Genomic DNA, 72,089 nt, shown 5'->3' with positions numbered 1-72,089 from the left:
CATGTCGATTCACTACCACCAGCAAAGAAAGTGGAGGCAATGCAGTCGGCTGGAAAGGCCATGGCATCAATTTTTTGGAATAGAAAAGGGATTCTACTGATTGATTATTTTCCAACTTCTGAAACAATTGCGGGAAAAAACTACACTAACCTTCTAGACCAACTACAGTGAAAGATATGTGAGAAAAAGCCCATGTTTGGAAATGATGGGGGGCAGCTTTTATCAAGACAATGCACATCTACACACAACTGTGATTTCCACTGCAATGATACATGAACTAAGATATGAATTGTTGTCACACTCGACTGACTGACAGACTCCATGACACTATGGTCCTCTGAGGACCTTGGCCTCCTCAGTCACAGACTTCCGACCGTCTTGGTCTTCAGCATGCCTGCGCCATCTCCTCACTCCCACTGCTTCCAGGTCGGCTTCCACATCTTCCAGCCATCTCACGCACAGTCATCCTCTCCTTCTGCTACCACCAGGATGTCCCATCATCATCTTCTTTGGGAGCCTTTCTTCTGTCATATGCTGTACATGTCATAACCATCTTAGCCTTCCCATTTTGACCGAGGTTACCAAATTAGGTTCTTTGTACAGAGCCCTTGTTTATTCATTAGTCCTAATTCTCTATATCTCACCTTTACAGGACCAAAAATTTTCCTCAGCACTTTCCTTTCCCATATATTTAGTTTCTTCTCCAAAGCCTCTGTCAGTACCCACACCTCGCTGCCATACATAAGAACTGGTTTGATCACTGTTTTGTACAGTGTCAGCTTTAGTTTCCTACTTAGGTTCTTCCTTTTGAAAATGGTTCAAATGGCTCTGAGCACTATGGGACTTGACCTCAGATGTTATCAGTCCCCTAGACTTAGAACTACTTAAACCTAACTAACCTAAGGACATCACACATTTCCATGCCCGAGGCAGTATTCGAACTTGCAAACGTCCTATTGAATGACGATTTCAGTGTACACGTGAGAAACCAATGCAGTGGATGTGAACAATGCCCTTAATTATGGCCATTTAAGTGCTTCAGAAGGATATGTTTATAAGTGTCACATATTTGTAATACACATTTTTAATTTTTTTCTTTTTTATTTAGTTCTCTTAGTTTAAGAAGTACTAGTTAAGCATGTGTCAAGCCAGAATTTTAATTTCCTTTGAATTGCTCATATGTTGACATGTTCTTTCTAGAATGTATGTATGTGCCTTATCGTAGCTTTTATTGGTTAACATTTTGTAATTTTATTTATATGATACTTTTGTCAAATATACAAAGTTTTACTGTAATGCTTGTGTATAGTTTTATGAGACACTATTCACACTCAACCTTTTTTTTCTTCTTTTTTTATCTAAGAAATAACAGAGATCTTGACTTTTTGCTGGTGCACATTAGGCAGAAAGATACTATTCTTTTTCTGAGATTTTACCAAAGTTCTATGTTAGTGACATGTTTTTACTGAAGTGTATTAGGATAATCCTTTAGAATCACCAAATTTATGCAAGGTAGGTGTAAATATTCTTCACATTTTTTGGACTGTGTACATTTTACTATTCTGAAGCTTCTTTATTTACTTAGAAGCATTATAGTCATATAATGTTACTATGATATGCTATACGGGATGTCCTGTGACATTTTCACTGTTTTTTCTCTCATACTATGATGAACTGATCACTTGCAATAATTTTGTATTTTGCCTTGCTTCAAAGTCTTTCTGGTAATACAGGTGAGAATAAACATATTAAGCTGAATGGGCCCTTCTGGCACTAAATGGTTAAATGCATACATATGAGAAATATTACACTCTTGCTAACTGTTTATTTATTTTAACCATTACTTTTCCCTACTATATTACATGTATCATTGTACAGATTTACTGATGTTTTTGAGAAGTCATTTTCAACATTTTGACAAGTTCTTTCCATTTTGAAACTATCAATAGGTAAATTTTGTAGGTATATATTTACCTAATATTTTTTGCATCTTTATGGGATACTTGTGATTTTTTTGTTTGGCAGTAAGGGGTTCTTTTTTTTTTTTTTTTTGCTTTCTATACAGCTTGTGAGCTTTCTCCCTATGCTGCCTGCATGTCAGCAGGAGGATAAAAAATCATGCCCAGTGAAAGGAAAATAGGGGAGGAGTTAAAGAGAAAAAAACCTTGAAAGCTGGGAAATACTCTACAATCCATGAACGTATATGGAGGGCTAGGTTGTAACAATAGGATATGAGAGCCATTCATGAGCAGAATGTAAGCAGAACAACAGATGAAGATATGAGCTTTGTTCGCAATAGTTATGAACTTGAAGAAACTGAAGACATTTTTCATTAAGAATACGATGATCCTAGATGCATAAGTAAAAGGAAGTATGCTAATGCAGAACTACTGCATACGACTGCAAGTAAGTGCCTGCACATGTTGTGTGGGTCATGTGATGCCTTGATTCACAACTTGTCACCTCATGTTCAGAAATGACTATCTATGAGAGTCATTCTCAAAGCCAGTGGTACTACTGATTTTAGTAACAAAGCAGTAGACATTTCTGAACATGAGAGATCTATTACTAAAAGATCACACACCGGTGTATGAGAACTTTGCACTCCCATACCTACAAACAACATTATCATAGAAGCCTTGGTAGAATGTGCATGTGAAGTATCTGGCTGAACACAAGCAGTTTTTTTCCCTACTCTTTATCAGAGGGACAGCAATTGGTAACAATACCTATCCTTGATGTGAAAATGTTTAGGACAACATAAAAACTAATTAAACAGTTTCAAACTACTACCTAGAGTAGACATACAAGTACAATGAGATGAACTAGAACATCTGTTGCTACTTATTTCTGGGTTAAATGAAACATGCCATTAGATATGGATTTTGTAATCAGGCATCAAAGAATCTCACATGCCGTTAGAGACAAATGGCAAGGGATTTTTAATACCTTTTGTAAATGTGGAGGAAGAAGAAGATGAGCTAAAAAACATGGACACAAGGAGTATCAACATGGATATGCTAAGCACATACCGCGGTCTAATTTATGGTAGCTCATCTCATATGGAAAAAGTAATTAAGAATAAGTTCATACAGAAATATGTCACATTGTGGAAATGCTAACCAGTTTGCAGTTTGATTGAAACAACTCCCCCCCCCCCCCAAAAAAAAGGATGGAATCCAGTTAGCCCTAATAGGACACAGTGGAGTCTTTTGGAATGATCAAGCATTGTAAGTAAGTCAGTATCTCATCTCCTTTCCAAGAAAGAAAGCAGTGGGAAGGGAGGTCCAGAGGAACAATGGAAGATTACAGTTTATCATCATGTAAGCAATGAAGTGATTAGAGATGGAGCACAAGCTTGAATTGAGGATGGATGGGGAAGGAAACTGACCATACCCTTGCCTTAAACAGTTTTGGGAAATCACAGAAAACCCTAATTTTGATGGGCAGAGGGGGATTTGAATCATTGTCCTCCTGAATGTGAGTCCAGTGTGCTAACCACTGTACCACCGCACTTGCTAAGTCCACAGGATATTAGACTGGGGCATAACAGAGAAGGTTTAACTACAGACAGTCCTGATCTCATCAAGAGAGTCAGGGGTTAGTGATCACTTTATCATAGTCACAATGATTATTAAAGTTAATAAATCCATCAAGAAGATAGAAAAGTTTTTATGCTGGAAAGAGCAAATAAGCAATTATTAGCATCCTGCTTAGACAATGAATGACTATCATTCAGTTTCAATATGATGGGCACAGAGGAAGTATTGGCAAACTGATTTTAAATGGTACTCTAAGGAAGTATGTGCCGAGTAAGTGGATAAACAATGGAAACAAACCATCATGGTTTAATAACAAAATCTGGAAAATACTGAGAAAACAGACTGTTGCACTCTTTAGTTCAAAAAAGGAAGCATGTATGTCAAGAAACAAAAGTTGGTATAAATTTATTCATCTATAAAAAGATCAATGCCCAAAGCAAACAGCTTCCAACTTCATACAATAATGAAAGATCTTGCCAAGAATCCTAGACAATTCTAGACTTGTGTAATAACACTATGTGGGTTGAAAGCTTCTATTCAGTCCCTCATTGACCAGTCTAGTGTGGCAATACAAGACAGCAAATGGAAAGCTGAAGTTTTTGATTTCACATTTAAAAACTCATTATGCAAGAAAATCATACAGACATACAATTGTTTGACCACTGCACAAACTCACTCATTTAGGACATAGAAATAGGCATGCCTGGCATTGAGGAGCAACTGAATAAGTTAAAAAGAAATAAGTCACCAAGTCTCAACGGAATCCAGTTCAGATTTACCATCGGTCCTTATTGAGCCTGCACGGGTTCTGCACTGTTTAATGTCCACAGTAGTACTATTTTTCTTGCTCATCTGTTGGGCCTTAAACACTTTTGTCTCATCCCAATATTACAGGGCACAGCCCATGAATAACCATAATTTAATTTAAAGTGTGTAACAGCTATAATATTTGAGTTACAGTACTCATATGTCCCCCAAAGTGTGTATCATTGTACGCTCTTTAAAATCAAGCTTGAATTTTAACTACTGATATTACTGGGGACTGATATATGACACATACTTCACAATAAATACAAATCATGCAAGACATCTTTCTTATATGTAATAGGAATATAAGAGTATTAATTACATAAGATTTTGCATCCTCATGTGGCTCATGTATGCCAAACCATGCTACAGATTCCAGATTTAAAAAGTTGACTGATCAAGCATGATCTATTCTTATAGTTTAATCATGCTCTGTAGCGTTCTATTGTGTTTGTGTAATCATTGTACGTAAGTGATAAGTTCATTAGCAGTCTTTCACACCTCTGGATAAATAAATTTTTTAATGGTACAGATCATCATATATTCTAGTAACTCTTGTAATTTGCTACCCCAACAATACTTTGACAAGTGTTGTATCTGGTTTGGTATGGCTGTTATTAATTTTCATAGAATTGCCATACTTCTTTAGCTTCACCTTACCATAACTTATAAGGAATTAATTTATTAAGGTGGTCTTATTGTCAGTAACACCGGTGTTACATTCCAAATTCAGCTGTTTATCTGTTTGTTATCTCCATTGGTTCAATAATTTTCCTTTTATTTCAACATACACTGCCTGACGAAAATGTGAAGCACCCAGACGATGTAGACAGATGTCAATTTAACTTCTTCATACAGGTACACACCATCAACATGTACATAAATGATTAAGAGTTTCAATTCTCTGTGAAAGTTAGAAACGCTACCTCAATTCATTAGTATAGTTCATATGTCATGTTGTTACCACATCTGGTATCAGCACCTGGCTGAGTTTGAAAGGGCGCTCATTGTAGGTCTCCATTGTATCCAGATTTATAGGGTATACAGATGTCAAATTGGCCCAATGCTGGACTGCATGGGAATGTGAGAGAAGGCATACTCATCATCAAGGTTCTGATCGATCACATCTGAACACAAGAGGGGATTGCTGTATTGTGCATCCTAGATATAGTAAACCCTTCACACTTGTGCCTGTCATTCTAGAACACAGTAACAGGCACACTGTAACAATCTGTGTCATCCCACACCATTGGTCAGAGACTAGCAGCAGCTGGATTAGGGAATTAGCACCACAACACAAATGGCTGCATTTGGAGTGGTGCCGTGGCCAGGAGGCATGGGCTACTGATGAATGGCCTTCACATTGTGTTAAGCGATGAATCATGGTTCTGCACTACCTTGGATGATCATCATCTGCGAGTATGGTGGTCACCTGGGGAAAGGTCACATTCTTCTAATATTTTGGAAAGGTACAGCAGTGTCATGCTGTAGGGAGCCATCAGGTATAACTTCAGGTTACAGCTGATAATGATTGATGGAACTCTGATTGCACAGCAGTACATCATGGACATCTTGTGTCCTCTTATGTTGCCTCTCATGTGACAGTATCGTGGTGCCATTTATTAACAGGACACTGCTCACCTACACATGGCATGTGTCCTGTATGAAATGTCTGTGTGATGTTGAGGTAATCCTATGGAAAGCAAGATCCCCAGATCTGTCCCCAATAGAACATGTGTGGGACCAGCCCACGTATCAACCCTGTCACAGAGCCAGTATCTAGGATTTCAAAGAATAGTTACAACAGTAGTGGGCCAGCTTGCCTCAGCAGAGGATACAATTGTTTTTTGATACTCATTCCAAGTAAATCAGTGCACACATCCAGGCCAGAGGAGGTGGAATGTCATACTGATAAGTGGGCTCGTACTCCCCAGTTATATGTGAATTTCACTTGATTTTGTGATAGCTGGAATAACATCACACACACACCCTACATGTGAAGTGAAGTTCATTTCATTTCCTCCTGGGTGCTTCACTTTTTTTGTCTGGCAGCTTATATATCCAGTATGTTGCCATCTTTGGCCAGCCATTCAAATTGGCTATTAGTGATGTGCTCTTTGGCAGTTGGACTGGTTTCTCCTTGAGGTGGCCACTTGCTAGATTCCTGCTTATGCAACACCATTGGCCTACTCATTGACAACTCTGTCACTGGGTACTTGTGGTGCTAGCATCTCCAAACAAGCCCAGTATACACACAACATTGCATACTAACAAGGTCTTACGTGAGGTCGACATCATTCCACCATTATTTTCACCTATCTCATCCTAAAATAGGTCAATCTCACCTGAATCGCTTGTTTTCTGAAATTTTACAAATCTGTGGAACTCCTAAGGAAACGTGCACTCCACTGTCTTCCCCAACTCACATTCTATACCATCTTATCCAGTTTTCGTTAATTTCTCCTCTTCCCAGGATACATCCAAACCCAATATATGTACCAGAAATTCTAGTGCAAGAACAAATAATATAACCACCCATTACCAACATAGATATCAAGATCCACCATTATGCTCATTCCCTCAGTCTAGACATCATCATTCCTCATACATCCTTCACTCAACTAACTGCTGCTTCCTAACAGTGATATCTTAGCATATACATGTGCAAAGTAGTAGCTAGATCTAGTTAGTTCATAAGGACAAGATTGTATGCCAAAGAGGCAATATTCCTTAAGTTCACTGGACAACAGCAAGAACAACTGGGACTACAGGGAAAAACTATGAAAGCAGCAAGAACAGGAGATTCACCTACAAGAGCAGCAACAGTTACAGTTGCAGCAGAAGTGCATCAACAGTATCAAATGCAGCAGCAACAAATAAAACTTGTGGAGCGGTTACTATCTCACTGATAGGTGACTCCACCTTCCCTAGTACAGTCCACACTGCCCCCTTTCTTGTGTTAAACAGCAACAGGAATGGAACTCATATGTGGCACACCTACACCATCACCTCATGGTGAGACACATTGCTGATGCTGCTTGTCATTGGAACTACTTCCTCACCGTTATTTATACCATGACTTGGGCCCACTCATACAAGTCCCCATGAACATGAACCTGGATGTCTATTGTTACATTCTTGGTGACCAAATGCTGCCCTTTCTTCTACATCTACATGATGAATATACTGCTGATACACTTAGTTTCCATGACGACAATGGCTAAGTTTACAGAGTTGCACGTAACCATTCTTTTTTGATGGATACTCCACATGACATATCACACTTTGGCTGGCCTGCTGAATCATCTAACATTAATCCTATATAAAAGGCTGGGTCTATTTTGAACAGCAGATGGAACATAGAAATCAAATCCCTTCCTCTCAATCTGGAAGCTCCACAAGATCTAATCAGCAGTGGCTTCAGTTAGAGGCATCTGAATGAAGAAACTTGTGGTTTCTGTTCCTCACTGATCTGAGGCCATTATCAGAGCTACACATGTGCTGTTACACAGTATTAGTGTGATGTCTTCAGGGCAAGATTAATTTTGTGACTGGTGTGCTTATATTCATATGTTGCAACTTTGTTCGGCACATTGAAAAGTTTTATATGAAGTTCACTTTTTACCTCAATGGTGATTTAGCAGGCCATCCGAAGTGAGACAGTGTGTGTTAGTATTCATCAAACCAGAAATGTATGCATACAGCCCTGTGAACATGGCTGTTGTCATCGTAGGTAGACTGAAGTGTCCACAGCATACTCATCATAAAGGTGTAGAAGTAGTACAGCAGTTGGCCACAGAGAATGTTGAAATAAATAACTGTTTTTAATTTTATTTACTTCTTTCATATGATTTTGAAATGCATCCATGTTGGTTTCTGAACATTTTTGAATGCATTCCAAGTTGATTTCTGAACAAATCATAAGTTGATTTTTGAAAGTGTGTATAGTGTATGTGATGTCTCTGTCAGGGGAATCCCTGTTGCATCTAGAAATAAAAAACTTTCCTGCAGACAAAAGGGGATGCGACTAAATGAGCTGAGCTGAATAAAAACCAATGGGTGAATGAAAATTTCTGTTTGATTATGTGGCTGACTGGGTGTGCGAATGATTAGCATTATTGTAATTACTAGCGAAATCCATAGATTCAGACTGAATTCAGTGAAAATAAACAACTAACAGGAATGCCAGATAAGAAAGATTGCATATTAATCTTCTCAGCATATCCAAGAAAATGAAATTTTGACATATAATTTTTGCTAGATCAATACACTACTAAGGGCCAGTTGTACAGTCCCTGGTTAGCAGCCATGTAAGTCCTATTCACGGAATAGCGCGGAAAATGCATTGTACGAACACCTGATAATGCCTAACCAGAGAATAAATGCGGGTAACTAAACTGGCGATTCTGGCAGGGTTAGTGAAGTTAACCAGAAAATAAGTTCTGTCAATGGCAGGAATAGTTATAGAATTAATTATGACAAGACTGTCTGTCTGAATGAGAAAGGAGGAGAAATGGAGACATCACACAAATTATATCGAAGAATATGACAATTCCAAATTTATATAAAAATAATGTACTAGTACTTTTTGATCTCATGCTTGAGAAACTGAATAGACATTTGATATTGATATGAGAAGAATGGATGTGTGGACTGTTTAAAAACTACAGCTGATTTAGGACAATGTTATTGTGGGTGATGGGTGTCAACGACACCAGATCTCACAGCAATGAATGTAATTAGTTGAAAAGTGTGGCACTGCACCAAAATAGCAAACACTGATTCCTTCTGCTGGTATGGACTTGGCCACTGTTGCCTGGAATAAAAAAGTGATTCTTCTGGCTAATTATCTAGCAAAAGGGTTCGAAAATATAACTGATAAATATTATACAAGACCAACTAGATAAAAAATTGTGTGTGAAGTGGGCTGGATTGTAATTAAAATATAAATCATCTAGCATAATGACAATATAACATGCTTTGAAAATCGGAAAACTGAGGGAGTTAAAACATAAACTGTTAGCACACCCATTCTATTACTCAGATTTTTCACCCCGATTTCCAATCATTCCCACATCTAAAATTTGTGCTCAGATAACAATACATTTATCTTTGTTCCTCCTCCATATATATGATGTATGGTCTACATAGTTTTCATCACACCACTCTAATCACAGTGTGGCAACATCATGCAATCACATTCTATCACTGACTGACTACTTTAGGACTTAGTGTCTTCTCTGTGGATGAATGCATTTCAAATATTTTATATTGCATGTTATTTAGTACAGTACTGTAATAAATTATTCAATAGTATTCAAGAAAACATGAATATTTACTGGAAGGATGAATTAGATAACTCTGAAGAAAGATGAAGCATCTAGGTTTTGATTACACAAAACTTTAGTGCCAACAAGAAATTTGCAATAACTGCGTGTAAAAACACAGCTTTTAAATGCATTATCATTCTACCATTGAACGTACTAGAAGTAGAGGGAAAAATCTCATTTACCTATGAATCCTTCCGGAATTAAGCTTATATGAACTTGAAAGGACGTCAGCCTGATATACGAGGGTTGACTGAAAAGTAGTGCCTCCACCTTCGTAACTCTTCAACAGTTGGCAGCATTGGTATGTTGCAGGTACTGGCTTGTTCCGTAGTCTCTTCTCTAAAGCTCCAGTTGGCGGGAAGCTTTAGCATTGAATGGTTGTGTTGTTACAGTGTGAGGTATGGAACCCTGCGCAGATGGTTGGTCAATGTGATTTAAGCAACATGTAGTCATTGAATTCTTGACAGCAGAAGGTGTCACCCCAAAGAAGATTCATCAGAGAATGAAAGCAGTTTATGGTGATTTTGTTGATGTGAGTACTGTGTGTCATTGGGCGAGTAAGTTTAAAGATGTAGAGGCGGGAACACCTGCCCTGCGTAACAAACAAAGAGTTGGATGTCTTGTGACAGCAATCACTGAGTTTCACAAGCAAAATGTTGACAGATTGATTCAGGATGATCGTCATATCACTCAGAGAGAAACTGCAAGCACAATCGGCATTTCACGAGAATGTGTGGGTCACATTATTGCTTTGCTTGGCTATTGGAAGATCTGTGCATGATGGGTACCCCAGATGCTGACTCGTGAAATGAAAGTGCACAGACTTAAAATTTGCCAGGAACTCCTCTTGCGTTACGAGAATGAAGGTGATGCCTTTCTCCATTCAACTGTGACAGTGGGTACACCATTACAAACTGGAGATGAAACATCAGACTATGGAATATCGACACGAAGACTCACCCCAGGAAAAGAAATTCAAGACGTAGCCATCAGCTGGAAAAACCATGGCCACAGTGTTCTGGGATGCACGTGGTATTACCCGTGTTGATTTCCTTGATCGTGGAACAACAATAAATTCAGAGCATTACATCACAACGCTGCGAACTCTGAAACAACGGCTAACAAGGGTCCGAAAGGAAAAGGGAAATGTTTTCCTGCAGCATGACAATGCCAAACCACACACTTTACATGCTACCACAGCAGAACTTCAGAGACTGAATCTCACCACCATATTGCATCCTCCATACAGTCCAGATTTAGCACCGTTTGACTTCCATATGTTCCCGATAATCAAAGACAATCTGCGGGGACATCATTATGCTTCCGATGAAGACGTTGAGAGAACTGTGAGACTGTGGTTGTGGAAACAGTGTTGACTTCTTCCATGACAACTTCAGAAAACTTGTTAATTGTTGGCAGAAATTTATCCAATTGGCTGGTGATTATGTGGAAAAGTGAATACTGGTAATTAAAGATCACATTCGAAGGATTATTTCTGTGTTTGATTTATTAAAATATTTCCATCCAGACTCAATTAATGAAAGTGGAGGCATTACTTTTCATTCAACCCTCGTAAGTTGACAAATGTACTATACTTTTGTTTATGAGTGACAGAATGAGCCAATATTCTCTTAGAACTAGGTGTAGAAGAAAGTTAGGAAGCCTGCACATAATAGGTATGCTGGTAACTGATTGGAATAACAACAATAAAATAAAAGTAGCCCACATTTGTATGTAACTTCACTCACTCTTAAATATTTCAGTTTAATATTGACATGGACTGAACTACAAATTAGCTAACAGGACTGTGTAATTAGAATTCCTCTGTGAAGAAGCAGCTCTTTTCTGTATAAAATCCTTTATGTCAGAAACTTATTAGTTACTGTACAGTATAATTTATAAGATTAAAATGTGAAAATATACTAAGTAAACCAACTTATATGGAAGCTTGTAGATTACTTAAAATAGATTACTTTTTGCACATAGTTAGATGTAATTCACTTGCAAATGAGAATATATAAAAGTAAAAAATAAATCAGTTTAATATGCTGTTTTATACAGTGTACATGCTACAAATATTTGAAAAGAAGTTTATATGTAGAAGGTAACATGCTGCAAAGAAGAAAAATTTGTTTTGTTTGCTAGTACTGCATGTGGGTTTTCCATCATTATGTTGCAGAATAGTTTTTCTTTCTTTGCTCAATGATAAGTAACAGAGATTACATTTCATCTCAAACTCATGAAGAAATGCTTTCAAAAATGTGATGGCTTATTTACAACAAAATTTCATCAGAGTATATGTTTGTTAATAGTTAAGTTTCCTATAGTTAATATTAATGGTGATGTAAAACTGATTGCCAATAGAACTGTGTCATATCCCATTTTGTTGATATTTCCCTCAGGTATGTGATTCAGGAACTACTCACACATAAGAAAAATATAAGCTCACCAGACAAAACATTTATAATCTTCTTAACTCATTGACTGCTAGGAGACTGCTGGTAGAAACAGCAGATCCTCAGACACACTATCAGGATTGGTCAATACAGGCGAAATCAGGCTAGGACAGTTAGTTTTAACAAAAAAAAAAAAAAAAAAAAAAAAAAAAAAAAAAAAAAAAAAAAATTGGAAATGATACAAAATAAAGTTATTTTACTTTATACTTATTTTTGTCTCTTATATGCCAAAATACTGAAAGAAAACTAGGGTGCCTGCAGATACATTATGTTTTAGTGCAACATGTGGACTCAGTGTGCTGTGCGGATGTTGACTGCTGCAGGTTACTTGTCTCACAGTGAGAGTTAGAAACAAAAACTAGTTGTAAACAACAGGTACACTATTAACAGGTGATACTGGAAGCCACCATTCTCTCGGCCTTCCGTAAAAAAATGAATGTCACAGGAACTTAGTGGAAACTGAGTGTGGGCCTGAAGCACTATGTAGGCAGACCAAGGAGAAGTGACGAAAATACAGAGAGAATTCAACAGTTTTTGTAGCAGTGACCATAGCAGTCCGTCTGTAGGGCATCAGAAGAACTGTGAATCCCTCGTACCACAGTGCGATGGGTACTCCGAAAGCATTTTCACCTCTTTCTGTACAGACTGCAATTGTTACCGATTGTCGATTTGAAAGCAAGAGCTGGAATATTGACTGGATACTGTATGTGTCGCAAGGGGAGTGCACGTAGAAATTGATTAAAGAACCATAAAAACTTCTTGAGTTGGTGCATCAGACAAACTTAACTTTTTTCTGTAAGTTAATTACAGGCTGAGTTATGACACTGAACTCACAGTAACTTTTAGGACATCCTGTATCACTATACAGTGGTCGATACAAGTATCCCATTTTCAGTAATTCACTTACTGTGGTGTTTACAGTTTCTGCAAAGATGGTACTCTATTTGTTGACGAAAATCATTAGCATTTTCTGACACATCAAATTCCAGCAATGAGTCTTCCCACAGTTCATAATAAATTCTGTGAAAATGGTACGTTGTCTCGAATGCACGTTTCATCTGACATAAGAGTTCAACAAAATGTGCAGTATGTAATGGTACTTGAATTACGTAACTATTACGGCACCTCACCTGAACCTCTCGATACCACTAATATCCTACTGTGTTTCTGTAGAAGTAGTTAACATATTTCTGAGACAACATTCAGATTTGATTTCATTTGTGATACATCGATATGTTTATATTGCAATGATATTATTCTTGTGTGTACTCTTTCTTTTGTCACTATGATCTTTGACGTACTTGTAACTCTGAATTTTGGGCGCAGAAGCGATTATTTAGTTAGTTGTTAAAGTGTCGGACCTCTAGAAAGTCAAGTCTTGGACGTCATGTTGGAAAGACGCATAACGTAGACAGCTTATAAAATGTGAACTATAACAGTGAGGAAGATGTTTTCAAGTATGTTTTGTATTGTGAAGTGATGTTTTGTGTGTTACATGCTATCGCAACAAAAGCAATAAAAAAGAAGTGTAACTTAAATTCGGAGTGCTGATTATTTATTTACATCACCATTGTGCTAACTTTGAAAGGTTTAATCTTCAAGAATGGTTTGTGAAGCACATCTACAAAACTTTTGAATATAACAGAATAAAACCTAGGCCTCTTTGCATCCGAGCTTGGAATCAACACCACCTAGATTTTCGATGATTGAGCCATGATTTTACGACGTGACCAGCGTGGGAAACAAAAAGATGAGTGCCTAGTTTATTCATTATTACATGAAATGACTTTATTAACTGTGCTCTAATGACACCTGCCACACAATAACTTTATTGTTGTCCGAAAATGCAGTATTTAGCAGTGTGAGCAACACCACAATCATTATTTAATTTTGACCTTTGTTGTGGTAGGGTTGTTAGAAGTAGGAGCAACATAATACCATTGTTAAAATTATCGTGTGTGTTGTCATGAATAAATATCTACAGCTACATACCAAACTCGTGGTGTACAGAGCAGTTGTCATTTCCAAGCTCCTGTGTGGCTGCGGAACTATGATACTACCACCGTGATATCAAAAAACTTGGGTGCTTCCATCAACAAAAAAAAATGAGATACATCTTGAATGTTAAGTGGGAGGACCATGTGACCAACACCGCAGTTCTTGAGAAAGTACATCTAAACAACACAGACAACCATGACCACTCATCCATCGAGGTGATTGCGCAATGTTCATCGCATGAGTGATTCCAAGCTTCCCCACCAAATCCTTTATGGTGAACTCTGTTCTGACAATAGACCACATGGAGCCACTCTAAAGCACTTTAAGGACCAACTAAAATGCGTAATGAAGACAACTTGTTTGAACAAACATGGGAAGATTGTGCTATGGACTATTTCCTGTGGAGGAACACTATCCATTGCGGTCAACCTGTTTGAAGTAGACTGTGACAGACAAGAAGAGGCCAAGTGACAACCAAGAAAGCTCCATCAGTTGCAACTCCACCTGCCTCTAACCATTCAGTGGGATTTGTGTGTACACATTTTATGCCCGGGTTGGTCTCTTTTTGGAAACACATCAAGAAGTAGAGTTGAAATGCTCAATCTATGCAGGAAGGAGTTACGCATATGAGGGGACTTCAAACAATTATATATGGCCAAATAACTTTTATTGAAAGCTGCACTACACTTCAAAGTGAAATACATGACACCATTTTTTTTGCCAGTCACAAAGTCTTGAAACAATAGAAGATTCAACTAATCATTTAATGCCTCAACTATAGAAATCTGCTTCTTGGTTATGGACATGTTCACTGTGCGAATGTTATCACTGGAAAATCTTCCCCCTCAGATGCTCCTTCAGGTTGCTGAAAAGGTGGAAAAGTCAAGGGGGCAAGAATTTGATATCCCAATCAGAGTCACTAACGATTGTGCAGAACTGGTCAAATAGTTGGCATCGTTTCACTATGGCTGGACATTACATTGCATTGGTCCATATACTCCTACATGAGCCATGCTACTATCTGAGGTAAACATACTTGGTCACCCTGACCTTTGCTAGTCTCACACTTGTTCTGTCCTTATCAAATTCCTGGGATCAATTTCACACCCATTTTCGTGACACTTGCTGTATAAATTTCACTAGCTAATTTTTTTGTGTTAATGAAAAAAAACCTTACTACACTCAGCACTTCAATCACTGAACACAAATTTGTCATCATTTAAAAGTGTATCTCAAACTGTGACAAGTTACTTCCATATACCTGCAACATTTGAAATATTTGATCATCTATTTTATTGAAGAATGAAATTTAATTTGAACATAATATTTAACACCCACAACAGCTTGTTGCCATACTTCCTGAACCACTCTCATAATACCAATGTCTGGCTGCTAGGGGGAGGACAGGTGGATATTGGATGAGATAGATAGATAGAGAGAGAGAGAACTTCTCTCCCACTTGCTTCACTATGTCATCCTCAGTCCAGTCCAACGTGCTAGCTTCCTGGCCATTGGCCTTCACCTCTCTCATGGATCCATCCATACTTCTTTCCGTACCAAGTGCACTAACAATCAACAGCACCTGCATTTTGACAGCTGTCCTACCTTTCCTGCCAAAACAATCACTCCCAAACGAGCTTAGGCACCAACTGACTGCTTATTTGCAGTGACGAGAAGTCCCTTCTAAGTAAGCTGACTGTGTAGCAAAGACCTTCACTGAGAGGCATTATCCCTCACAAGGAGCGTTCACATGCCATAACCTCACACCCAACCCCCCAGGAACTAGCAGCATATCCCTGCAGGAGACCTGCCAGATTCACCAACCCAGCATATCAAACTCCAGTCCTGTCACAAGCTTACCCCATCAGCGGCTGGGTCACCTGTGGAAGCAGCCGTGTCATATACCAGTTCTGCAGAGCATTTTATGAGGGCATGACCATCAACCAGCTGTCTACAAGAATGAACAGTCACCGCCATCAAATTGGCCAAGAGCAGAACTGATCACCCAGCGGCAGAACATGCTTATTGGCATGTCATGCAAGATTTCATTGGTTAGTCACAACCTCTGCCATTTGAATTCTTCCCCCAGCAGCAAAATTACGACTCCCCTATTCTGCTACACATTAATTACTTAGGTTACATTATCCCATAAAAGAAGGTAGTGAGAGAGAACACAGACCCAGTAACAAAACCTCTGGAACTGGACAAGTATTCCATTGTTGCACTGGTAGGTGACAATCCACTGAAAATGATATAAGGAAGGAGACCGACTGGTAGTTATTAACATTTGTGTATTGTTAACAGTTATTTTTACACAAGATACTGGATAATACCATTTTAAAGCTACAATGGCATACACTGTGTATGTTACAAAAATATTCAACATACTAACACAGTAAAGATATATCTAAAAATGCATCTTTGTTGTAACAGTTTTTAATAAACGTCATGGGAAGAGTGCCTAAAAGGATTGTTGACTGCAAATGCGAAATTCATACTCTGACCTAACTTATCTGCCACCTTGTTAAATTTTGAATATTCCTACAGGGCACTGATATGTTTGCTTTGTTAAAGCTGCTCACAAATGAGGACCAGGAGCAGCAGTAAAGTAACTATCTTATAATTGTGTAATGTATGGAATATTTAACGTATTGACTGTCCCAAGGCTGCCACAGCTGTGCAGCTCACCTGATGGTGTGCATCAGTCAACATGTTACTTAATGGTGTATACAGACAAAAGGAAGGTAATTAAATGGAGGGAAATGTGAAACATTTTCACAACATACAGAACACACAAAAAATGGATGTTTTGTTAATCCCCAAAAATCACTAGTGAATGATAACCTATAAATTTCGAAAGCCCAGTTAAGCAATAGCACCGGCACAAAGCAGAAATGCAGGTGTGTTTTTATTCTGTGTTCTAAAGGCTTCGTCCAAAAGCTGTGTTATCTTTATATGCCTATTGATGACAGAACTATACAGCGAGCAGAGTACTTACCTTTACTCCCTATGTTATTTATACTTCAACAAGGTCTTTCCATTATCATATTTAATTCTTATTTTACTGAACAAAGTCTGTGCTGTCACTACCTTATATGTTTGCACATGTACTACACACAGCACATTTCAATACATGAATATCCTATCCCACCCACCGTGTGTCTTGTTGAAGCAACACTGCATGAAATAACCGCAAAAGTCAATGTGGGATGTAAAGTGAACCTATCCGTTAGGACAGTGCACTGAAATCTTGCGTTAATGAGCAGTAGATAACCAACATAAGTGTGTTTGCTATCAGTATGGTATTGCCTCTCCTGGGCTCATGACCATATCTGCTGGAAAACTGGCCTGGTCAGATGAGACCCAATTTCAGTTGTAAGAGCTGATGATGGCTCCATAATGATGTGGGCTGTGTTTACATGGGATGGACTAGGTCCTCTGGTCCAACTGAACCAATAATTGACTGGAAATGGTTATGTTTGGCTACTTGGAGACCATTTGCAGCCATTTTTTATGGATGGCAATGCACCATGTTTGCAAGCCGCTATTGTTCTCAATTGATTTGAAGAACATTTTGGACAACTCGAGTAAATGATTTGGCCATCCATATTGCCCAACATGAATCCCATTGAATGTTTACAGGACATACCTAAGGGGAAATTTCTGCACAAAATCCTGCACAATCAACATTTTAGCCATTATGGAAGGCTACAGAGGCAGCATGGCTCAATATTTCCACAGGGGACTCCAAACAACTTTTCGAGTCCATTCCATGTCCAGTTGCTGCACTATCCCTGGCAATACGAGATCTGACATATTAGGAGGTATCCCATGACTTGTCACTCAGGGTAGTCTCTCTTTTAATATATTAGAAAATGAAAGCTGACAAGATATGGTAATTAATTAATTAATTAATTAGTGTGTCTCAAATCAGGAAATTAAAGTTCATGAATTTTGTTGTATGTGTGGGTCCAGAAAGTAGTTTTTCCCACTGAAATTTTCATCACACTTTGGTAGGAACAAGTACCTTTACTGTTTACCCACCTGACTGCAGAAATGAATCTGTGAGAATTTTTGTCATTCCAGAAAAATGCAGTTTCAGAACTCTACTCGCTTAAACCAACTGCACCCAAACAATTCCTCTCTAGCAAAAAATGATTGTGCAATTCAAACTATACTGTTGGCCAGTTCAAGCTTCAGTAAGCACATGTAGCACACTCCATCTGTTAATGACCACATGAAATGACAGTTTGTCTAAATTGATTTAAAAATTACAGCAATCACACATTCGAGAAAACGAACACACTTATCAAAATCAAAGGTCTTTCAAATTGATCATATGTGGTACATGTATAATCAATGACAGAATACCAACTGAAATGCATACTTCAACCACTTCCAAAACTTTGACACTACTCTCTGTTCTCCCAAGTATTATTTAAGCCTGTAAGAAACAAGAGTTCATTATTCCTTGAATTTGTGGTCTGCCTTACAGAGTGGATTGCCATGAACTATGTGTACAATTGTCAAATCTCAGGTCCAATTCCTGAAAGGAAATGGGGGGAGGTTAGTTCCTTTGAAAAGTGGACAGAAATGGATATTGGACATGAAAATGGCACTGTGCTGACACAGTATTGCTTGCCTTTATAGCAATGTGTGCTAGGTTTCGTCACATGTACAATATTTGCCAAAAATTCCTCTCAGTGGCACGCAAATACAGTGCCCATACATCATTTCTTATGAATGTTTTCACCTCGGAACTGGCTCAGCATGCACAATACTTTTCACATGTCTCCATAGATAGAAAAAAAAGTTTTAAGACTCACCTGTGTCATATCATAGAACTGCTCGAAGTATGTGAGCACCCATGCCTGTTCAAAAGTTACAGTTAAATTTTGCCAATGAGATGGACCATCCATTGCATGGGATTTTCTGTAGCTCATGCATGATATTTCTCAAAAAAATTTGTCTGCACATGGGGAAAACCTACCATAATGTGATGCATGATTTGGTGCAAGGCCTCACTCTTGTACTTTGAATCTGACCATTCCATCTAAAGTTGTGTTAGTTTTGACGGAATGCTGATTTGTGACAATGCCAAAATGGTTTGCTGGTTTGCTCGCGTAAGCTGCCACCAGCACACTAGACGGCAAAGATGTAGCAAGATCTATAGTAGGCGCTGGCTCAAGTGCGCCTATCAGGAGAGGCCAAAGACAGACTCGCAAGAAACACACCGCCAACGCCCTCTCAACCGCAAGTATTTAGATCATTGCCGCTCACCAGAGGGCCATTGTCTCAGTCACTAACTCAGCCGCTGGCACACAACTCGCACTCCAAGTTAGCATCTTCAGTACATTGAGACCAGATAAGTGTGCATAGTGGGACTTTACTTTACCCACAACGATACTGAAGTTTGTAACAACTAGAATACTGATCTTGTCTGCAAGAGGGCTATTACAGAAGAGCTTGTACCACAACATGTGGACTCAAAGATAAGTAGCTTCCTGTTCATGTAAATAAAGAACCCTGTTAATACATGTGTGCAGTTGTGTTGTAGAAAGAGGATACCGGTCACCAAACATCATCTCCCTTGATTCCTATGGTACAAGACTCAACATCTGGTAACAGATATAGCCAGAAAACAAGTACAATTAAGAACATATTTTTCATGATCTAGTTGCACATTATGGATGAGGGAAGTAACTCTACATACAAGGTACCTCCAACCATGTAAAGAGTACCAACTCTAAGAATATAAGAATATAGCCACGTAGGAGCAAAACTGTGCAGCTCTTTGCAACACCTTTGTATGCAGAACAAATCTGGTTCAAATAGACATTTTTTGTTTTAACAACAGATAACGCTGCCAGCAAAATATGAAGTAACACAAATTCATAAGACCACATATTGCCAGATTCTTTTATATCCAGGAAACATCTGATTTTCACAATCTGACTAATCAAGTAAGAAATGTTACAAAATGTGTAACATGAAAACAAGAGATACTTTTAGAATTATCTGATTGTGTGTCAGATCTTTAATGACTTCTCGGCTATTTACATTCACCCATGAGTGAATGTCTAGAGATTTTGAAATTTGTGGGAAATTTTGTTCACATTGGTCATGAACAACAGTGATTTTTAAAAATACTTTATTAACTAAGTCACATTTAAAACAAGTATATAACAAATACCATACTATACTTAAACCAACTCATGGTTAGACACCTATGGTAATATACTATAATCTACATATTTAATAATTACTACACAGCAGTGTTGATATAAATACGTACTGTAAGGGCATTAAAGTATAACTTAATTCAGCACTAGAGCAAAATTCATGCCACTACATACAATATACAATAAAAAATTATGTTGCAGAAAATCATAACTGCTTATAAAGAAATAGAATGTGCATTCTTCAAAAGAGAAGTATTAGCATACAAATGATTTTATTTGTAGGACATTCAAAAAGCCTTTACATAGACGTTTTTTTAAAAACTCTTTAGAGTGTAGAAAGGAATGCTAGTTTCTAACAATGTTCACCCACAGATATGGAACTGTGGAATCAATAACAAATAAAAGACTTCTTTCACATGTAAAGAGATCAGGACTTAGTCTACAACAAAAATGACAAATACCATACTAGATACTTTTTAGGTAACAGTTAGCACTTCTGTTGTGTGTAAAACTAAACCATAAATGAACATGTAATGAGTTTTACAATAAGCACTATTGGATCCTCAGCCTGTCTACCACTATCAGCTCTTTGACAGTAATCCAACCTTTACGGAGTTCGTTATTTGAACCGCTGCCAGTTCACCTGAAACAGCCAAAAATCTGTATTTTACTGACATTCAGCAACTATTTTCTTATCATTATCTGATTTTTACAATTGTTTTATTTAGTTTCTGTTTACCAATATTTATCAGGTCACTTAGTAACTAACTGTTTATTGTGTGTTATTGATTTCTGTATATGAAGTGTTCTTGAAAAGGGAGGAAGCATCTGTCTTTCCTGATTCGTCTTATGACTAATTTTTTTTATTGTGTTTGGATTAGGGAATTCCTGCCAACCACCTATCCTCAAAGTATGTTATGTATGCTGTGTGTGGTCACTGTCTTACCTTGACAAATCCTACATCATTGTGAGATGAATCTTGAATGAATAAAGTCTAAAACAGTATCTTCTGACTTCTTGCTCAAGAATTTTGTGCAAATTACCTGTTTTTTTTTCTTCAAATCCTTAAAGTTTTATACTGCCTACAGACAAGTTCAACATCAGAGTGTTTATGTCATTGTCCTGATCTGGTCTAGCAGAAAATAAAGTCCTTACAAGAGTGTACTATCATATCAAAAATCTGAAGTATCATCACAAAAGGAAACACTGGGGAAAGAGGTATAAAAATACTTACACTTAACACCTGTAATTTAACTGTGGTTAGTATACTATAGAGTTCAACAAAGTCATCCCTTCAATGACTTACTAATAATCAAAATGTTCCAGATAAAGCACGGCTGCAATGTTGAAAGCATCAAAAAAAGGAAACAAAAATCGCACCAAATATGTTCCTTGTATACATTAATGTTAAAATTTTCTCTACCCAAAATGAGGACCCACCAGCTGACAAACAATACCTACTTTCACGCAGAAAACAATTTTTTCCTTAAGTTTTTTACATTAATGGTTTACAAGAGTTTGCCAAAGATTTTACTATCATCTCAAAAAAATACAGCTGGGTAAGTAATTTTTTGTTGTTTGCAGGTATATGCCTGCAGTTCTGGTAAACACCAAAATCTCAAAATCTTGTTATCACAGCACCAGGGTACATGAGCGGAAACAAAATAGCTCAGCTCATTGGTAAAAATCTATTAACTGTGCTGTAGTTCATTTTCGGCAGCCACTGTGTCAGATTCCTGACAGAAAATGAATTATTGCACAAATTTTATCAACAGGCTGTGCCATTTTATTTCAGTTCCCTTAGTGATGAGCTACAGTATCATGGCACAGGAATTTCAATGTTTACCAGGACTATAGACTTGCACCTGTAAATAAACAAAAAATTAATTATGTAAATATTTTGATTGACACTTTATAACTGTAACATATAAATACTGCTTGAAGCTATTTCTTGCTTCAGTAGACTTCATAAAATAAAATTAGTACAGCTAATTTCTATTTCTTTGCTGCTTAACAGCAAGTATTTTTCAAATTAGATTTATCTTCACATGAAAAAGAGCCAGAGGGAAGCCTAATGTACTTAGGATTATACTATCGTCTACGTGGACTAACAAATTCCACCTTTTGAAAAGCTTTCTCATAAGGAAAAAAAAGTATCATGGCATAGGTTAATGTTATGTTTATATGTTTGTTACAAAATTTACTTTTAGAACAAAAGAAGAATTATGTAATCAGTCACTAAAATTTACATTTATTAGAGTTATAATTTGGGTGTCATTGTCCATAGTTGCTTTGTAATTATTGAAGGTCTTTTAATTCTGTCTTTACAACTACACAACTGTGTTTCATTTGATTGACATAAAATATCAGTGGTCTTTAATGAGAGATATTTACAAATTGGCTGTCTTCCTAGATCGAGTAACAGTTTGTCGCTTTTACTTATGGTATTTTTGACAGCAAGAAACACCGCCTGCTTGGCTGTTTTTAAGTTATTCTTTCTTTTGGCACTGTAGATTCTGGCCTAATCCCATACTGCTTTGCAGAAGTATGCTCTCAATGTGGAACACAACCACAATGTATTACCACTCCTATCTCTCTTTCTGGCTACATACACCTCTTGTGTTTTGCATAGCATTACCCACTTTACTGCTAGTTTTTTTATGTAGAAATGTACTCTTCCTATTATTCATCATATGTTTGCTACGATACTGAATTATGTTATGTAATTATTTAATGTGTAAGAGAAATGAAGATGTAGTGATGGAGTTAATGGTTTAAATGGTGAGTAGGTGGAAGTCTGTTTAATGTGTAAATGCTTGCTACTTGTTTGGTGTTCTGTGGGTTCTCTTACTCTACCAGTTCCCTTCTTTTGCTCCTCACCCATTTTCCTCCAACACACACTCCATTCCACGACTTTGCACTCACCATTCGATCCTCGCCTCTGGTGACTGAGCTATCTCTGGCAGTATTTTGTTGATAGATATGAAATTTGGCCAGCCTGTAAAACTGTATGTATTTTCTTCATAAACATTATGAAGGTTTGGCCTCACATCTCTTACATTATTACCGTCACAGCTGCTCTATATTGTAATTCTGGTTCTTGGACCGTTCACTGTTTCTATTTTGATCTTTATTTTTTTCTCAGTCCAGTACACCTTCTTCCTGGTTCCATGCTTGATCTGTGTTCAGTTTTTGATGTGGTGTCCACTGGACCCTCTTACCACTAAATCTGATGGCAGTGCAATGGGGAGTTTACCTCGTTGGCAAAATCAGGTCGAAAATACCTCATTTCCGACCTTTTTACAAAATCTTCCACTTTTGACTTAATTTATTCAGCATTGGAAAGTGGAACATAAATGAATCTTTATATTTGGGAACCTTATGTTCTTAGGTTACTACATGCCTGCTTTCACATTTGACATACCTGTAGTCCCTGAGACGTAAGAAACTAAACCTTGAAATCTTTTTGGGTGGCGATTTTGCGTAAACTTTCCTGGCTGAAAATGGTTCATCATGTTCTTTTCATTATTATTCTTAAGAGAACACAAAGTTGTACACAACATGGTCAAATTTGATTTCTTTCAACAAAATATTTCCCCCAAGATTTAACAGCTCGAAGTTGCTACGAGTTCATGCTTGACCTGTGAAAAGTTATGCATGGAGTCAAACTAGTGACTTATCTTGGACAGTACTGCTTTGATGAACGTTGAACTTTGGTAAAGTTCATTGGGAACATGTGCAATTGTTCACATAAAATTTAAACTAGATCTGATGGTCCAGCATTGAGGTCCAGATGAGTTGACATGGAATGACCCACACCTTCACTCTAAAGGACAATTTCTTTGTTATTCGTCACAGTTACCATTCTGCATCAAGTAAAACAATGTAGAAAATCTTGACACGTTTGCCGAGGTAAAAATGCATTGCATAACCTTGGCATGTGGTTGATTTTAGCTTGCACATTACTGTGTATGAAATGTAGATAAGATACTGATATTGAATTTAAAATTGCAAGCAGAACAATATTATTTCATTTCTCGAGTTATTAGTTTTTATATCTATTGGACCATTGTGTGAATCGCACTCAATTCCATCCCTGTGCTTTTGGAATAATGCTCATAACAATCGCCACATTTCATGAACACTTCAAGATATCGAAATGAGATTTTTTTGCAAATGGTAACACATAAGAGGCACATGTTTTGTGATAAAAACTCAAAAGTTTTTTTATCCTTCACTGGTATATGGAAACAACTAGTTTGCAGCAGTGAGAGGGTCAGCAGAATGGGACACTGTAGCACGTCAATAGTGTACAAAGAAAATACAGAGGCTGCATTTAAACGCATTCTCAGCACCTGGGAGCAGTAGAGCATAACTCGTCCACAGCAGTAAAATGTTCATGGAATATTTTCTAATTTTATCACTTATTATGAAAAGCTCATGAGTCTAATTTTTCACAAATTCAGATTTCAGTATTTTTGCATTCTCCATCTGTAGATGCAGGTATTTGTGTTGAGAACGTCACGAGTTTCTGCCTTTAAAGCCAATAAAATCATTGCCAAAATATTTATTTGGTAATAAATGTCGTGAGTCCAGGACTCATGACATTTTCGTACTACATCTTCATTAGTTTTATGAAATATTATTTAAATCACCGAAAGTAGCCTACGGTTTATGTCTCAACATTAACAACAGTCAGATTTTACCAGTACCGATTTCATGATCTATTGTTGGCACTACATTGTAATACGAATCTCGTGTGATTGTTGTGATCTTTCATTAGTAGTATCAATTTAACCATAAAAGAGCATGGACTCTAAGAAGGTAGCAGCCATAAAAAGAGGAAAGGCATACGGCATTATGATAAATACAAACCCATCATAATAAAGAAGGCTAGATTACGAGGAGAAGCGTACATTAACTACAAGGGACAAAACATTCCTGCAACGGCAACGGGGAAAAATTCCAAGTAAGTATGAATTTAAAAACTAAATATTGAATTCATGTTTTTTTATATGTATAGTAAAACATAAAGCCTACGTTTCCCTTGTTTACTCTAAACACTGCTTTCTTCTATTGCAGTTGTAAGCTTCGCTGTTTTGATGCCATTGATGAGATAAACAGAGCCCAGATCCTGGAAATATTCAAGGAATTTGGGAGCAAGGATGCACAAAATTGATATCTACAAGGTCTTATGGAAGATACGGAAATTACTCGCAGACGCCCAAGAAAGGATAATCCAAAAAGTAGGAAGAAGAACTTCAAATATAATGTTCAAGTTCTCGGAAAGAGAATTCTGGTATGTAAAACTGCATTTATTAATATTCACGGCCTGAAGAGTGACGGGATGATTCGAAGATTACGAGACCCACTGGTTTTAGGAAAATCTCTTGTAGATAACAGGGCAGTCAGAGCTGTAAAAGGTGATGTTATTGATAAAATAAAGTAACACACTGAATCGTTTGAGGTAAAAGTTACTCACTATGCAAACAGAGATATTAAGTATTTGAAGGCCGGTTTGAATGTAAAGATTAAGCATTCACTATTTCTTCAGACATTCCCCGATTTGGATGTAAAATATGGATTTTATTTTAAGTTTTCCCACAAAAATTATAATTACAGGTTTGGTAGACCTCACAAAGATGTTTGCAGTTACTGTGAGGAACTTTAAACTAAAGAAACACTTACCTTTATGATTCATCTAAAAGAGTGATTGTTGCTGAGCAAATGGTTCATATCCGAAGGACCAAAAAGTTTTTATAAAAAGATAAAAGCTGTATGGGAAAAGTGCATTCAAAACGATGTCTAAGGAATATGTACGGATTTTACACAGAACATACCATTTCCCTGCACTACAGTACAGGAAGTGTTTTACCTACGTCAGCTCTGGGTCTTTACTTTCAATTTTTACAACTTTAAGGGGATACAGAATCTGATTTTGGGTTAAAAAAAATCAGATTTTCGTTTTATTGACGTATTATATTCCATCAACTTTCCTCTTTAAAATGACATATCATACGTAGCTCTACTAGAATTATAAATATTTTATTTTTATAGATTTGTGAGATCAGGTATTGCGCTTTAGTTATACACGTCTCTCATGGCTGACTATAAACTTTTTGGCAGTACATTTCTGTGACAAATTCAAATATCCCACTTTCCTGCCACACTTTATACGTTATTTGTCTGAAAATGTTTCCCTCTGGTTTCCTCAAGTTACTCTAACTTTGTGATATGATTGTTTGTAAACAGGGTGCTATACGAAAGTAGTAGTTGTCGAGTTATTCCGTATTTGGTGCTTCATTTTTCGCAGTGAAAATGCCTCGAGCTAGAGCAAAAGTGTGCGAACTGGCAAAGGAAAAGAAATAGTGATTCATTAGCAAAGCAAAGCAGTTCTTCATCATCAGTGTTGGAAAATGTGAGTCCACTTACTACTAATTTGATGAACGAACTACTCCAAATGAAAACAATGCTTCTCATAAAAAACTAAGCGACTTGGAAGAGAAATATAATTTACTTGATAAAGGGAAAGAAGTTAATGAACTCATTGATACGAGTATATTGTGCGAAGCAGTGTGTGCTGCAAAAAAGTCAAGGAAACGTTTCTCTGAAAGTAGAATCCCATGTTGGCCTGGCAGCCCAGTTTAATTTAATATGCAGTGTTTATAAGTACAGCTGTAAGTTTCCAAGTTGTTTCAGTAACTGTAAATAATGGATACAAGAAAACTGAACTTTACAGTGTAAATATTAGGTTAGTGAGCAATTGGTAAGGGCAAAGCAGCTGGTGATATGCTATGTGGTGTTCTAAATCTTCCAAGTGTACCTTCAAAGTTTGGTGCTTACAACTATGTACTAGTATCTGCAGTTGAAGATGTAGCACAAAGTCAATGCAGGTAGCTGTGGAAGAAGCAGTGAAAGAAAATGATGCCAGTTGTGGCCTCACAGTAGCTTTTGACAGCAGTGGCAAAAAAAGGGGTCACACCTGCAACAATAGTATTATAACAGCAACTAGTGTTGACACTGGCAAGGTTATTGGTGTTTCAATACTGTAGATGCAAAGGCAGGCTGAAAAATGAACACAGTTATGATTGTGTTGCTAATTATTATGGTAGTAGTGGTGGCATGGACGTTGCCGAGATGAAAAAATTTTTGATCGCTCTTCAGAGTGTTACAATGTTCGCTATGTAAAGTATCTGGGAGATGGTGACTAAAGCATTCGAAGAAGTTTTGGAAAACAAACCACATGGGAACAGTGTAAAATGAGCAAATTTGAATGCATAGGACATGTTCAGAAGAGAACGGGTGCCAGGCTGAGAAGGTTAAAATCAATTATGAAAAGGAAAAAACTAGATTATGGGAAAACCTTGCATGGCAAAGGAAGATTGACTGATTCCATAATAGACCACATTCAGAATTGCTATGGCCTTTCACTCAGGCAAAATACAGGCAATCTTGAAGAAATGAGGAAAGCTATATGGGCTTTGTATTTCCACACCACATCCACAGATGAGCATTCAGAACATGGTTTGTGCCCCAAAGGTGAAAAGAGCTGGTGTAAATACAATAGGGGACTAACAACTGGAGAGATATACATTCACCACCACAGTCTACCATTAGCCATCATGGAAGAAATAAAGCCCATTTTCAGAGATCTGGCTGACAGAAGTCTTCTGATGAAATGTCTTCATGGAAAACTGCAGAACCCCAACAAGTGATTGAATAGGGTGATATGGTATCATCTCCCAAAAACAGGGTTTGTCAGAATTAATACACTATATTTTGGTGTGTATGATGCTGTGGCAACTTTCAATCTAGGGAATATAACTAAATGCCAGGTCCTTTAAAAGTTGGGTTTGTGTGTTGGTTCCCACACAGTACATGTTATGTTGACTTTAGATCAGCATGGACTAAGACATGCTGACAATATAAAGACATTAGTGAAAAAACCAAGATAGGTGCAGAGGGGTGCCAAAAGAAGACTTGATAAGTATGAAGACTGTGAATGGGGTATTAACTATGGATCAGGAACATTTTAATCTTCTTTGTCCGTTTCCCATAAGTTTGCTTTTTTACTTCTTCTAGGAACATTATCTTGGGTACTGGTAAACCTAGAAGAGCTATGATGTTCATTGTCCTTAGGTTACCTACTGAAGAAGACTAATTTATATTTGTTGAAACCTAAGTAAAGAATTTCTTTATCCATTGCAACTGGTCGGCTGTTTATAATTTTAAAACCTAGAAGGCTGAAATTTTTATGACTTATTCACATGGGTTTCTTTCACACACTGAAACAACGATTTTTAAATTACTTGACTTACTACAAAAGACTTAGGGGTGATGGAAAAAATTTACTTAAAAATAAATATAAAATATCTCTGTTAAAAAATACTTTGACAATAAACTGTTGTTTTAGTATTGTTGTAGCATATCAATGCACGTACAGTAAAAATTACACTAAAAATTTTATCTCTCTGTCTCCAGTAGTTTGCGAGAAAATGTTTCCTATAGTAGGCATATTTTAACATTGGGGGATAGGTGATTCCGTATCCCCTTAAGACTGGCAAACCTCATTTCTTTGTATTCCATGAAGGAATAGCCAGAAAGGGAGGTAATGAGATTTGTAGTTTCTTGCTTGCTTTCTTCGGAGAACATTACTTTGATAAAAATATTAAGGATATGCACAATTTCTCTGGTGGTGGCCCAGGACAAAACCGTAACAATACAGGAGTCCGATTCCTAATGGCATTAGTAGGGATTTGTATGTTTGAAGAAAATTTTCAATACTTTCCTATCTGGGGTTACTCTTTCCTACCTTGTGATAGGGTGTTTGGAGGCATAAGAAGAAAGTTATGACAAACTGTGAAAGAATATATTGAACTTATTCTTCATCCTGCCAATAAAATGAACTCATTCATTGTCAATACCTTGAGGATAACAACATTGTTAAGAACTATAAGGACTGGTGGCTAGACCTTTCTAAATGGAATTCCCAGAGTTTAGAAACAATGGGAAAAAGACAGTTCAATGAAAGTCAACTTCAGTGTTTCACAGTACAATATGATTGAGTATTACAGCCACAACCCAGGGATATTAGTAACCCAATCATTCATTGATGGACTGACTTTTTCAGACTTTTAAAATACCTAACAAACATCACACTCACAACAACCTTAGCACATGGAGAGAAATATCCTATAAACAAAGTTAAGATCAATTATATAAAAAAAAACTTTAACATGACATCCCAGAGGAGCTCAAAAACTTTTATACTGATTTATTCACTTTGCCTACAACAGCTGAAGATGAAAGTGCATGAAACCTACAGAAAATGTTGCAACACTGCTTATCTGTAATGATGACTATGTTAAAATACTATTTGTGATTTGTGTTTATTAATAAATTCTCAAAATTCTACAGCTGTTGTTCTATTATTTTAATCTGGTTCGAAAAGGTAATGAGTCCACGATTTAAAAAATTAATTTGAAGAATATGAAAATAAAAATTGATGATTTGAAGATGTAGATTTAATGGTTTCCAGGTACACCAGAGTATAAAAATCCAAGTACTTCATAACTTCTACCATTGAAGCATAAAACAGTTTTCTTTGAATATCTCAAAATCATGTTTTATGGACTTATGACCTTTTTATAATGACAGATTCAATTGTAGCTACAGTCTTGAAAAGTGTTGAAAACACTAACTCCAGTGTCAATAAAAGGGTTGTACACTGTGTGTGTGTGTGTGTGTGTGTGTGTGTGGGGGGGGGGGGGGGGGGGGGGGGGAAGGGGGCCATGTTACAGGCAGCTTCCAAAGTGTACCCACCCAAACAAAGCAGAAGAAATTGTGCTTTAATTATCATATGTAGAAACTTGAACTTAGATTACTATTAAATAACTCCTCTTTTAGAGTTAGAAGCATGTCACAATATGTACCTTATTATCATCTGCCTTTGTCCTACATCAACACAAGTCAACATGGTTATTAATAGATTTGGCATTGTTAATTTTAAGGAGTGGCCTGATGTCCTCCTTGTCACAGTCACATTTCATTACAACTTGGGATGAAATGTGAGTACCTCAACTGTTTGCGTTTAGTGAAATTCACGTGAAACTGAGCTATCATTTTCTAAATGTTTGGGAATTGTTTAACTGAGACAGGACTTTGGTACCAGGCTGATATTCACCTATAGGGAAGTAGGAAACCACCCAAAAACCACATCCAGGCTGGGTGGTACACCAACCCTCATCATCAACCTGCCAGGCAAATCTGATCCAAGACCACTGCATTTCCCCGCCCCAGAACAGGTACTTTTAATACGCACAGCTATCCACGCAGGCAGGGTTAATCTCACTCCTCTTTGTGATATCTGCGAAATATTAACAGCAATCTTCATGACCACTCAGATGAAAAACTCTGAATAACACTTATCTTGCTGAGACTGTCACAGAAATAACCAAGTTTTACAAGCAGCAGACTTTTTATCACCACTTAGTAGACTGCTAGTAAATACAGTACCCATTTCTTAAGCTATACATACTAATTTAAAACTACTAAGTTCTTCAAGAAGTGTTTAAGAACACAGCTACGGAGTACAAATGCACTGATAAAGATGCAATTTAATTGATAGTGATGGATATATCATTGCCTGCTCAGCTATTTCACAAAGTATGAATGTATAGCAATGACAGCCACGCTGCAGAATACAATACATCTGTAAATACTACTCGAAATCTGAGATTTCCACACCCCACTGTTTGATGGACAAATTCCAAACCAAAATTATTTGGAAGAAGGATATTTGACCTATGCAAAAAATTGACGTATCACAAATCTCCGTTGTTTTACACAGTTCTGTGATTAGTCATGAAAGAGAGAAGGAAGTCTAGAAAATAATTTCTGAATTACAAAAAACACAACACAGTTCAAGAAACTTTCAGTACTGATGTTTGGTGGGTTGGTTGGATGATTAAAGTGTCCAAACTACGAAGTTCATCAGTCCCTCCTACCCGAAACAGAAGAGTCAATGAAACAATACACCAAAAAGGGCCTAGTGCATGAAACCCAAGGACAGAAAACCCCAAGGTCTACCAAGGGTCAACAAAGCCTAGAGAAAGAAACAAGAAAGAAAAGAGGAGGGGGTGGGCGATTACAAAAGGCAGGCGAGATGTCCCGCACAGGGAGCAGCTGGAGATCCCCAAAGACAGAATGTGCATTCAAGGACACAATACAGCCTTCGACACCCCCATACATTTAAGTAAGTTGCCATACATTTAAGTAAGTTACAGAGGACCACTGGTTAAACTGACTGGATGATACCTGCCCATCTGAAGAAGCTGTTTACCTGATTTCCAAACTGAAATAATTGCACTCTCTCACCATGTGGAAGGAATTCCCCTTGCTCCAGACATGGTTAAAAAGGCCACGTATAAGCCACTATTAAGTGTTGAAGCATTCGGTTGTGTACCTGGTATGTTTCAGGAGACGTGTCAGAGCAGAGAGCAAGGGCACTGACCAACTCCCATTCACTTAATGGAGCGTTTTAAGATTCCACAAGGTGAGGAATGAGAGATAAAGGGAGTCATTCCAGATTGTGTTTGAGGAGACAACACGGGCAGGTGGTTGACCGACACTGAGGCTTGGGCAAAATGCTTAGCGACATAGAGTCCAGGCTTGTGAGGATAACAGCATTCAGAGAAATTTCTGAGACATTTGTTGGAAGACAGCAGTTAAAAATGCCCCAGATCTTTGACCATACCCACAAAGGAGGAGTATGCAGCCCTACAGCGACAGCTACGTATCGTTCCCAACAAATCCATCTGGCATTTAACACGATAGCAGGCTTGGGCGTGAAGCCGTCTGAAGGCCAGGAGGTGGTCAAGAGACAGTCCTCTGTCAGGAAGAACCTGAGGAAGAAGGAATCACCGAAGCAGCTGCCAAAAGGATGGCATTGGTCGAACTCCATATGGATTCATCACTGCTGTTGTGTTGTGGAGCAGTTGGATTGGCAGCTGAGGAAAAGGCATACCAATCCGTATTAGTGAAGGCTCACCTGGGAGGGCATGCAGAGCAGCACAGGAGAAAAGATAAGATGATCAGAAAATGATCTCTGTTGCACAAATCATTGTGAACTTCTCACTGAATGGATAGGACGAATCCAGGGCTACAGATGGACAGATCAACGTCTGAGAAAGTGCGTGTGCCACACTGATATGTGTAGGGTTCCAGTGCTGAGGAGGCAGACATCAAAACCTTCCAGCAGGTCTTCAACAATCCTGCCCTGGTCAATGGTCACAGTACCATCCTACAGAGGATTATGGGCATTAAAATCCCCAATAGGGAGGGAGGGAGGGAGGGAGGGAAAGAAGAACAGGAAGTTTAGGTGGCCGGTCTGGGAGGAGGGGGGTGGGGGAGGAGAAAGACTGCATATCATTAGCGGAGAGTCTAAATGGAACGGAATGGCCACCACTTCAAGCACAGTATGAAGAGGAACAAAATGCCCATGTGGATCAACAGACAAACACTACTGAAAGCTCACGAGGGCTGACCCAGTTCCAGCAGAAGCCTTGGAAACCACAAAGAGCTGACATATGAGTATCCACAAAATGAGATTGCTACAATGCAAGTTATGGAGTAGAGAGAAAAAAGAGACTGCCAGTACAGAAAGTGACAATAATAACTATAAGAGTTCCACTGGATGATAGCATATGAAGCTCCTGGACATTGAATGGGACAGACTGTGTCACTGTGCCAAGTCAGTGTGTCACTGGTAAGGATGACATCCATGAATGTAATATTGGGCCCTAATTGAAAGGGAGGGGCTACAGTCCCTTGGGATGTTGGAGGAAGGGAGACTTGTGCTGCTCCTCCTCCTACTCCTCATTCTTCAGATGGCAAGAGGTAGTGTGGCCAGAAAGAGACTAAGTCATAGCAGTATCAGGATTTGAAAGAACGAATGGCCTTGAGGTCCACAGAGCACGAGTCCTGCAGCTGACAAACAAGCTTCTTGTCCTGGAGACACCAAGGAAGGGGGCTGCTAGAGGGAGACCCCCATCAGTTTCTTCTCCAGTAAAAGGATAGTCGGTAGGAGAATTCCTGGATTTTCCTTTCCTTTTGATAGATCAGACAATATGGTGACCAAGGTGAATGTAGATTGGAACAGCTCACGAACTTTGGAAATGGTCTGCAAGGACTCCCCACATGGAGGAGGCACCCACAGTCACCGCAAACAGGATCCTCCCCACATTGTGAAGACAAGTGACCAAACCGGAGGCACCAGAAATAGGGCATGGGAGGTGGGATATAGGGTTTTAAATTGCAACAGTAAACCACAACTGCGACTAAAATGGTAACCCCCCCCCTCCCAAAAGCCAGGATGAAAGCACCAGTATCAATTCAATTGTCCTTAAGACCTCTCTGGACTCTATGGACGAAATTAACGTCATGCTGTGACAGATTAGTCCGGATTTTCTTGTCAGACTGAAGGAGGAGTCACTGTGGAAGATAATGACCTAAGTCATATTTAAGGACTGGTGAGGAGTGATGCTTACTGGGTTGTCTCTCAAGCATGAAGGGAAACCAAATGACTGGCAGAAGAGGTTTTCATCAGTAGGGAACCAGATCACATCTTAGTCAACTTCACCGAACTAGTCTTCGATGTGTTTTACAGGAAAGAGCGATGTGTATTAGTCAAAGTCTCCTAATTTGGAACAAACTAAAGAATCAGGGAATGGGTTTCACCCCAAGCTGGGGTGCCTGGCCCTACTCCCAGGGAGGGGAAGGCCAAGGAAGCAAATGTAGGAGCAGAGACAGAACCGTTACAGACTTAAGAGATTACCGCTGAAGAGTAGCTGGAAGTACTCAGCCTAACACTTCATTTGCAGAGCATCCACCTTAGTAAAACCCATTCCCATCAGGGACTCACCCCCATAGGCACCGCCCAGCCGTGGCAAGGGCAGCCTAGCATGGCAGTCATTGCCAGGAGTTTTGATGCCCCAAAAGGACAAGCAACAACTCTTAGGCAAGATGTGCTGACAGCTCAGGTTCCAGAAGTTTTAGCCAGATGGGTATATAACAGCCCTGCCACATGAACTGGCTACACATGCTGGTGACCTAGATTGGGGGGGGGGGGGGGGGAGATGATGGATGGGGGAGGGGTGTGGGGAAGGAGGGAGAGACCCACACTGGAGACACTAGGGAGGTAGAATTTCCCCAATTGGCTCACACGACAGAAATAATTTATAAAGGGGGTGTGGAAAGAACACAAGAGCGGGGAGAAACTGGTTGAGCGGAGAGTGGGGGTGGGGTGAAGTGGGGAGGACACAGGAGCTAGGATGGGAAGGAGTGGATACCAGGAAGACAGGAAGAGAAGGCAGCCTGGGAGAGAAGGAAGTCTGCAATACTTCAGGGGTTCATGCACGCCACACACGTACCAATGGAAGGAGGTATAGGCCACATGGTGGGAGTAATTATGTTTGGACACACTATATTAACTTCATTTACAATCATTAGTAACACAATTAAATGACTAACCGATTTTAGAAAAGCTGTTCTATTTCGACAACTTAATAGTCACACTGTAGTTATGCAAGCATTTAAGAAGGGGAAGGAGAGAGATGCAACCCTAATTACTGTGTAATTAAACTTCCTCATAAATTTAGTAGTGCGGCCTATATTTGAGATTTACTTTTTACTGTGATCGCTTGTCAAAAGTTTAGGTGCACCCTACTTCTACATGCAGCCTATACAGGTGCAAAAAAGTTATTTTCTGAGGCTGAGTGGAATGTAAAAAGTACAGACATTGCACTAAGTGCATCAACACAGTTAAAAAGCTGCTTTTACATATTTGTCCATATTATTCCGTATTTTTCTCCAAACATCAATTACCTGTAAATTGATTAACTTACTGTTAAAAGTGCGTTTCGTAATTCTTGTTCCAAAATTCGAAATAAGTTACAAAAATGTGTGTATTAACAAAGCTAACATTTTCTGTGCAGCCTTGTAGATTAGTAAATAAAACCTCATGCCAACTTACTAGCTGTATCTCCAACCACACCAATGACTGAATATGGAGTGTGCTAATTCAATCACAAAGACAGCTTTGAAGTTACTTTTCTACCTCCAGACATCTTAGGCAATGTAACAACAAAGCAGTATAGACTTGGTTGTAAGAGCTAACATTTAAATAAAATACTGGTTAGTTAAAATATACTAAATTATATCTACACCTTTGTATAGTATTTTCCTACATAACACAGAGTTAAGTATCATTTCTCAACTAATTGACAAATTACCATAAAATAAAATTATGTTTTTGAGAGTGCAGGATGTGACATTACCTAAGAAATTTTTGGAGTTTCAAAGTAATTTCCATCTTTTCATGAACATGAAAAAATGGTTTAGTTCTCATTGCATTGATTACGATAATGGCTCAGGACATCAGAAACGCATAATGCATGGTGACAGTTGCATAAATAAAGTAACATGTAGGTGTAATTTTAGGACTTTCTAGTAATTTTTCTTTTAGCACTGTTGTATATTTCTAACCCACCAGAGGTAATTTTCTGAATACTGCCTTACCACAGCTATACATATTCTATCAGTGACTAACCTCCTGTCCCTGGAAAGTGATCGGGATCGTCTAGGTGAACGACTTCGAGATCTTGACCGACTGTAAGAACGCCTTCGAGGAGACCTAGACCTGCAAGACAAAACAAGATTAACACTCAAAATATTTTAACAACATCAATCATTCTATTCCATAAACACTAATTACAATAAGGGTATAATTACTGAAGCATGAAAATCTGCAGTCTGACTGGCAAACTAATCGCAATTACCATACTGTTTTATCTTCACAAACAGATCAAATAAAAAAGTCTCCTAGGTGAAAAACTAATTATTAGACTCAGTCATTTTAATTTTTTAATCATTATTTGTACTGTAAAAATTTTAACTGCTTATTCATGCAGAAAACCTAACTTTTTAGATCACAGCTAACATAGTTCAAACATACAAATTTAAATTTCAAAAATCTATATGAAGTTTTATCAAGTGAAAGTAATCATCTACTTGCATTATAATTTAATAACATATGAAGTTTAATTTATGATTATATACCAGACTGCATTTAACTGGGCAAGCAAGTAAGCTTACATGACAACAGAAGATAAGTTGGGCAGATGAGAAGCTGCAATTGTTGTGCCGGTGACAATTGATGACAGAATGTTGTGTTGAAGGTTGGACAAAACCCAGCCAGCGTTGGTTGGGCAGGTTTTCCATGGAATGGTGGTAGTGGAAGGCTGTCGGTTTTGATTATCGGTGTTAACTGCCACACATAATTTTATGCCTAACCGGTTGAGAAGGGTAGCACACGTGCACGTTGCGTCGTGACGAGCTGAGCGAAGCATTCATATGGGGAAGTTGTTTGGTTGACCCGTCATGTTGGTAGCAAAAACATGAAGATCAGGGTGTCTGGAGCACGAGGTGGTAGATCAGAAGGAGAAGAGTGAGCCCTGGAAATTGTGCCACATCATCATAAATATGTCACCACCTCTTGTCCAGAACATCCCGCTATCAGTTCACTTCTGTTAAAAACTTACCCAAAATTTGCTAACTTTCTATGGTAAAAAATTTAACATTTAAAAACCAATGAGAAGATAATGTAACAAATGGAATTATGCACACAATGTAATCAAACATTTCAATCATGTAATATTTGTATTTTTAATAGGTATGTCTCAAATAAAAAAATTAGTAGCAACAGGCTTTACCTTGACCGACCCCTCCAACTACCGCCTCGTCGACTACGTCCAGTCGACATCTCAACTCTCACGCGTGTTCCACACAGCCTCCTGCAACATCAATATTACTTAAATATTTGATTCAATTTTAGTAACTAGTTAATAAATGCAATATTAACTTACATGCCATCGAGGCCTCTCACTGCATCTTCAGCATCTCTTGGATCTTCAAATTCAACAAATGCAAAGCCAGGTGGATTCCTAGCAACCCAGACATCTCTCAGAGGACCATATTTGCTGAAGGCAGCCTCAATTTCATATTTTGAAGCACTGCTGCCTAAATTACCTACATAAACTTTGCAAGAAAGGTCCCATTCACGGTATCTTGACATGGTCGACCTGAAAATTGCAATTTAAGATATGTACATTAAGTGAGCTAAAATCACTGTAACAAAACTGTTTGCATAAAATCAAATATTACTGAGGTTTTCAAAAGTAACATTATATCAGTATTTCAGATATTCAATTTCTCCTGCTTGCAAGTAGCTGTCAAGAATTATGTAAGCTAACATCTGAAGTTAACTCCTAGTGCACGTCTGGAAAATGTTTCCATCTGAACTTAAGGGGACACAGTCGCGAGGGAACTCCCATAAGGAAACAATGCTAAAACGAGCAAACATCAGGTACACTTTCTGAAGTAACTAATGGAGATAAAGACCTGAAACTTTTACAGTGTACAGCTGAAACATCATTCTCAAATCACATAAAAAATGGTTAATGTATTTTATATATTTCATGAGTAATCATTTTTTTTTGTTCTATAAGACAAAAAATTAAAACTTTTCTAAACATCTTGGAGCTTGTAAATCTGTTCTTTTTATCACTACTGGTCTATTTTTTTATGTAATTAATCATCGTTGTATTAACAAGAGATACTGTAAGTCTGATGTCTGTAGCAGTCATAGTTTTTGAGAAAAGTGTACCAGAAGGTCAAAAAATGTAGTTTTGAGAAAAATGGTATTAAAGTTGTACATGCAAGAAAGTAATGTACAATGTCATACAGACACACTTTTAAAACATTCCAGGGCTCTACTGTGGCTCAGCTTCTTGATCTTTATCTTCTTTTTTTCTATCTTCTGGCTATCCTGGCCTCCTTGGTAGCATTTCCTGCAGAAATATCAGCATAACGGATACGGTCCATGTCAATATTTTTCAGTCCCCTTTCAGTATTGATATCATCCTTTGTTCCCAAGAGTCTTAATACATCAGTCTTCTTTGACACACCAGCATTGAAGCACATCACTGCATCATGAACACCAAATTTAGTGTTTCTTTTCTAACGAAAACAGATTTTGGTAACCTTGTCCAAACGACAGAATTCAAACTTTCATTTGGGGTTTGAATTTTTCCATGGAGACACTTTTTCAAGAGTTCTTGTTGGCTAAGATCTCTGAAAATGGGTTTCACAGCTAGCAGAATTTTTTCTGGAATTGAATGTTTGTGCTTATAGCTGGAAGAGGTAGCGGGGTTGTTGAATTTGCACCAGCTGTCAGGTCCCTGTGGGCAAAGGTTATGTTGTGGTTCCTCATCTGTTGGAATTTTATGAAAGAATATAGCCCAGATGGCTCTCCTCATTGCTTCTACATTGTTGCAGTTATTTCTAATGGCCATACCATATTAAGTCTGGATCCTGTCTAGTTCAGCCTTTGTCAGGCCCCCTTTACCATCTAACTTTTTTCCTTACATGTCTTTAGAAGTCGTGATCCCATTCTTTTCGGTACATGTCCTATACCTTCCAGTTTATTAATTTTGACTCTAGGCCCATAGGGTTTATCTTCTACCACTTTCTGATAAGCCTTACTGTCCCCGTCCCCAAGATAGTCTGTATAGAGGATACCTCTTGACTGCACAGGCCTTTTGAAAATGTTAGCAACACCAGCCACTTCCATGCCTCCACTAGAACCATCATCATAGTCCTTTTTGCACACGTTGTATAGTGGGATTTTTTTCTGCAGATGTCACAGAACTTAGTAATAATTTCAATATCCAGAACCTTCCCAGTATCAAAAGAAGTTGCTGACACAATGCCATTTAGGGATGTAGGGATGTATGCCCACGTTTCTGCCAACTAACATCAAAACCAGCAGAAATTTGCCTTGGGTCAGATTTCGTATCATTCAACTGAACTGCTTCTTTGGCTGCTTTCAACATTGTAGATTCACTTACCTCAGCTACAACTGCACCCATAGTCTTGTTGTAAACATCAAACTTTCTTGGAGGTGGAGGAATGTTCATCACTGCACAAAGAACAGCACCTGCACTTCGCCCTTTTCCAATAGATTTAAGTGCGTACACTAATCTTATACTGTTTTCATACAATCTGCTTCTTGTTACGTGGGATGACATTGTATTGGCAGTACAGCTACATTCCAAACATGTCAAAATTAAATTACAAACAATTCCCTCGGTTTCCACCACATCTTCGTGCAAAGTAACGTTTCCACCACAGTTTTTACAATTTGTGTGTTTTTCGATAAGTTCATGTAATAACGTCATGGAGATCAGAATGTTTGTGTCACTAACAACAGAAACACTGTTCACACCACATATTGCATTGTCACACATTTGAGAGGCACTTGGAAAACCGGCAGCACCTAGAAGCTTCTTACTTGAAGCACTGACACTCGCATTGACAATATCATTTTCTGCCCTCTGTTCAAAACTAGCAGTTTCGCAGTTTATTATTACATATTTATTTCCACGAAACTTAGGCTTATATCCAAACTTCCTTATTCTACCCGTTGTGTTATAATGTTTCACAAAAGCATTACATTTGTATCACCAAAACGAAAAACAACTAGGATGAAGAAACTGACAAACAATAGTCGACAATGCAGACTAGCTGGCAAACATCAGAATAACAATTCTCTCTTGCAACCCAAATAGAGTATTTATATCCATGGAACATAAATGATTGTTGTACTACAGCCAATGCTGACTACTGCGCAAGACACAGCAAAAATGGACGTGGCGCTAGTTACCATGCTTCACGAACAAATTAATAACTCCGAATCTAATAATCAGATTTGTATGAAACAAACGGCATTTTGTAGGCAAATAATTGGAGCATAGATTAAGACTAGGAAAAAAAAAATCAATTTTTTTAGCCTGTTTGTGACTGTGTCCCCTTAAAGCTACAAGATTCAAACAGCTCTCAAGGAAGCAATTAATTACAAACACTAAATAAAACAGAGTCCTATGTAACATATCTTTCACTTTGCAGTAGAATGAGTGTTTAAAATCCTAACACATTAAAATTCTGTGCTACAACTAGTTTCAAACCCTGACTTTTGTGGGCCTGTGTCTACAAGAGAATGTTGGCAACTGTGTATCACTGATATTGGATGAAATACTACAGTGACTAACCAGTTAGTGAGCGACTCTATGGAGACATGATTAATACATTGGCTACAGATTTGCTGGCTTACTTTCAAACCTACCTTCAAAATTTTAATACTCTTCTTTATATAAATTAAATGAGTACTTTATCCACAAAATACTATTTAAGTGTTTTAGGAAGTGGCACAAATCATTATCCACCCTCACACCTTCAATTCTGCTACAAACAATTTTTGAACTTCAACATCAAAATGAGAATATGAAAACAGGATAGATCACTATGCCTCTAACCGTATCACTACTATTCCATAGAAACCCAAAAACATGCATACTCTTAGTCCTGCTGGATAATTTGAAACAATTATGCAACAATGTATAACGAGATAAAGGAAATTATTCAGATAGTGAAGGGAGGCGAAAATTTAATAGTCATGGGTGACTGGAATTCGGTAGTAGGAAATGGGAGAGAAGGAAACGTAGTAGGTGAATATGGATTGGGGCTAAGAAATAAGAGAGGACGCCGCCTGATAGAATTTTGCACAGAGCACAACTTAATCATAGCTAACACTTGGTTCAAGAATCATAAAAGAAGGTTGTATACATGCAAGAAGCCTGGAGATACTGTCAGGTTTCAGATAGATTATATAATGGTAAGACAGAGATTTAGGAACAAGGTTTTAAATTGTAAGACATTTCAAGGGGCAGATGTGGACTCTGACTACAATCTATTGGTTATGAACTGTAGAATAAAACTGAACAAACTGCAAAAAGGTGGGAATTTAAGGAGATGGGACCTGGATAAACCGACTAAATCAGAGGTTGTACAGAGTTACAGGGAGAGCATAAGGGAACAATTGACAGGAATGGGGGAAAGAAATACAACAGAAGAATAATGGGTAGGTCTGAGGGATGAAGTAGTGAAGGCAGCAGAGGATAAAGTAGGTAAAAAGACGAGGGCTAGTAGAAATCCTTGGGTAACAGAAGAAATATTGAATTTAATTGATGAAAGGAGAAAATATAAAAATGCAGTAAATGAAGCAGGCAAAAAGGAATACAAATGTCTCAAAAATGAGATCGACAGGAATTGCAAAATGGCTAAGCAGGGATGGCTAGAGGACAAATGTAAGGATGTAGAGGCTTATCTCACTAGGGGTAAGATAGATACTGCCTACAGGAAAATTAAAGAGAGCTTTGGAGAAAAGAGAACCACTTCTATGAATATCAAGAGCTCAGATGGAAACCCAGTTCTAAGCAAAGAAGGGAAAGCAGAAAGGTGGAAGGAGTATATAGAGGGTCTATACAAGGGCAATGTACTTGAGGACAATATCATGTAAATGGAAGTGGAAATGTGAGATACGATACTGCGTGAAGAGTTTGACAGAGCACTGAAAGACCTCAGTCGAACCAAGGCCCCGGGAGTAGACAACATTCCATTAGAACTATTGACGGCCTTGGGAGAGCCAGTCCTGACAAAACTCTACCATCTGGTGAGCAAGATGTATGAGACAGGCGAAATACCCTCAGACTTCAAGAAGAATATAATAATTCCAATCCCAAAAAAAGCAGGTGTTGACAGATGTGAAAATTACCGAACAATCAGTTTAATATGTCACAGCTGCAAAATACTAACGCAAATTCTTTACAGACGAATGGAAAAACTGGTAGAAGCCGACCTCGGGGAAGATCAGTTTGGATTCCGTAGAAATACTGGAACACGTGAGGCAATACTGACCCTACGACTTACCTTAGAAGCTAGATTAAGGAAAGGCAAACATACGTTTCTAGCATTTGTAGACTTAGAGAAAGCTTTTGACAATGTTGACTGGAATGCTCTCTTTCAAATTCTGAAGGTGGTGGGGGTAAAATACAGGGAGCGAAAGGCTATTTACAATTTGTACAGAAACCAGATGGCAGTTATAAGAGTTGTGGGACATGAAAGGGAAGCAGTGGTTGGGAAGGGAGTGAGACAGGGTTGTAGCCTATCCCCAATGTTATTCAATCTGTATATTGAGCAAGCAGTGAAGGAAACAAAAGAAAAATTCGGAGTAGGAACTAAAATCCATGGAGAAGAAATAAAAACTTCAAGCTTCGCCGATGACATTGTAATTCTGTCAGAGACAGCAAAGGACTTGGAAAAGCAGTTGAACTGAATGGACAGTGTCTTGAAAGGAAGATATAAGATGAGCATCAACAAAAGCAAAACGAGGACAATGGAATGTAGTCGAGTTAACTCGGGTGATGCTGAGGGAATTAGATTACAGAATGAGACACTTAATGTAGTAAAGGAGTTTTGCTATTTGGGGAGCAAAATAACTGATGATGGTTGAAGTAGAGAGGATATAAAATGTAGAGTGGCAATGGCAAGGAAAGCGTTTCTGAAGAAGAGAAGTTTGTTAACATCGAGTACAGATTTAAGTGCCAGTAAGTCGTTTCTGAAAGTATTTGTATGGAGGGTAGCCATGTATGGAAGTAAAACATGGACGATAACTACTTTGGACAAAAAGAGAATAGAAGCTTTCGAAATGTGGTGCTACAGAAGAATGCTGAAGGTTAGATGGGTAGATCATATAATAATTGAAGATTGGGGAGAAGAGAAGTTTGTGGCACAACTTGACTAGAAGAAGGGATCGGCTGGTAGGACATTTTCCGAGGCATCAAGGGATCACCAATTTAGTACTCGAGGGCAGTGTGGAGGGTAAAAATCGTAGAGGGCGACCAAGAAATGAATACACTAAACATTCAGAAGGATGTAGGTTGCAGTAAGTACTGGGAGATGAAAAAGCTTGCACAGGATGGAGTAGCATGGAGAGCTGCATCAAACCAGTCTCAGGACTGAAGACCACAACCACCACAACAACAACAACAACAACAACAACAACAACAACAACAACAACATGCAAGCAAATAGCAAGGTCATTATGCATGGCACAGGACACACTTGCCCCATTCACAAGGCAAAACATCAATAGCTGATTTCAAGGTGGCAGCAGACTCCCATGGGCTCACTTGTCGATCAGCTGATGTTCACAGCAAGCAATCTGGTGTATTTATTGATGAGCACCCTTTACTAAGAAGTTTACTTCTGAGTTTTTATTTGGACTTTATTACTACTTAGTGATTCCATTTTCCTGGCGCGCAGATTTGCCTGCCTGCCTGCCTAATGCAGGACTGCCTTTGCTCACCGTTTAACTGATCATTGCATTTTCAGTGAATGAACTGACAGTAAATGGGAGCACTGAAAGGGTTGACTGTACCCGAGAATTTCTCGGATGAACTACAGTGACCTCAATGATGTGTGAATTAATCAACAAAGTTTCAAAGTACTGTACTGACCTCAAGGTCTTGGACCTCCTGACATCTTTTGTTGTGTTTCTAGAAGTGTCATGAACTACTACTTTCCATAATTTAACTGTAATTAAGTTGTGTTTAATAAAATCTGTGCTGTTGAGGAAGCAGACTTACAACACGCAGGAAGGATACATAGAAAACCAATTATGACAATGCTCACACACCTATCACTTTTCAAATGCAAAACTGAAAACAAGAGAATGAACAGAAGCAGCAAAGAAAATTCTGCTCTAAGATATAACACAAAAACAAATTACGAGGAGTATAAAGCAAAGACAATAAGCCAGAGAATGATTAATACAGCCCAACAAGCAGACCACTCAACTTTCTCCAATCTTGAATAATATAACAATCTGTTGACATACATCTTTCATTCTACAGAAGATTATAAGAAGAAGCATACCAATAATTAACTTTAGGTACACAAAAAATGTAATACATAAATTAAACCGAGCGGGGTGGCGCAGTGGTTAGCACACTGGACTCGCATTCGGGAGGACGACGGTTCAATCCCGCGTCCGGCCATCCTGATTTAGGTTTTCCATGATTTCCCTAAATCACTGCAGGCAAATGCCGGGATGGTTCCTCTGAAAGGGCACGGCCGACTTCCTTCCCAATCCTTTCCTAATCCGATGAGACCAATGACCACGCTGTTTGGTCTCCTTCCCCAAACCAACCAACCAACCATAAATTAAAAAACTTAGTTTCTCAGGAAAATCTCTTCGACAGCCACATAACTGCAAACAAACATATTGCCAGTAATTGTTTATAATTCAATAAAATGACTTACAGTACCCAAAAACCCCAAATCTTAGATCTAAATGACTTGGACAAAACAAACAATGCAACAAAAATTAGACAATTCAAGACGACCAAGCCTTTTCAAAAAGCTGGTAATTTATACAACACAATAACAGCCATAAGATCTGCACGTAAATCAAGATGACAAACCTTCAGCACCACTGTAAAAATATAGAAGTAGAGAGAAATCAAGCCCAAGAAACAGATGAAAAGAAAGATCAAAATAATCTGAAAACCATAAAAATGAGGTGTGCATGGAAAAAGATTGACTGTTAAGTGGAACTGTACACACAACTGACCTGAAATTCAGTTAAACAGCAAATGTAATGAGTATATTGATTCAACACTGACAGAAGTTGCTTATCAATATATTACAATGGATTATTAAAAAATCACTTATGACAGCATGCATGTCCTTTTCTCACACTTTTATTAAACTGTGAGGGGGTGTTCAAAATGAAAGATACGAAACCACACTGTGGGTATAACTGAAGTCTCTACTCAAAAGTAATCACCAGACGCATGAGCAAAACTAGCCTATTGTTTCATGAGCTGAAGGATTCCCTGTTCCCAGAATTCCTGTAACTATGACAGGAGCCAGTCCTTCACTGCGTCCTTCAGTTCTTCGTCCAAGTTGAAGCACTTCCCTTTGAGATTTTCTTTTCGCAGACCAAACAAATGGAAGACACAAGGTGACATGTCCGGGCAGTGGGGCGGATGCTCAAGCCACTCCCATTTGAACTTTTCCATCAGACTGTGTGTGACCTTACAGGTGTGTCTCACCAGACTGTTCATCTTTTTGATGAGTTCAGCTGTCATTACCATGTTCACCTGGCATGGTCTCAGGTCATCATTCAAACACTCCCAGCTTTATGAAAATGGGCATGTCACTTTCGTACTGACCCTTACACAGCATCTTCCCTGTATATGGCCACCACCTGGTGATTAATATTGCCTGGGTTAACTCCTTCCACTGTCACATTCTAATATAAGCTAACCAGCAATTTGAACATGACCTCTGATAAAAGAAAATTGTTCCACACTGTTCTCATTGTTTTACAACAGCCCAGAAATGCACATCAAGAAAAACTGCTGCCCTCGTGCAATATACACTCCTGGAAATGGAAAAAAGAACACATTGACACCGATGTGTCAGACCCACCATACTTGCTCCGGACACTGCGAGAGGGCTGTACAAGCAATGATCACACGCACGGCACAGCGGACACACCAGGAACCGCGGTGTTGGCCGTCGAATGGCGCTAGCTGCGCAGCATTTGTGCACCACCGCCGTCAGTGTCAGCCAGTTTGCCGTGGCATACGGAGCTCCATCGCAGTCTAACACTGGTAGCATGCCGCAACAGCGTGGACGTGAACCGTATGTGCAGTTGACGGACTTTGAGCGAGGGCGTATAGTGGGCATGCGGGAGGCCGGGTGGACGTACCGCCGAATTGCTCAACACGTGGGGCGTGAGGTCTCCACAGTACATCGATGTTGTCGCCAGTGGTCGGCGGAAGGTGCACGTGCCCGTCGACCTGGGACAGGGCCGCAGCGACGCACGGATGCACGCCAAGACCGTAGGATCCTACGCAGTGCCGTAGGGGACCGCACCGCCACTTCCCAGCAAATTAGGGACACTGTTGCTCCCGGGGTATCGGCGAGGACCATTCGTAACCGTCTCCATGAAGCTGGGCTACGGTCCCGCACACCGTTATGCCGTCTTCCGCTCACGCCCCAACATCGTGCAGCCCGCCTCCAGTGGTGTCGCGACAGGCGTGAATGGAGGGACGAATGGAGACGTGTCGTCTTCAGCGATGAGAGTCGCTTCTGCCTTGGTGCCAATGATGGTCGTATGCGTGTTTGGCGCCGTGCAGGTGAGCGCCACAATCAGGACTGCATACGACCGAGGCACACAGGGCCAACACCCGGCATCATGGTGTGGGGAGCGATCTCCTACACTGGCCGTACACCACTGGTGATCGTCGAGGGGACACTGAATACTGCACGGTACATCCAAACCGTCATCGAACCCATCGTTCTACCATTCCTAGACCGGCAAGGGAACTTGCTGTTCCAGCAGGACAATGCACGTCCGCATGTATCCCGTGCCACCCAACGTGCTCTAGAAGGTGTAAGTCAACTACCCTGGCCAGCAAGATCTCCGGATCTGTCCCCCATTGAGCATGTTTGGGACTGGATGAAGCGTCGTCTCACGCGGTCTGCACGTCCAGCACGAACGCTGGTCCAACTGAGGCGCCAGGTGGAAATGGCATGGCAAGCCATTCCACAGGACTACATCCAGCATCTCTACGATCGTCTCCATGGGAGAATAGCAGCCTGCATTGCTGCGAAAGGTGGATATACACTGTACTAGTGCCGACATTGTGCATGCTCTGTTGCCTGTGTCTATGTGCCTGTGGTTCTGTCAATCATGTGATGTATCTGACCCCACGAATGTGTCAATAAAGTTTCCCCTTCCTGGGACAATGAATTCACGGTGTTCTTATTTCAATTTCCAGGAGTGTAAAATGCAATCAAGTAAAACGTGAAGCACTGACACCAATATAAAAAAAAAGGCATTGCACACTGTATGGTCCTCCCACTGGCGCATCTGGGAGAGAAGTGTTAAAACCTTTTTTCTATCTTTGTGGCAAACTATGTTTAAGATGCCCAAACTGGACTTCACTAGTCTTGATTTGCTACTTGGTACCTCCAGGCATACATTTTCCCACTGACTAACACTGCTTCTAAACAAGTCAACAGCACTTACTGAGGCAGCACTGGGCAATAAATTATTTTTGTTGTAAGTGTTCCTTGCTGTCATGTCAGCTTGCTCATTTCCTTGACTCATATAGCCTGGTACCCAGCAGAATAATACTTCTTCCATTGAAATTTTAATATGTCAAGTGTGTCCTGAATGTTTTGGATCAGTTTGTTGGGTGCATATGCTAAATGATCTGTAGAGACTTAAGGAATCAGAGTAGACTGGAAAATTATTTTGTGGATTGCACCTCATCTACTCCAGTATCATCAGGAACTTTGCATCATGCTGTAAATTCATCGAAGCTGAATCCTAACTCCACTGTCAAGAGAAACTACTGATTTCACGATCCTCCTTGGGCTCATATAACTTAAATCTTTGTGCTCAATTTAAAATTCATAAATGAGCTTGTGCTTAATTTTAAAACCTGGGGTAAAAGCTTTATTGTGAAATGTAAAATTTAGAAATAGCCTAAGCCTCTTTGGTACTCACGGAGAATAATTACTTCGATCATGTGTTTCATTCAGGTCCACGCTAAATTAGTAACATTCTACTTCATTTCTCAACTGACTTTCCTCCAACTCCTATTAGTTCAGATCTGACCCCTACCGTGTTGAATTACAAGCAACTTATGGATTTTCTCTGTGCTCTAACAGGTTTATGCATTTATTGCCTTTTAAGGAAACCATCCACGCTGATCATTTGAAAATCTCTGCTTGTAACTTGGCTAGTGGTAAGAAATGTGATGGCAGCAATTCCTCATTTCCACTGCCTTCCTTCATATTCCTGGCCAGAGCTGCGTTGCCTCTGGGCACCCAGGCAGAAACACACTGCAGGTCAATGCGAACACAAGGCAAAAGTATTTGTAGGGCTTTGCTGATGTTAAAACATACAAATTTTGCATCTTATTTGGTCAAGAATCAGTTTCCAGTACCACCCAATGATACTAGTTTGGAAGTGGGCAAGACCAGAGTATGTAATTTCATCCATAGGTGGTTTGGAATTCTTGATACAAAACATAGGTTCAAATTCTGTAATTTCTGAGAACGCAATCTAGTTCTCTCCCTAGTAAGTAATGGGGAATAGACAAGGATGACACTTCTGGGTGTACTGGAATTCCACCTTTATGCAGTTTAGGAAGAAATATGATTTACACTTACGAGAATCTTGGTTGTTGGTTTCTTATATAACTATTTATACGTAATTGTGAAAAAACTGCAATCAGATCTTTACGCAGAGACTATAAGAAATACTGAGTAACTGATGAACTTTAGCACCAATCATGTGTTTAATTTTGTTGAACTGTAATTTGTAAGCTTTGGTCACACAAATGGTTTTCTTCTTGAACTTTCGTAACACATTTATTTTACTACACAAAACTGCAACACTACCAGACAACATTTTTAAATTGTAGGCTACCTTGTGCCTCTCAGAAGCACCATCCTTTACTATAAAATCAATGTCTCCTTTTAGTACTTATGTTAGTCACAGATTGTGGAAAAGTAGAGCAAATTTGTTTTCTCTGGTACTTTCAAGTTAGTCTTATTAGTTATCATATTTAGTGAGTTCAGAATTCAGTCTGAACGGTTACTGGCAAATTCTAGTTTATATACAATTTATGGATAGTTGAAAACATATTTCATTTCTGATACCGAAGTAGGAATTATTTCGCCTTACCTGCATTTGCATTAAATTGAAAGTGCTGAACACAAATCTCAAGAGCTTTATGTAAACAAACGAATGAATGAATGAAACCAAACTAATGCTGCCCCCCCCCCCCCCACACACACACACACCAATATGTTCCCACAACATTTGTTTCATATTCACATTTGAACTCTCTCACCAAGACTGTCACTTTAAAGCCTCACCCAGTTCTCAAAGGTTACACTTATTACGTCCTAAACAAATAAAATACATGAAATGTGTTAACTGTGAAGGTTAACTAATATTACCTATACTCTGACATTTCCAATTTAGGGATATCACTATACAAGTGGAAATGAACAAGATTTACCATTCTCTCTCTTCCCCCCTCTCCCCCCCCCCCCCCACTATTTAATGTGCAACCCAACCAAGTCTTGCACTTATGATAAGCTTCCATTTTCTCATTAAAAATTTCCTATCTTAACAGACTACTACTTACCATCATAAGTAAGCACCTGCTGAAATTCTCTGTTAAGATATTTTATTTTGACTTCCTTTCAGGTTCATCCACAATCATCACAAACTATTTATGAATGTGACATTTACTAACGGAATCCCAGGTAAGAAACTTCCTGGCAGATTAAAACTGTGTGCCGGGCCAAGACTCGAACTCGGGACCTTTGCCTTTCGCGGGCAAGTGCTCTACCAACTGAGCTACCCAAGCACGACTCACGCCCCATCCTCACAGCTTTACTTCTGCCAGTATCTTGTCTCCTACCTACCAAACTTTACAGAAGCTCTAGTTCTGCAAGGTTCGCAGGAGAGCTGCCTAGCATTTGAAGCCTTTTGTCTAACCCAGCCAGTAAATCACAGAGAAAGGAGAATATAGCATTCTCAGCTGATAAACGACTTCTAAAACCGAACCGTACATTTGATAGCAAATCATGGTCAATAACTTTAGCAAAACACTGATGGCATAGAAATAGGTCTAAAATGTCTCCATTATCCCTTTTTATAAAGCTGCTTTACTACTGAGTAATCGTTCAGGAAACTGACTATTCCTAAAGGAAAAATTACAAATATAGCTAAATACAGGGCTAACATGAGCAGCACAGCACTTTAATATTCTGCTAGGCACTCCCATCATATCCATGAGAGTCCTTAGTCTTCAGTAATTTAATTATTGACTCAATCTCCCCCTTGTCTGTATCACAGAGGAGTATTTCAGACATCAGTCTTAGAAAGGCATTTGCCAAGAGAGTTACATGGTTCCCTGCAGAGACTAAATTTGTATTTAATTCACCAGCAATTCTCAGGAAATGATTGTTAAATACTGTACATATATCTGATTTATCAGTAACAGAAATATTTTACTAGGAACTGACTTTATATCGTCTACCTTGTGCTGCTGACCAGACACTTCCTTCATAACTGACCATATGGTTTTAATTTGAACCAGCTATTCTGTTTGTGTACCACATACCCTTGCCTTCCTAATAACATTGTTAAGCACCTTACAGTACTGTTTGTAATGGGAAACTATAGCTTGATCATGACAACTTCTTACATTTGATATAGTTCCTGCTTTGTTCTACACAATATCCTTATCCCACCAGTCAGCTACTCAGGCTACCTTTTACTGCTAGTACCCCATTTAGAATGTTCTAGTGGAAAGCAACTCTCAAACAGCATGACAACTGTATTGTGGAAAGCATTATATTTGTCATCTATGTTATTGCCACAAAATGGTTCAAATGGCTCTGAGCACTATGGGACTCAACTGCTGTGGTCATAAGTCCCCTAGAACTTAGAACTACTTAAACCTAACTAACCTAAGGACAGCACACAACACCCAGCCATCACAAGGCAGAGAAAATCCCTGACCCCGCCGGGAATCGAACCCGGGCATGGGAAGCGAGAATGCTACCGCACGACCACGAGATGCGTTATTGCCACAATAAACATCCAACCACTCCTGTTCCTTGATGAGGATTAAAAAACTCTCCACTGACATTGGATTATATTAACTACATAGTTTGCAATCGTATGACATTTGTTTGACTACAAAAGCCTTTTAGTGTTAAAATCTGTGCACCATTGTCTGAAAGGTCATTCACCCGTTTACTAACAGAATGCCCATCTAGTAACGAAGAATGAATAAAAATATTGTCTATGGCTGTACTACTGTTACCCTGCACCCTAGTTGGAAAAAAACACAATCTGCATCAGATCATATGAGTTTAGGAGACATACCAACATCCTTTTTCTTGTACCATCATGTAGAAAATTTATATTGGAGTCACCACATGTAACCAATTTCTGGTACTTCCTATAAAGTGAATCAAGAACCCTCTCTAGCTTAAGCAGAAATGCCCTGAAGTCAGAGTTAGGTGACCTATAAACAAAATTAGATATTTAGTTTCCCTAAATTCAACTGCCCCTGCACAACATTCAAATATCTGTTCAGTGCAGTGCCATGATATGTCTATGGACTCAAATGGGATACTGTTTTTTCTCTCTCTCTCTCTCTCTCTCTCTCTCTCTCTTTTATGTACATAGCCACTCCCCCACCCCCCAAGGAACTCAACAGCCAGCTAATCCGTGTCCTGGTAAAGGGAGACTCTGAATTGTCAAATAATTTAAGTGGTGCTACAATATACCAAAAATTTCAGAGGAACATTTATAAGCAGTTCACTAACTTTATCTCTAATACCTCTTATATTTTGATGAAATACGCTAATTCTTTCTCTACTTAGAAAGACGACATTTTCTGAAGGTGATCCCTTAGAGGGACTTCCTTTAAGCACGTATACCTATCAGCTGACTTCAATCTAAAAAGGGTGCTATTAACTACTACAGGAATTTTTCCATGAGTGATTCCACCACCACCCACTACACTGTCAACTAAAAGCTTCACCAGCCTCCCCTTCCCATACCTATTGAGGTGCAGGCCATGTCTAGTGAAACCAGATTTACTGATAGACTCAACTGCCACCACTGAAATGTGGCCCCTGGGTCAATCCATACCAAGTGGTCCAGCACTGGTTGCTTACCCATCTCAGAAAATTTTTGTATTTGCTGAGTGAATTCCCCTATGTTAATTACTCACAAGAATGTTTTTTAAAATTTATTGTTTATTATTATGAAATGGCGGCCGTATTTGTTCCAGGCCGCATGCGTTTTTTTTGTATTTGCAAGCATCTACATCTTTTACAACTATTCAGTAGTGGATTGTCCTAAGCCTTTCAGATAAAATTAATTTAGTTCAACACACTCTGGGGTATAAATTAACATCATTATCACTTAGCTAAATGTATTCTTCAATATATTTTGAAAAGTTCTAAGTTATCAGCCACAAATTTAAAAAACTCAATTTTTGAACAGTAGTTTTCCAAAGAAAGATTAATATTTTTTCTGCTATTACACTGTATAGTACAGTTACTTTTTATAGAGTATCAATGGTGAGTAGCTGACAAAAGACACATTATTTTAAAAAATGGATTTTTTTAATTTTCTCATTTTGTGGCCTGCAATATCTTTGTTGGGGGACTAGATAAAAATCTGAAAATTAACGGTTAACAGCCCTTTATATCAAACTTAATTATAAATTTCAAATTTGAGATTCAATTGGAAGTTATGGAAAAAAAATTACAAACAAGTCAATAATATGTTTAACATCTGCAATATCTAGACTTCTGGAATAAAATATCAGTTTCAGTATATAATTTAATCATCTATGATCACTTACTTTTTTAATTGAAAATAAGCCTACAAATTACATTATATTGCTCTCATTATTTGTTTTTAGTACACTCATTAACATTTGAGAAATTTGTCCACTCAGTTTGGGTGTAAGATTATAAGTCCGCCCAGTCACAGTTGTAAATTCCATGAGACACAGGTTCCTTAGTACTACTAAAAATATATTAAAGAATACATTCAGCTAAGTGATAATGATGTTAATTTGTAGCCCAGAGTGTGTTAACTAAATGCATTCCATCTGAAAGGCTTAGGCCAATCCACTACTGAATACTTGTAAAAATGTAGATCCTTGCAAATAAGAAAAAAAAAAAACGCATGCAGCCTGGAACAAATATGGCCACTATTATAAAACAATAAACAAATTTTTTAAAAATATTTTTGTGACTACTAAACTTTGGGGAATTCAACCAGCAAATATAAAATTTTTCTGAGATGGTCAAGCAACCAATTATTTTTTTCTTGGACCACTTAGTATGGATTGACCCCCATGCCCTCCGAGCCCTCTTCAGTCCCACGTTAACTTGCCTAACAGTTGGATTATGAGGCTGACCATGACGTTGAAAGAGTTGCACAAAATGCACATTAGTGCCACCAGTTTGAGTAGCTATCTTTACCAGGTCACTACCTACATCATATTCCCTGTCCCTATCAAGACTATTCCCTGCTTCACATACTATCACTACCTGATCTTGCTCCGTAAAATTCCTACGTAACTCGCTTAACCTGTCACTCACCTGAGCCGACCCTGCACTAGACTTCACAATGCTGGTGACATGGTACGCACTCCCCAACACTTCCAGGAACTGCTGGCCCACACCTCTACTGTGCGAACTATCTAGCAGCAGAACCACCACGTTTCTGTTAGACTTCGCAACAGACCTAGGCCTCCTAGCCACTGAGGACGTCTGCATGTTCCAGACATCTACAGCTTCAAGAGGCTCCTATCCACTCAACTCTGACATTTGGTGAAATTTATTGCATGTACTCAAAGTACAACTGTCTGAACACCTCCTCCTAGTAGCTGCCTTCTTGCCAACTGCCAGTTCCCATTCCCCAGCACCCTTCACCCTCCTCCACCTATCTAGTTCCTCCTCTGCATATTGAAACTGCACCTAAAGAGCATAGATCTTATGCTCCTGCACCTCTATCAACTTATTTGTACTACAGATTCTGCATTCCCAGGAGAGGATCTCGTTAGAATGTCCACTGGCTTCCCCACTGCATTCCACCCAATGAAAATACATTGAACAAATCCCACACTGTAACCCACTACTCGCAAAGCCACAACGTAGCCCATGCACTTTTCACTAACGGTAAAATTTTACAGCTACTGAAGAAAACTAAACTTCTATGTTACCTAAGTTCTGTTACACCAGTTGCACTATTTATACAACTAAAAATAGCGGTGTTGCCAAAAGTATTATTGTGATTTGTGTTCCAGAGTCAATAATTGAAGCAGTAAAGAAAATGGAAAGCTGATGGAATAACTGTTTGCCTATAAGTGGCCTCCAAAAATATTTTGCACAACCCTCTTCTGATAAACACGTCACACTTTTGGAAAATTCTGTTTTTTCTGGGCAGCATAGTAGTGGAAGGATCTAAAAACTTATTCAGAGCGCAAATGTTTTCAAGCAGCAGCAGAACCAAGTAGTTCAAAGCAAGTTAACAAATTATTCAGTCTTGTCTAATGGGTCATTTTTACTTTGCAAAGTGTTTAGTGATACAGCTGTTGTATACAGGTATGCACACATTATTCATAAATTTCATGCTGATAAAGACGTGATAAGTGAAGGGAATAAAGTCAACAGACAATACTGTTGTTGTTTTTGTTGTTGTGGTCTTCAGTCCTGAGACTGGTTTGATGCAGCTCTCCATGCTACTCTATCCTGTGCAAGCTTCTTCATCTCCCAGTATCTACTGCAACCTACATCCTTCTGAATCTGCTTAGTGTATTCGTCTCTTGGTCTCCCTCTACGATTTTTACCCTCCACACTGCCCTCCAATGCTAAATTTGTGATCCCTTGATGCCTCAAAACATGTCCTACCAACCAATCCCTTCTTCTAGTCAAGTTGTGCCACAAACTTCTCTTCTCCCCAATCCTATTCAATACCTCCTCATTGGTTACGTGATCTACCCACCTTATCTTCAGCATTCTTCTGTAGCACCACATTTCGAAAGCTTCTATACTCTTCTTGTCCAAACTAGTTATCGTCCATGTTTCACTTCCATACATGGCTACACTCCATACAAATACTTTCAGAAACAACTTCCTGACACTTAAATCTATACTCGATGTTAACAAATTCCTCTTCTTGAGAAACGCTTTCCTTGCCATTGCCAGTCTACATTTTATATCCTCTCTACTTCGACCATCATCGGTTATTTTACTCCCTAAATAGCAAAACTCCTTTACTACTTTAAGTGTCTCATTTCCTAATCTAATTCCCTCAGCATCACCCGACTTAATTCGACTACATTCCATTATCCTCGTTTTGCTTTTGTTGATGTTCATCTTATATCCTCCTTTCAAGACGCTGTCCATTCCGTTCAACTGCTCTTCCAAGTCCTTTGCTGTCTCTGACAGAATTACAATGTCATCGGCGAACCTCAAAGTTTTTACTTCTTCTCCATGAATTTTAATACCTACTCCGAATTTTTCTTTTGTTTCCTTTACTGCTTGCTCAATATACAGATTGAATAACATCGGGGAGAGGCTACAACCCTGTCTTACTCCTTTCCCAACCACTGCTTCCCTTTCATGCCCCTCGACTCTTATAACTGCCATCTGGTTTCTGTACAAACTGTAAATAGCTTTTCGCTCCCTGTATTTTACCCCTGCCAGCTTCAGAATTTGAAAGAGAGTATTCCAGTTAACATTGTCAAAAGCTTTCTCTAAGTCTACAAATGCTAGAAACGTAGGTTTGCCTTTTCTTAATCTTTCTTCTAAGATAAGTCGTAAGGTCAGTATTGACTCACGTGTTCCAACATTTCTACGGAATCCAAACTGATCTTCCCCGAGGTCGGCTTCTACCAGTTTTTCCATTCGTCTGTAAAGAATTCGCGTTAGTATTTTGCAGCTGTGACTTATTAAACTGATAGTTCGGTAATTTTCACATCTGTCAACACCTGCTTTCTTTGGGATTGGAATTATTATATTCTTCTTGAAGTCTGAGGGTATTTCGCCTGTCTCATACATCGTGCTCACCAGATGGTAGAGTTTTGTCATGACTGGCTCTCCCGAGGCCATCAGTAGTTCAAATGGAATGTTGTCTACTCCCGGGGCCTTGTTTCGACTCAGGTCTTTCAGTGCTCTGTCAAACTCTTCACGCAGTATCTTATCTCCCATTTCGTCCTCATCTACATCCTGTTCCATTTCCATAATATTGTCCTCAAGTACATCGCCCTTGTATAAACCCTCTATATACTCCTTCCACCTTTCTGCCTTCCCTTCTTTGCTTAGAACTGGGTTGCCATCTGAGCTCTTGATATTCATACAAGTGGTTCTCTTCTCTCCAAAGGTCTCTTTAATTTTCCTGTAGGCAGTATCTATCTTACCCCTAGTGAGACAAGCCTCTACATCCTTACATTTGTCCTCTAGCCATCCCTGCTTAGCCATTTTGCACTTCCTGTCGATATCATTTTTGAGACGTCTGTATTCCTTTTTGCCTGCTTCATTTACTGCATTTTTGTATTTTCTTCTTTCATCAATTAAATTCAATATTTCTTCTGTTACCCAAGGATTTCTATTAGCCCTCGTCTTTTTACCTACTTGATCCTCTGCTGCCTTCACTACTTCATCCCTCAGAGCTACCCATTCTTCTTCTACTGTATTTCTTTCCCCCATTCCTGTCAATTGTTCCCTTATGCTCTCCCTGAAACTCTCTACAACCTCTGGTTCTTTCAGTTTATCCAGGTCCCATCTCCTTAAATTCCCACCTTTTTGCAGTTTCTTCAGTTTCAATCTGCAGTTCATAACCAATAGATTGTGGTCAGAATCCACATCTGCCCCAGGAAATGTCTTACAATTTAAAACCTGGTTCCTAAATCTCTGTCTTACCATTATATAATCTATCTGATACCTACTAGTATCTCCAGGATTCTTCCAGGTATACAACCTTCTTTTATGATTCTTGAACCAAGTGTTGGCTACGATTAAGTTATGTTCTGTGCAAAATTCTACAAGGCGGCTTCCTCTTTCATTCCTTCCCCCCAATCCAAATTCACCTACTATGTTTCCTTCTCTCCCTTTTCCTACTGACGAATTCCAGTCACCCATGACTATTAAATTTTCGTCTCCCTTCACTACCTGGATAATTTCTTTTATCTCGTCATACATTTCATCTATTTCTTCATCATCTGCAGAGGTAGTTGGCATATAAACTTGTACTACTGTAGTAGGCATGGGCTTTGTGTCTATCTTGGCCATAATAATGCGTTCACTATGCTGTTTGTAGTAGCTAACCCGCACTCCTATTTTTTTATTCATTATTAAACCTACTCCTGCATTACCCCTATTTGATTTTGTATTTATAACCCTGTAATCACCTGACCAAAAGTCTTGTTCCTCCTGCCACCGAACTTCACTAATTCCCACTATATCTAACTTTAACCTATCCATTTCCCTTTTTAAATTTTCTAACCTACCTGCCCGATTAAGGGATCTGACATTCCACGCTCCGATCCGTAGAACGCCAGTTTTCTTTCTCCTGATAATACTAAAAACACATTTAAAATTGTCCAGAATGATGTCTTTAATGTTTCTCCTGGTGACATTTCTGTGTTATGTGAACCACATATTAATGGTAGTTCTGAAAGACTTAAATTTTCAGATCCTGTGGTTTATGAACAATAACTAAATCTTAAGTTTTTTATTCCTGGTACTTTCTTAAAAAAAAAAAAAAAATCTCAGCAACCTTACTCATGCTTTCTTAAGCAAGTAGTTATGCCTAAGTATATAGTTTTTCAATTATTTTGAAATTTATAGATCATTTTCCAGTGTCACTTGATTAAATGTTTTAAATCATGTATGTACAAAGTTTACATTTTACTAACAATAATTTCACTTTCCTATGCTACATAACTGTAGAAGTCCCACGCGTCTTTACAGAGCGTAGGGGAACGATGCGGGAGAACCGCACCACTTTACTAAGCAAGGTCCTAGTGGAGGTGGTTTGCCATTGCCTTCCTCCGGCAGTGATGGGGATGAATGATGATGATGAAGACAACCCAACACCCAATCATCTCGAGGCAGGAAAAATCCCTGACCCCGCGAGGAATCTAACCCGGTACCCCGTGCTCGGGAAGCGAGAATGCTGCCGCGAGACCACGAGCAACGGACTATAAAATTCAATAAATAACAATATATTTTGTGTTAAAAGTAAAATTTGTATAGCTGGGTAGAAAATGTCCTTCCGTAACACTGCAGCTACTCACTTTCTTGGATGCAGCATTTAATCTAAGAGCTAAAAAAATCTATTATGCCCTAAATTATATACTAAACACATGCAGTTAACCAATTAAAAAAATTGCTAAATGAAACAAACATCAGAGCAGGAATTCATCTCTACACTCAAGTATCAAAAACGCTGTGCTTTTTCTTGTCCTTCCGTAACGCTCAGTAATCATAATAAATATTGAAAATATAGAAACTATTGCTATTTAAATACATAAAAAATTTCATGTTGCTTGTAACAGTTTGCAGAATATATGTTGTGCCCTAGTTTTGCATTTCTAATTGAAGTTTTTTACCCAGATTTCTCAGAAAAATGGCGCGGACTGATCCTGCAATACTTCACTACAAACGCCAGCTGTAAACTAAAGCCCAAAATTTACTAACCCACTTCAACGCACAGAAAAATCTGAAACACACAGAGTGTGAACGTTTCCAAAACTTTATTAAATCGTTATTTCGCCAGAAACAGAACGAAACACCGTTGAAAACTATGAAATTAGTAACAGTATAACAGTGCCCAAATCCCTGTCAGATCTTAGCTTTGTAACCGTTACAGCTGCAACCGCACGCCGCGAAATGTAAACGCATTACGTTCTGCAAAGAGCGTCAGAAAATAAGCACCATATTTATTATTGCGTATTTCCGTATCTCCACTGCGGGAATCGCGTGTGTGGCTGATTCCACGACAAAGGCACAAATACGGACCAATTTTCCAAAGTGAAATAAACAAAGAACATAAAACTATTAAATTTTCCTGTAAAAAATTCACCATAGCAAAAAACACCCTTACAGAGCAATAGCACCTAACATATGCAAAAAAAAAGAAAAAAAGTTAGCAAACAAAAAACATGACAAAAAGTTTACAATTTTACTATCGTGACAATCGAAACTAACATTAGCGGTGTGCCGACGAGTAAAATTCTTTTAGGCTTGCGCAGTCACTAATATTTTACGGCAGGAAACAAATTATAAGGAAACATCCGGCTCAGTCACTTTCAATCGTCGCAAAAATTGATGTTAAGTTCAAGATGGCGAACCGAGGAGAAAACGCAAAACTTTAATGTTTATCACTTTAAACTACATACAAGTGTATGACTGATATTACATTCACACTAAATTTAAGTAGTACAATAAGGCAATACGTACAATTTTCAGAAAGTGCCGCTTCCCCACAAAAAAATGAAAAAAAATTAGGATGCACACCAATACCACCTCACACCACTACCAACTCGACACAACCAACGATTATCATGCAAGTGGTCACTGGTCAGTATATCGACCTATATTCGCTGAACACAGTGATCTGTAGGTTCACAGCATCTGTGATTTTAGCGGAATTTTTGATTCTTCTTCTGATGTTCTCCTATGGTATTTAAGGTCAATAAACACTTTTTTATTTTTTCGTTCTGTGGATCATTGTACTTTTTAATGACAAACTTTTTGAAGGAGAATTTTTTTCTATGTCTCATCAGGGCCGAGGCACTGTTGCGCGAAAAGAAACTGAGTCGAAAGTGCCTAAAAAAAAGTGAAATGACGAAACTATTGAACCCATAATACGTGACAAGAGGGGGTATTAAGAGCAGTTAAATAAAATTATCTACGGGCAATGCCATCCGTGATAAACCTGCAATCAGAAAGCGAATGTTACTACTTAAGGCCAATTCACACCTACAATCATGCGCTGGAACCTCAAAACATTCCACAATGCATTTCAAATAGTGACATTCACACTTGGCGTCAGTGCCTTGGGAAATCAGCTCACATCACGTTACCATCAAGATTTCTCGGGAAGAAAGTTGTGATGGTGACGTTGGTGGTGGTTCCTGAGGGGGAGGAGAGAACTGTCTCTCGTCGTCTGCTAATGTCAAAAGTTAACCTGTTTCCTCCGCGTTCACTCATGATATAGTAGTGGATTTTAGTCTTTGGTATCTTCTTAATCTTTAATTTTATTATTTTGCTTTATTTTCATGACAACTTGCGAATGTTCTATGACGATTTGGATATACACTCCTGGAAATTGAAATAAGAACACCGTGAATTCATTGTCCCAGGAAGGGGAAACTTTATTGACACATTCCTGGGGTCAGATACATCACATGATCACACTGACAGAACCACAGGCACATAGACACAGGCAACAGAGCATGCACAATGTCGGCACTAGTACAGTGTATATCCACCTTTCGCAGCAATGCAGGCTGCTATTCTCCCATGGAGACGATCGTAGAGATGCTGGATGTAGTCCTGTGGAACGGCTTGCCATGCCATTTCCACCTGGCGCCTCAGTTGGACCAGCGTTCGTGCTGGACGTGCAGACCACGTGAGACGACGCTTCATCCAGTCCCAAATATGCTCAATGGGGGACAGATCCGGAGATCTTGCTGGCCAGGGTAGTTGACGTACACCTTCCAGAGCACGTTGGGTGGCACGGGATACATGCGGACGTGCATTGTCCTGTTGGAACAGCAAGTTCCCTTGCCGGTCTAGGAATGGTAGAACGATGGGTTCGATGACGGTTTGGATGTACCGTGCACTATTCAGTGTCCCCTCGACGATCACCAGTGGTGTACGGCCAGTGTAGGAGATCGCTCCCCACACCATGATGCCGGGTGTTGGCCCTGTGTGCCTCGGTCGTATGCAGTCCTGATTGTGGCGCTCACCTGCACGGCGCCAAACACGCATACGACCATCATTGGCACCAAGGCAGAAGCGACTCTCATCGCTGAAGACGACACGTCTCCATTCGTCCCTCCATTCACGCCTGTCGCGACACCACTGGAGGCGGGCTGCACGATGTTGGGGCGTGAGCGGAAGACGGCCTAACGGTGTGCGGGACCGTAGCCCAGCTTCATGGAGACGGTTGCGAATGGTCCTCGCCGATACACCAGGAGCAACAGTGTCCCTAATTTGCTGGGAAGTGGCGGTGCGGTCCCCTACGGCACTGCGTAGGATCCTATGGTCTTGGCATGCATCCATGCGTCGCTGCGGTCCGGTCCCAGGTCGACGGGCACGTGCACCTTCCGCCGACCACTGGCGACAACATCGATGTACTGTGGAGACCTCACGCCCCACGTGTTGAGCAATTCGGCGGTACGTCCACCCGGCCTCCCGCATGCCCACTATACGCCCTCGCTCAAAGTCCGTCAACTGCACATACGGTTCACGTCCACGCTGTCGCGGCATGCTACCAGTGTTAAAGACTGCGATGGAGCTCCGTATGCCACGGCAAACTGGCTGACACTGACGGTGGCGGTGCACAAATGCTGCACAGCTAGCGCCATTCGACGGCCAACACCGCGGTTCCTGGTGTGTCCGCTGTGCCGTGCGTGTGATCATTGCTTGTACAGCCCTATCGCAGTGTCCGGAGCAAGTATGGTGGGTCTGACACACCGGTGTCAATGTGTTCTTTTTTCCATTTCCAGGAGTGTATTTTCCATTTCGTGTTCTTCTAGTAGTGTAAAGGAAAAATGATTTATGTTTCACATTAACAGAACAAAGCTGAGACCTACTCTGTATATCAGTAAGAGCATAAGTTGATGATGCAATTTTCATTAAATAACATTTTCCACGTGAAGAAGTCAGCTCTAATGAAGGAGAAAAATAAAGTCATTCATGGTGTTATTTCCTGCACAAGAAAAAAATGAATAAGATAAACAGACTGTATTTATCCTCTTATAAATATTCTACGAGGTATTTATATGCGTATATTTTCTCTAGCAAATAAATGTCGATGTATGGAAATGTTTTTTCCCTGCTCAGCACATTGCCACATAAAATTGTTCAGGACTGTGCATTATGAACTTTGCTTTTTCCAATAATAAACTTTATCGTTTTAGTTCCTCAATCCCATCACCGTACTCCGACCTTTTGTATCACAAATTGTTTATCATAAACATACTTAGACCATTCGGTACTGCGCTAAGCAAACTGATTAGATGTGGCGTCGAGTGCGAATACACCCTGAAGTGATATGACATTATGTCATGAGAGGAAGTTAGAAAGGCACATTTTGATTGACATTGCTTACCTCGATCGACACAATCAAAGAGCGACTTTCGCGTGTCCAGCTGTCAGGACTTCAATCTGTAAGGAACTTACAAGTTAAAAGAGTGTCCAGAGACACAGAATTCGGCTTAATTCTCAAGGAAACTCAGGGCCAATGAAACTCCGAATAACAAAGTTCAGTGGTAGTATAATCCTGTCACTACTGCATGGAGTTACTCTAAGCCAGTGTACACTATTACTGTATATTGCTTATTCAGCTTTACTAGTAACCTGGTTTTGTTCTCGCGAACCCGAGTCTATCTTCTCAGTAATTCTATGCTCTTGACATTGTCCAATTAATCTAAGTCAGCAACCTGGTGACGACCGACAGAGGGGTAGCATCCCAGACGATTATCGAATTGTTTCTTCGTCTTCAGGGTGGGTTCACTCTTTATACCGCTCAACAAGTTTCCAGATGATTCCCTCTGACGTACATAGTCTTCACTGTGTGAACATTACCATATTTGGGCAGATAACGAGAAGAATAGAACGCCCTTACATGTTCGTTACGGGACCGAATTCACGCACTCGCTGGATGCTGCCTTTCTATGAATAGCTTGTGTTCGGTATGGCGCCAAGCTGATGCTGTTCGGGTAAAAGATATTGCAAACGATTACCCTACCTTTCGAAGGCAGATCTTACGTGAATTTAATGCCATATTTCGTCTCTTAATGTCGGATTTCACGATACCAACCATCCCATTTGTAAAATTTTTAGTCCAATCAAATGAAAGTTCGAAGAGGAACGTTATGGCGTATTTTTTAGTGGTTTATTTTACGTTTTTTGGTGTTCTGAACATGAATCTGGAGTCGTTCAACACAAATTTTCTCTCTAAATATGAGAAATCATCAAAACATCTCTAAAATAATCTTTTTTTAGTGGTTTTCACCTTATAACTTGCAACGCAAGCTATTTACGTGAAAAGTAGTCCAGTAGTAAAATAAAGAGAAGAAAACTACCTACAATTTATGTATGTGATAGTTTTTTGTACGCCATATGGTTTTAACACAAAAGGGAGTTGAAGTATCAGGGAAATCAGTAATTTTTGGAAAATAGCAAAAGACAGCATTAATAGATTTTTAATTCATGTAGGAAAACATTACTATAAATGGTAATAAAAGAGGTGAATTTATGTACAACTTATATATATTTAAGTACTAATACGTGTGCTCTTAGACACATGTTCCACAGTTTCTTCAGGACAGCCTTCCAGTTCTTCTATGCATGAAATAAATAATAAATGACTTAATTCTAAGTACTTGACAGTTTATTGAATACATATGAAAGCAGTACCCATTAAGAAACATATTTTGGACATAAAAATAAATAGTGAGTGAAGAAATAAAGGCGAGAGGGAACTATTTATGCGTAGTTACCTTCAAGTAATCTAGTGAGCTCCAGGTCATCTGCTATTTTCACTCTCCTCATTAGGGACTGCTCAGTGGTCATGTCGGTCCATGATTCACACCAGAATTTGCTGGTCCTTCGTGCTATGAACCTGCCAGTCGTGAGCATTTCGTATTCCTGAGCGCTCATTTTATCTCACAAGCTGTGCATGTCTTGTAGGTGGAGGCGGCATACAAAAAAAGTCAGTAGTGCCTCTCGATCAGTATTCCTGTGTATTTACATTCATTTTACATTTTTACATCTGACCACAATTCACCAAGTTATGACTGGCATCTTTGGTCATTATAAACAGAATTATACAACATTGCATTACTTTTTTTACATCTGACCATACCTCACAAAATTATGACTGGTATCATTCTTCATTTTCGATGGAGCTATGCAAATATTTACAAAATAAGCCAATATTGTGACACTACATTGTATCATTTTTCAGTTCTTGGTGGAATGTATTGTTTATTAATGTGTAATAGTGGGGAATGTGGCACTGGAAAGAGGGATTCAGTGTTCTTAGTTCTCCTTCTTAGAGCAGTGGTAGCCCTCTGTAGCCTCTGGTTGGCTGAATGGCAATGATTTTCTGACCTTAATTCATAAGAGGTCAGCTCTCCCTCACCATAGTCCATATCAGTTCAACGAGCTCAGGTATATTCCACAAATATGCTTGGAGCACATTCATTCATGACATTGTCACACAAATTTTTACACAATGGTCTGTACTCACTATCTGACAAATTTTCGTAGCACAATTTCGACAACGTTTACGATAAATACATAGGCAACACAAGATAATTAATAGACATAAAATATCAGATCGGGAGTATCCTCATGTGAAACATTCGCCCATACACCACCCTTTGAATGTCTTTCTTTGTTGATAACCTGTTTCCTCTTGCAGTTCATTAGTCTTACACCCGGCAATCTTTAAGTCGTCCAAGTAGTGAACTATGTGCTCTAAAGGTAACATTAAGTATATTTCTGAGATTTTCTGCCTCTAATCTTCTGTAATGCAATAGTCCATTTCTGAATTTAAACCAGGTACTATATCTACAATACTTATACTGGTATGTATCATATGTTCTGATTGTAAACTGATCTGAGCTCTGTACCTCTTGCATTTTCCCAGAAATGTCAATGGTACTGAAAAATACATTAGCAAGCAGTAACTCCTTATATAGAGCCGTTAATCCCTCGTCCTTGCGAGCTACAAATAACAATTTATTGTCTCATATCTGCGCCCATATACGTCCATTCAACACAATATACTTCAGATTACTGTCTTTACATACATCTCTAACTGGTTGCAACATTCGTGCTTTGTGTCTCTCATGATCGTAGGTAGACAATAGCACAAAATCCTGTTTACATCTGTTACTTGATGTAAATACTTTTACACTTGAACTATTCAAGGAACAGTTCCACATATGGCCTCTTGGCTTCATCGATTAGTAAGAATTTGGTTTTGGGAGTAATATACCGGTAGGTAAACATTCACTTAGTTGTATGAACTTCTGCTGGTAATAGCCATATCTTATGTGTGTTATACTCATTGCTGTCCATTAGTGGTCCAGTTAGAATGTACCTTAAAGTACTGATGGCTAAGGATACATCTAACCCTGGCCCTCAGTGAATTCAGTCAGAAACTGTTTATCTTTCAAAAATGGTTCAAATAGCTCTAAGTATTATGGGATTTAACATCTGAGGTCATCAGTCCCCTAGACTTAGAACTACTTAAACCTAACTAACCTAAGGACATCACACACATCCACGCCCGAGGCAGGATTCGAACCTGTGACTGTAGCAGCAGCGGGGTTCCAGAGTGAAGTGCCTAAAACCACTTGGCCACAGCAACCGGCCATATCATCTTTAATTGACTCTAAGTACTATACCGCCTGCACTAGATTTATTAAGTGAGGCTACAGAAATCTGTTCTGTGCATTCACTATGACCATAACTAACAAATCATATCTAACTGATTGAACAGTTTCATTAATTGCATCAGCTGTTCAGTTAATGCTATCAGAACCAGTGCTTGCTGTATGTTCCATTTCATATTGCTTTTATACTCTTTCATATGCCCATTTAATTTGTGAATGCTGTTGGCAGTTGTCTTTTTCTTCTTCATAACCACATTGATTGTCTGATTAAAACCCATTAAAGAAGCCTTCACAATCGTCACTTGGTCCTTGAATAGCCCTAATAATTCTCATTGATGTTCCTCCAGTTCATCTGTCTTAGCTTTGAAAAATGATGCATCATTCTCATCTAGTGTGCCAAATAAAATATTACTCATTTCTCCTATAAAATTCAGAATTCCTCTTTTCTATCTGACACAATCATGTCTCGCTAGCTGCCCTATCAGTTATTTACCTCTACTTATCTTTTTTATGTGCCATGTTACGGCTTCACTGTATGTAACCTCATTATAGAGTGCGACAAAGCTTGGTTCGTGGCTTGGCCAGTTTTGTCAGACTTACCATGCAATACCTTTGAACTGAAATAGCGTACTATACGCCAAGTGGTATTTTATAAACTAAGTGTTCCTTGATTGTCGCAATAACTCTGGTGCAGACTGGAGTCACTGTAACCATACATCTCTCGGTGTCTCTGTTTGTTCCATTATGCTGGTCATCACACTACTGATGATTGGAAATCCCCATAAGACTCGTACTCTTGCCATCTGAAATTAAAAGAATTCTTTCAGCTTGTTTCCATGTACCTCTATACATTTCTGTCCATTAATCTAAACTGCTACATTTGGTCCATCCACAGTCCAATGACTGTCTAGTTTCCTCCATCAATCCCTTATTACACTCACTTTGTATAATAACACTCTGTCATTCACCATAAATGTCTTGGGATTCTGGATTTTGTCATACTAAACCTTATTGTCTTCCTCGTTCGCCCGCGTGGCATCTCTGGCTGCTTGGTGTTGTAAATGAATCCTCTGGCGTATCTCAAGGACATAGGCAGTTATAAATAACATTTGCCGGCTTCCTTTGCAAAAGTTTCAGTTGGTAGCATTTTCTGCCAAAAAATAATTTATCTACAGGTGGTCATATTGTACATGAAGGACCCAAGAGGCATCCACATGTCCCAAACTCTTTGACATTTGTCTGCATAATGCCTCAGCAGTTATATTAATGCTCCGTGAGTTTGCTCCAGTGCATTGTTTGTTTGAGTGTGATAACTGGTAGTTTGCAGCTTCTCGATCCTTAACAGTTTGCTTACACATTTCATTGAGTAACTTGCACAATTACTATACATACCGCTCAGCTGTAATGTCAATATACTGAATTTCAGTGTAATCTTCTTTACCAACTTCTGTATCTTGCTTGTCCATTGGGTTCACCACTACACGTTTCATCTACAAATCTTGGAAAGTCAAAAGGTATTTGCTACCGGTGTGCATTTGCAATAACGGACTTAAGATGTCTACATCACATTTCTTGAATATGAATTCTGGGGCAGGCGTTATCTCTATTGACTGCTTAGTTTTAGCCTGGGTAACCTTATTCTATTGGCAACTCTCGCACTTGCAAATAAACTTCTCTATGTCTTCCTTCATTCCAAGCCAGCTGCAATACTGCTTTACTCTATTGTACACTTTACCCATACCCTGATATCCTCCAACTGGAGACAAGTACATTTGCTTCAGAACTGCTAACTTCTCTTTGTTACTTAAAACAATGTCTTTCATTTCCTGTTGAGGCCTCCCAGTGGCCCTTCTGATGTGTCTTGCTGTCTCTTTGTGTTATCTGCAGTTCGTTGCATGTGGTCTCAGCTACTGCATCAATGTGCTGCCTGTGTCTACAGCGTTATCTCCCACACTCACTGTTTCCTCTTGCACTTGTCTCTGGATCACTTGTTACTTCATGTGCATTCTGAATGAGAGACAATTTATCTACCGCATTATTGTGCTTTCCTCCTTTTAAAAATATGATAATTGTATTCCTCTAATTTTAACCAGAATTTCATCAGATGGGAAGATGGGCATGACATACTTGCTAACCATGTGAGCAGCTTGTGATCTGTCAGTATCTTGAAGTCTCTTCTGAACAGATAAGGTCTGAAGTACTTCATGACCCACATTATTGCGAGCAGTTCCCACTCCTATGTGGTGTAATTTTGTTCCACTTTGTCGAAAATTTTGGATATAAAAGCTACTGGCAGACGTTTGCCCACTGATCCTTGGCTGAGAACCGAACCTAGAGCTGACTGACTAGCATCTGTAGTTCCTATGAACTCTTGTTCAAAGTGTGGTTATTGTAACATCGATGAAGCGATAATCTTCTCTTTTAATTGTTGGAAAGCCTCTTCCTGTTGAGTCCTCCAGCTCTATGGAATGTTTCATACAAGGGTTTGGAAATCTTACTGAAGTTGTTCATAAATTCGCAAGTAGTATCCTACAAGGCCTAAATACGCTTTTAGTTGTGTTGTTGTTTGCATCTGAGGATATTTCATGATGATTTCCTCTTTGGAGATATCCAGGTGAAGTTCCTGGGCTGTCAACACATGACCAACTAAGGTGACTTATTTTCTGAATGATTTGCACTTGTCTATCTGAAGCTTCATAGTGTTTTGTCTCAACTGTTCGGACACTGGTTCTAGTCAGGCATTATACTTCTTGAGCTAAGTTCCCACTACTACTAAATCATTTAAATATGTAAAAACTTGGTTACTCTGGATTCTAGTCAAGACTGTTCATCGGTCTTTGGAATGTGGATGGCGCTGCCTTCAACCCCATGGCCATCTGATTGTATTCAAAATGCCCCATGGGCGTGCTAACTGCCGTTTTCTCTCGAACCATTTTATCTGTCATAGCTTTGTGGAATGGCTTAGCTAGGTCCAACGTTGAAAAATATGTTGCTTTCCCTAGTCTGTCTAGTATTTTGTCTATGCAGGAAAGAGGGTACACCTTGTTGAGAGAGATTTCATTTAGCTTTATGTAGCCTGCTACCACTGTTCGACTGACGCTGTATCGATAGCTTCAGACAACGTTAGGTGTTCCCCTTGAGCTCTAATGATCTTATTTTGTCCTCACATGGTTCCTGAATATAAACCGCTTGCCTGAGTTTTCTGGTCAGCGCATTTCTTCCTGAAAGGAATTGCTCCCCTGAAATGGAACGGCATTGTATCTATTCTCACTCCCCACTGAGCCATACTTTCACCACATGCTTGCCTGCTGCCCAATAATTCATAAGTGTAATAGCCTAATGCTCATTTATTCTCGTAGTTCTAAATCAAAATTTCATGTGCTGTGGACCAGGTTTCTGTATGGTCAAAGACTAACAGTTTGTTGAACCCTGATCCTGTGATTTGTCCTATTACAAATTTTAAAAATACTTCCTTAGAGCTAGTATCTCCCAGTTCATAAGCATTGTCCCAGTTGTTTACAAATTAAGATAAATGATCACTGTCAAACTTTCATGGCACTAATGTAGTTGGCTCACTGTAGCTTAAATATCATCGACCCCTACTGTCTGGGCTGGCACTATTGAACTCAGTATGTGGATTCATGGTCACTAATTTTCCATTGCTGTTGTCATGTTGATGGCTGCTATGTTGTTCTCCAATTGTCTGCTTCCACATCAGGTGAGCCTCTCTCCCATGAGTGTGGTGTCAGTGGTAACAGTAGTGTTGTTGGTGAAAGTTACCCTCCAGTTAGTTGAGCTTCTCACTTACAGCTTGCATGGCAGTGGTGGTAGCATCATCGGTGGTGGCCCTCTGGTCAAGTAGGCCTCTCGCTCATGGTTGCACTGCGTCGTCGTCGTCAGTGACTGCCCTCTGGTATGATGAGCCTCTTGCTCATGGTTGCATGGCTGTGATGACATCAGTGGCTGTCTTCTTGTATGGTGAGCCTCTCGCTGGCATGCCTGTGGCGGCACAGGTAGTGGCCCTGGGGTCAGGTGAGAATCTTGCTCATGGTTGCAATGTTGTTGCAGTATTGGTGACTGCGTTCTGGTATGGTGAGCCTCCTGCTCATGATTGCACGGCAACATCAGCTTTGGTAGTGGCCCTCTGTATCGAAATTTCTACCTCGTCATATCCCTCAGTGATGGTTAATAAAAACTAATGAGCTTCCCTACACCTATCCCAGTGCCCTAATTTTCATTAGCATTCTTCTCGATCCACCCACTAAAGTAGTATATGTATGCCAATTCTGGGCCAAAGAATACATTTTTTACAAACTTCCCGATATAAAATTATGATCTTAGTTTTATTGGATCCCCATTTAAAAAAATTATCTATACGAACAAACGAAATATTGATTTATTTAATAAATAAAAAAGCTAATAAATTTTTTCTTTATAATACATTCTAAAAGGCCTCATCAATTTATAGCAACAAAAAATTTTGTTTAATTAAAAAAAATAAAAAATCCAATAAACTTTTTCTTTATAAATACGTTCACCAAACATCGTCTATCTACAACAACAAACGAAATTTTTTTAATAAAAAAATTAGTACATTTTTCCTTTATGAATATGTTCTACAATATCTATACCAATGATAGATATTTTTTCATTCAAAATCTCAAAGATACATTTCAACCATAAATGTTTTAAAAATTAAAAATCTATTTTTTTATATAAATAAAAAGAAAAATGTGTTCTAAGGTTGAATTATTTAAGGATGTAGAAAAATATTGTAAAGAAAAAACGTGGATTGAGTTATACTAATTTTTAAAATTGTTGTAAAGAAAAAGGTTATTCAGATGTAATTAGATAAGATCTATTAAAATTTATTGATTATTTTAATAATAAAGAAATGAATAAGAGAGAAATAAGATATAAAACTATGAAAGAAATTCGAAAAATTTGTAAAACGAGAAATATAAAAAATTATTCTGAACTAAAAAAATTAATATTTTAAGGACTCAGCCTCAGTTGCACAAATTTTCTCGTGTTTACCAGGTTTTGGCTAAATTAATCTAGCTTTCTTCCGAAGCATAAAATAATTATAACTTGCCAGAATAAGGCACAGTCAACATTAATATTAAAACCTATAGTACCATGGTAACATGTCAAATAAAACTACTTAGCTGAAGTCCAGCCCAGCCATCTGTTCACCACACAGTCGGTTGGCTGTGGCAACTAACGTTGGGATTGAAAGTTGCATGCAGAACAAAAAAATTAATTGAACTTGTTGAAAATGCTGTTGACAGTATTGTTAATAATGATAACGAATTGAATAAAAAACTTTTAAAAGGTCATCATGAAATCTGCAAGACAAAAAATTAGAAATTATTCTAAACTTAATAAAATAAATTAATCCATCTTAGGACAATATTAGTAATAACGATAACGATTTGAACAAAAATCATTAAAAGATCTAAATAAAATCTGTAAAACAAGATATTAAACATTTTGTAAACTCAATAAACAATAATTAATTGATCTTGTCAAAAGATTTGAGGGTAATAATAACAACGGTGATGAAACGATTAAAAATTATTTTCAAATGCTTCTACTTTATACATATCAACAAATGAAAGAAATATTGTCAGGAAATTTTTCGCATTATAGCTTTCTAGATGATGATGTTTTTTTTTTAAAAATGACTAAGCTAATGAACAGAAAAGCTTCTGTTGACAATGTTGTTGAACACCAAGAATTTTTTATTCAAATTAAAGAAGAAGTAATCATTAAATTTAAGAACCTTTTAATTCAAAGAAGATTAATTAAAGTTAACATGAAATTTTGTTGTAATTTTAAGAGACAAGACGAAATACAAGAATTCAGTTTTAATGCAAGTAGAGTAAGTTTGTTAAGAACAACTGATATAGAAGATTATCATCAAAAATCAACGAGTAAACTAATAACTGAATTGGAAGAAATACAAAGAAAAAAATGGTTTCTTTGAGAGTTAATAAATAATTTAGAATTAACTGTTGATGGACACAGTTCATTTTTTCTGTACTTATATCGATTTACGAAAAGAAATTAAAAACAAAAAATCCGTAATGAATGTTAGAAATACTGATGAAAAATGTTTTATTTATTCAGTGAAATCAGCATTATATTTGGCAATTGATCATGTGGAAACGGTTCATAATTATAAAAATATTGGATTTTTTGAAGAAGAAAAAATCAGTTTTCATTTTCAGTTAACAAATATTTCAAAATCTGAAAAGAAGTTAAATAATTCTAATAATGTGTACACGCATGGCGAAAAATGTATTGTGTATACTCTTTATGACACAAAAATAAACAAGAAAAACAAGTTAATCTTATTTTAATTTAAAGAGATAATAATTCACATTATTGCATGATAAAAAGTTATCTCGATTTGTTAGTTGACAATGAATTAAAAATTGACATAAAATTTAGCTTTGTGTTGATGTTTAAGATTAGACAATGTTTAAGATTAGACCAGGGGCGGGCAAGCGTTGCATGCGGCTCATGAGCGCAC

At 38.7% G+C, this 72,089-nt stretch overlaps 1 protein-coding gene across 2 annotated transcripts; it reads right to left on the bottom strand.

Annotated features, from left to right (window-relative positions):
• Window positions 1–20,267: 20,267 nt before the first annotated feature.
• Window positions 20,268–59,477, bottom strand: LOC126184571 (RNA-binding protein 1-like). Of its 2 annotated transcripts, XM_049927000.1 has the most exons (5): window positions 59,373–59,477; window positions 37,238–37,453; window positions 37,085–37,165; window positions 35,923–36,012; window positions 20,268–20,958 (listed from the first exon to the last, which is right to left on the bottom strand). In XM_049927000.1, exons 2-5 carry the CDS (start codon window positions 37,444–37,446, stop codon window positions 20,955–20,957), a joined length of 384 nt encoding a protein of 127 aa, XP_049782957.1. In that variant the 5' UTR covers window positions 37,447–37,453; window positions 59,373–59,477; the 3' UTR covers window positions 20,268–20,954. The 2 variants fall into 2 exon arrangements, with proteins under 2 accessions (XP_049782957.1, XP_049782958.1); XM_049927001.1 differs by lacking the exons at window positions 20,268–20,958; window positions 35,923–36,012 and adding an exon at window positions 36,616–36,826.
• Between the last annotated feature and the right edge of the window lie 12,612 nt (window positions 59,478–72,089).

This window comes from Schistocerca cancellata, chromosome 4, assembly GCF_023864275.1.
Source record: "Schistocerca cancellata isolate TAMUIC-IGC-003103 chromosome 4, iqSchCanc2.1, whole genome shotgun sequence".
NCBI classification, from domain to species: Eukaryota; Metazoa; Arthropoda; class Insecta; order Orthoptera; family Acrididae; genus Schistocerca; species Schistocerca cancellata.
This window is presented reverse-complemented; position numbering and strand designations above follow the sequence as displayed.

What these genes read in the sequence shown, in the direction of transcription:
- LOC126184571 (XM_049927000.1), bottom strand. Translation starts at nt 37,446, where the DNA reads ATGTCAAGATACCGTGAATGGGACCTTTCTTGCAAAGTTTATGTAGGT. An exon ending in GTGAGAGGCCTCGATGGCAT is followed by an intron (nt 37,166 to 37,237) that starts GTAAGTTAATAT and finishes TTGATGTTGCAG; the next exon opens with GAGGCTGTGTGGAACACGCG. An exon ending in AGTTGGAGGGGTCGGTCAAG is followed by an intron (nt 36,013 to 37,084) that starts GTAAAGCCTGTT and finishes TTTGTCTTGCAG; the next exon opens with GTCTAGGTCTCCTCGAAGGC.